The sequence below is a fragment of the Pyrus communis genome, chromosome 3 (genome assembly GCF_041283825.1).
Source record: "Pyrus communis isolate YQ-2024b chromosome 3, ASM4128382v1, whole genome shotgun sequence".
Lineage (NCBI taxonomy): Eukaryota > Viridiplantae > Streptophyta > Magnoliopsida > Rosales > Rosaceae > Pyrus > Pyrus communis.
In genome coordinates this window covers 19,457,763-19,529,851 of record NC_142567.1, presented here as the reverse complement: position 1 = coordinate 19,529,851, position 72,089 = coordinate 19,457,763, and the positions used below count along the sequence as shown (strand labels likewise).

The window sequence follows — 72,089 nt, the reverse complement described above, 5'->3', positions numbered from 1 at the left end:
TTGCTTAGTTTCGTTTGGCAGAGATTGGTGTGACAAAAGTAAGTTTTTGGTTTGAGAATTCTAGACATTGAACGATCAAAGAGAAAACCGGGTGTGGAAAGACGACTTTGGTTCGAATGCAGAGATTCTATGATGTGATAATGAAAGGATAAGCGACTGCAGAAACTTCAAAGAAGAAATAGTTATTTAAAGGCAAGTCATTGAAGGATCTTACCATTGAATGTAAAAAGTCTTGTCTTGAGATTAACACATACAAGGGCAGAAGTCACATGAAGAAATAAGCAGTTGATTAATGTAAACTGTGCGCATACAATGGAGGAGTCCGTCATCTTTATAGCTACTGTTGAGCGGCTTTCGAGGTCGCATGACAGAAACTGAAGCGGCTCAACTACTCTACTTTAACGCTAAGGCTCGGTTCAACATATAAGGATAGAAGAATAAATGGCACATATTCCAGCTTATTCCTAAAGGCATGGTCTTTGGATAACTATCCATCCTTAAGAGGAACAAGTTACCTTTCAGGTGCATAGTTAGGGGCAATTGTGGGACCATAATTTTCCAAGACCAGAGTAAGGCTGATTGAGATACAGCTACCTCACAAGTCCAGTCATGGACTCACAAGCTTCGAGCGAAGATGGGACAAAAGAAGTAGTGGTGCCACCATCACCTAGTTTCAAGGCAATAGATGGGGTCCTAGAGACTCCGCTGGATGACCATGCTTGTTCCGCAAGACACGCGATCTGATCCAGATAAGACCCAATCGAATCCTTATAATCTTGGAGTTCCTATAATCTAGGAATTGGCATGTGCCATAAGTAATCACAACTCCTAAGAGGGTGCAATTATCTACTTCTAGATATCATCTAGGATTCTTCTGGCGTAGGACGATGATTCTAACCTAAAAAGGTCTCTCTCCCAATGGTATAAATACACCCATCTAGGTTTCCTTTATGGTAACGCAATCTTAATACTTCAATTCTCTCACCCCCTTCTTGAGTCTAAATAAATTCACTAACTTGACCATCAGAGAACCTTTGGTCGGCACACCCCCTCCGGTGTTAGGCTTACTCACAGTTTTTCTCTATTTTACAGGTAGTCGAGTTTGTGCAATGCTCCCCTACATGGTGGTAAGTCAAGTTGGTTCCAACATGATCTATTAACTCCATATAGCATAGATTAATCTAAGTACAAGAAAAGAATGATTTTACTCTATTAAGTTGCTCTTGTTTGTGGATATGTTCAAAAATAAAATAAAAGGGACGATCGGTCGTCATTAGAGGTGGCAAATCAACCCATTTGGTTGTTAATGGGTACATGTTAAGACTCTTTTAATTTGACATCACCATAATACAGAGTTGAGCATGGTAGTGATGATGATGATGATGTAAGTGAAATCAAACTAATTAGATCTTAATGAGTACCCATTAACAACCCAATGAGTTAACTTGCCATCTCAAGTCGTCACAATGCTTTGAACAGTCCGGATGCACGATGCAAGTTGCACAGAGAGCATTTGTTGACGACTGACTACCGGTCGGCACCAGTCAGTATTGTCGTAAGGTTCAAATTTTGAAATGTTGTGAAGGGAAACAAGGTGACTCATATACTCCAATGCATATGGATTTCTATGTATACATGCACAAGTTTCAGAAACAAAGTTAGGTTATTAAAATGTCATTCATGGAGTGGTGTGATTCAAATGAAAATGTACCTCTTGATTAAGAGGTTTGAACGAAGAGGTGCATGCCTAACGGTTACTTAACCAATTATAAAGTCATTGACTTCTCTATAAATAGGGAAGATTTCATTCTTCCATCATTAACTAAATATACAGAGTTTAGGAACTATTTTCTAGAGTTTAGTTTCTAAACACTCTTGAGTGTTCCTATTATCTCTCGTGTATTTGAGTTTTATTTTGGGAGTGTGGAAAACTATAACAACCAATAGGCATAAGCAGGGATGGGCAACGGTTATGGCTGGCGGGTAACTGCAGTTATTTATCCATAACTGTTTATACTCATACCTCACATAACCGTTTACCTGTTGGGTAATTGCCTAAACACACATACACACAACCATTTATAAACGGTTAACCATGCGCATAACCTCATACCTATTTAACCGTTTACCCGTTTTTTAGCCCGTTTATACTTTTTTTTTCTTTTCTTTTTTTTACCATTTATCCCTCTTGTCACCCATCTACACGTTTTTTTTAACAACTTGAAAATTAAAAAAGAAAAGTTTATCATAACTGATAGAGAAACCTTAGTATATAAATTGGATTAGAGCACCAGGGTGAGAAATTACATTTTTATTTCAATTGGGTCTGAAGCTCTGACCAAGAATAATAAAATACTAACAAAAACTAAATCAAAACTAGTTTTATGCCGAGAATCGAAGGGTTTTGGAGGAGGAAGAAGAATAAGAAGAAGAAGGGATTTTGATTAAAAATCTTGCTGAGGTCACATCTTTGTAAAGTAAATACAAAGCATCCATAATCACCAATTCTGATTAAAAATCAAACAATACCCTAAAAAATCGAATTCAGACATCACCAATCCATAAAAAGAAGAGATTTTTATATATATTAAAATAAACGGGTAAACAAATACCTATTTATAATCACGGTTAATATCCGCAACCACTCATTTAATTTCACGGATAAACGGCTATACCCATAATTGCTTATTTATCTAAACATTATCCATAACAGTAACTGTTCATTTTAAAGGGACGGATAAACAAAGCTACCCATAACTGCGGGTATTTTGGCTATCCCTAGGCATAAGTACAAGCTTCATTGTGTCCACAAAAATTATACTTATATCTCACTTGCACACTAGATATCAGATGTATAAAACCTAAATAGTAACGTATTTGTTGTAAACTTCTAGTTTAAGTGTGATTGTGTAAATCCTAGATTAGATTTGATTCTAGTTATTCTTTCCTATATGGACTTGTATTCCTTGGAGGAGAATGATTTCTTCTCTCTCTTATTACTATAAATAAGGATACTGCGTAGGGGGAATAGAACATCCTCTACACAACCCTACAAACACATCTCTCTCTATATTCTTTCTATGTGCCGCCAACCCCCTTGCCTTGTAAGTTAAATATAGGCCACAACACGTTATCAGCACGCTCTTACTGCTGCACTTAGGAATATGACGTGGAAGCTTTCTACATCAAACCAGTTCATCCATATCATCACGCAATCAGGTTCTTCTAAAACAACGATTTTATCTCAATATTTTTGCAGCCCTGATAGCATGAACATTCACCATAATGCATGACCCAACTTTACTTTTTTTGAATTTTAGATTCCACATAAATTGTATATGCATTATATCCATAATTGTTGAATTATGTGAATTTGATATTGCCAGGAATTGTATCAAATAAATGTCCATGCATTAAATTATTGAATTGAATATGCATGCAATTGAATTTTATAAAAAATAAAAAAAATCGAAAACTCTTAGGGTTCTTCAAGCCCATGACCTAGGACGCAAACCCGAGCTCATGCGAGCCTATTGAGCCCCAGTGCACCAAAGCCAACCCATGCTCCGTCTGAGATGACGCCGTTTTGCCATCGAACCCACGACCCAATGTTATTTACAGTTGGCCATGGCCTCACCGCTGCCTTTCCTAGGCAATCACAACAAGCAGTCATGTTTTTGGGACCAAACCATCGTCGAAGACAATGGGTTTTCTTGAAAAATCTGATTACCATCGATGAATTTTTTGAAGAATTCTTCGAATCCTTCAAGTTTTTCGGACCCCCCAAACGTCGAAACTTAGGTTTCCGTCCAAAATTTTGGGATCTAATCGACCCCCCGTGCATCGCCGTGTTGTGACCAAACTGAGGGAAGTCGCCTGAAGCGACGCCGGAAAGTTTTCCAGTTCAAATGCAACACACAACGCTGCTAGGGTGTCCTAGGTTTTCCAAACCTAAACTTTAATAAGCCTCGGACCCTCGGGCCTGTATTGCACAACACCATTTTGGGCTTGCCGTTTGCTTTTACTGCCAGGACCCATATCCAACAAGCCTATCGAGCTTATCTAGACTCATGGGCCCCTTAACACCAGCCCAAGTCGGTTTTTTTTTGTGTCCCCCCATGTCTGCGTCACACCGGATCCCAGCCTATGGGCTGGTGTATCTATGTACGCATCACACCAGATCAAACCCTTTAACGAGACTCTGTTTTTGGGTTTATGCCTGGAGCCCATTAATTTTGTGATGTTGGGCCTGCCCACACATGCTAGGCCCGAGCCCATTCCAACCAATTTTTTGGGCTTGGGCGTCACGATTTCAAACTACTCAGCCAACATGTGGGCTTTAGCCCATTATTTTGGGCCCCGAGGTTTAATTGCCTATTTTGTAGGCACGTTGGGTTTTATAATTTTTTCATCCACACTTTAAATTCAGCCCGAAGTTCAAATAATTAATTCAATATATATATATATATATATATATATATTTGTGTTTGTCTACAAGAAGATATGAACATGAAGTTCATAATTATTTCGAAACCTGAAGTTTCTGTAAACATGCCTTATTTGAAAACCTGAAGTTTTCCTTAAAAACATCACTAATGATAATCCCGAAGTTTTTTTCATGAAAATTCAAACCAATATATGTCTATTACAACCTGAATGTTCTACTCTTATGTGAATGGATTGATTTTCTTTCTCCATTACACTAATCACATCTTGTCCATTTATTTTGTGATAGGAACATGTCGAATTTGAACAAACTCAACTTTATCGCTTTGGAGGTCTCTGGAAGGAATTACCTCAAATGGGTCCAAGATGTGAAGCTCCACCTCACTGCAAAGAATTTGCATCCCGCCATTGAAGATGAGATGGACAATCCAGTTGACGAAGCTGAGAAAGCTATAGCCATGATCTTCATCCGAAGACATATTCATGACGCACTGCAAATCAAGTACCTTGCTGATGAGGATTCACGAGCACTATGGGTCACTTTGGCTAATCATTTTGATCACCAAAAGGACATCTTCTTACCTAAAGCAAGACATGACTGGCAGCATTTGCGCTTCCAAGACTTTAAGTATGTGAATGAATAAAATTATGAAGTTTGTCGAATCCAATCACTTCTCAAGTTTTGTAACGAGACCTTGACCGAAGAGGATCTCCTAGAGAATACCTATTCAACCATATATGCCACTAATATTATCCTGCAACAACAATATAGGGCTCAGAAGTTCACTAAGTTTTCAGATTTGATCTCTGTTTTACTTCTAGCTTAAAAGCAAAATCAGCTATTGATGAAAAATTATCAAGCTCAACCTACTGGGGCGACTATTATGCCTGAAGCACACTATAGCACAAAAAACGCCCAAAACACCAACATAGGCGTGGTAAGGTGGCTAGAACCTACCCTGTCAAGGTTAACAGAGCCCAGGCCCATCTGAGGGAGGAAACATAGCCCAGAAGCGCCCTAACCTCGCTCCCAAAGCCCCAAACTTCAAGAATAAGGGTACAACACCTGAAACCATGGATGCGGACATGTGTTATCCCTGTGGTTCGAAGGACCAGTAGTCCCGTGTTTCCCGTGCTCCCCAGAAGGTTGTAGCTAAATATCATTCTCATCGTAAGAAGTTTGAATCAAACTTTATGCAAGTGGATGAACCGGAAAGTACTAAGATAGAGGTTTTTTCCTTTCAAGAGCATACCCCCTATGGAAGATTAGGATCTTAGACATAAACTATTTTTCTAGTTGAAATTTAGACAATGGCACCGAATTCCACCTAGTGGCCGAACCCCCCTTGTGTTTTTGGATAATTTTGAATAATTTTCCTTTATGTTTGGATTATTTGTTGGTGATTTGTTTTTGGATATTAAATTTTTAATTAATTACCATCCTTGAATAGTTACATTATTTTAAACGGATATTTGTTTCTAGAACTTTTATGCATGTGACCAATTCAAATTAATTTTCATTATAGGTATGACTAGTGGGGAAGTTAGTTGTTTGGCAGATAGTGCAACCACGCACACCGTTTTGCATGAGCGCATCTATTTCACTAACTCCGTACCTAAGAATGCACCTCTGACAACCTTCTCAGGCCATCCAACTTGATCAAAGGATACGGTAAGGTCCGTATAATATTGTCCAATGGTACAAATTTGACCATTGATAAGGCGCTCTATTCTCCGCGTTCTGGAAGAACATTGTTGAGTTTCAAGGACATTAGAGAAAATAATTACCATGCTAAAACCTATGTGGAAAATTGAGTGCATAACTTCCTACAAATACGGCCAGAAGCATATTCTAGAAAAGATGGAGCGTATCCCAAGTGGTCTGTATACTACAACTATACGCCCTATAGAAAGCCACTATGTGGCCAGCCTTACCTCTAGGACCGCGCATGAAATTACACTTTGGCATGATCGTTTGTGAGACTCTGGACAAATAGCGATGCGTCGTATCTTCAAATCATCACACGGGTATCCACTAACCTGAAGTTTAGGTTCGATTCAAGGAATCACATGTCAAACCTGCTCTATGGGAAAGCTTATTATTAAGCCTTCTTATGAAAAGATTCGTTCGAATCCTCCTATTTTTCTACAAAGGATTCAGGGGGACATTTGTGGACTAATTCACCTTTCATGCGGACCATTTAGATATTTTATAGTCTTAGTTGACGCTTCTACACGTTGGTCACACGTGTTCTTATTGTCCACAAGGAACACTGCATTCTCCAAACTGTTGGCTTAGGTTATCAAGCTCAGGGCTTACCACCCTGATTATTCAATCAAATCTATTCGATTGGATAATGCTGAAGAATTCACATCTAAAACTTTTGATGAACTTTGCATGTCGATTGGGTTGAAGTTGAACATCTGGTACCTTATGTCCACACCCAGAACGGCCTGGCAAAGGTGCATTCATTAAGCGCTTACAAATGATTGCTCAATCGTTGGTCATATGTACCAAGCTCTCGATCGCTGTTTAGGGCCATACAATATTGCACGCAACCATGTTCGTTCGCCTAAGGCCTGTTGCGACCTAAATATATAATGCCCTTTAGTTGGTTACCGAATATGAACCCAACATATAGCATCTGAGCGTTTTTGGTTGTGTGGTCTATGTGTCAATTTCATCGTCCTTACGTACAAAAATGGGGCCTCAGCGAAGGATGGGAATCTATGTCAGATATGATTCTCCTTCAATCATTTGTTACTTAGAACCTTTGACATGTGATCTGTTTACCGCTCATGGATTGTCACTTCTATAAGACAATTTTCTCGTCGTTAGGGGGAGATAAGAATGTCAACGTTTCTGAAGAATAATGTAAATTATCATGGACGACTTCTACTTCGTCTCATTTAGATCCCCGCATCGGTCAGTTTGAGAGTAAAGTGCAGCGCATATTAGATCTTCAGAGCATGCCATATACTTTCACAGATCTATTGTAAGTGACAAGATCACATATTCCAACTACGAATTTGCCTACAATGATGGATGTACCAAATGTATGACAAACTTCCCTCCTGGAGGCCCGGGACGCCAAAATTGGCAATCCATGTACATTAGTGGCTAGCCAATCATCTGCCCCTACACATAAGCTTAGCTGACCTCTTAGTTCAAAGGATTCATACCCCTATAAGAGGAAACCCACGACACAGACACTTGAAAAGACTACCGTGAATTCGATTATCGCTTACTTATTATATCCAATTCGTGAAGAAATTCTAGATTACGGAAGCATCCTTAAAGAGAAGAATCCACCTTCTGAGAGTCGTGAGATTTCGGTATATTATGCTAGCTTACTTGATGTTTGGTATAGAAATGAGATGATCATCGATCACGCATTAGCATATGCAGTAGCCACTGAGATCATGTTAAGCAATGACATTGAACCTCGTTCCATTGATGAATGTCAACATAGAACCAATTGTACAAACTAGAAACAAGCAATCCAAGTCGAACTCGATTTGCTTATGAAACGTAAGGTGTTTGGACATGTAGCTCCTACTCCTCCACATGTGAAACCCGTTGGCTACAAGTGGGTTTTTCGTTTGGAAACGTAATGATAAGAACAAAATTGTGCGTTACAAAGCTCGTCTTGTTGCTCAAGGCTTCTCACAATGCCCTGGGATTAACTATGACGAAACTTATTCACCGTTTATAGATATGATTACTTTTCGATACCTGATACCCTTATCAGTTTGGTAGTTTCTGAAAAATTGAGTATGCAGCTAATAGACGTCGTAACTACGTATCTCTATGGGGATCTTGATGCAAAAATTTATATGAAAGTTCTCGAAAGACATGCATTGACTAGTTCAAATATTTCCAAACCCCAGAATACGCTCTCAATTTGGCTGAGGCGTTCACTCTACGATTTGAAGCAATCCAGAAGAATGTGGTATAACCGTCTGAGTGAGTATTTGACTAGTCAGGGATATGTCAACAATGAACTATGCCCTTATGTGGTCATTAAGAAGTCACATTCCGGTTTTGCGATTGTTGTAATATATGTTAACGACATATATCTCATTGGAACTCTTGAAGAGCTTGCAAGAACTGTTGCGCATCTGAAGTCGGAATTTGAGATGAAAGATCTAGGAAAGACTTGATACTATCTCGGTCTCGAGATAGAATACCATTCAGATGAAATCTTAATACATCAATCGAACTACAACCATAAGGTGTTGCGCCGATTTAATGAGGATAAAGCGAAACCTTCGAGTACTCCTATGGTCATTCGATCGCTAGATGCAAAATAAGATCTTTTCCGTCTGAATGAGGATGATGAAGAGATTTTGGAGCCTGAAGTTCTTTATCGAAATGCAATACGCACTTTATTGTACTTAGCTTAATGTACTAGACCCGACATCTCCTCCGCTGTTAATGCACCAACACGCATACACTGAACTGGTGTTAAAGACATATTTTGTTACCTTAAGGGTGCTATGGATCTAGGCTTGTTCTATCCCTATGGAACCTCGAGTGATGTCACACCCCCTTATCTCGAGTTGATTCTCTCCTTGTTGGTTATGTCAACGCATAATACTTGTCTGATCCGCACAAAGCACGTTCTCAAATGGGTTATGTCTTTACCGTTGGAGGCACCGCAGTCTTTTGGAGGTCAACTAAACAAACCTTAGTTGCCACTTCATCTAACCATGCTGAAATTCTCGCCTTACATAAAGCAACTCGGGAATGCTTTTGGTTGAGAGCAGTTGTGGGCCATATTCGAAGCTATGAAGAAAACGCAGCATGTATCGAACAACTCAAGAAGGGTTACATCAAATGACACAACATCAAGCACATTGCACCGAAGTTCTTCTTTTTACATCAACAACAAGAGCATTAGAAGATTGAAGTTACGCAAATCCGTTCACAAGACAATCTAGCCGACCTTTTCACCAAATCCTTATCGAAGATGACCTTTCCGAAGCTTGTTCAAGGAATTTGTATGCGTAGACTTTCTGAGTTGTAACATTGCTAGTTCTCTTTGGAATTATGTCAAACTCAGAGGGAGTATCCTAAAGTATACTTGCTTGATCTTAATGTACTATTTTTCCCTACGAATAGGAATGTTTTTCCCACTTGGTTTTTGCTACCTAACGATGTTTTGACAAGACACCCACCTTGGGTTGATCATATCACTAGTGACGTCCCGTAGACGTTTCATTTGACTTTGCATTACTCATGCATTTTTGCTTAAACTATGGGTTTTGTCCCTACTCGGGTTTTTACCATAACCTCAGGGTTTTTTTGTGAGACTTACTTCCTTATGCAAGTTCCTACCTTATTGAGAATAGCGTGTTCCCATAATCAATACTGACGAGTCGACTTCCTCAACCTCTACATGATGCTGAATCTACGTGTTGTAAACTTCTAGTTTAAGTGTGATTGTGTAAATCCTAGATTAGATTCTAGTTATTCTTTCCTATATGGACTTGTATTCTTTGGAGGAGAATGATTTCTTCTCTCTCTTATTACTATAAATAAAGGTACTATGTAGGGGGAATAGAACATCCTCTACATACCCCTACAAACACATCTCTCTCGATATTCTCTCTCTGTGCTGCTAGCCCCCTTTCCCTGTCAGTTAAATATAGGCCACAACAATATTTGTATTTATACGTTCATTAAAACAATCTTCATCCTTTATATAATCACCCTCTCATGTTTTCATAAATGTTCTCCAAACAATGTTCACATGATAAACATTGGCTAAGCCACATGGACCAGGGTTGACCTAGACATCTATTACAGCCATGTTATTCTACAAAATTATTATAAAATCACCCATATATAACCTGCGCGAAGTTGGAAGTGCATGTGTCAAAAGAAAATTAGTTCAATTATAAAATAAGGTCCAATTTATAGTGTGTCGCCATAATAGCAAAATTTGAGCCATAACCATATGTTTTCGACGATTAATTTTGTGCTTATGATATAATTTTCTCAGGATACGATAACCATATGTTTTCAACGATTAATTTTGTAGTTATGATATAATTTTCTCAGTATACTAAGTGTCTTATGAAATCTCTAAAGCTCTATTATTCATTTTAGTTTATAATTATTCATGCCAATATAACCAGAGCCAGCCCTGAGGGCAGCCGCCTGACCTCAAATTAAAATATATATATATATATATATATATATATAATTTAATAAAAATATGAAGAAAAAAAATTCAGAGACAATAATATAATTTTTCACAAAAAATAAAAAAATAAATTATGTTTTTCTTTTTCCTCATCCATATGTAATTATAGTTTCACGTATACGAAAATTATCATCCTCTTCACTCCCTGCAGTACTAAGTAACATTGTTTTGGGCCCAGTATGTAAAACGTTGGACTTGGCCCTAGAGTCCTGATAGGGGAGTGCATCATTCAAACCTTTCCAAATCAACACACAAATTTACCTTGCGCAAACTCTCGCTCTACGCAAAACCTCTTAAACACCTTGAGATATTTTTATTTTATCCTTTTTCCGCCAACACATCTTCAGTTTGGATAAACAAAAATGTGTTGGCAACCGACAACACTAGAGCCATAGAATCAGCCGACCGAGAAACACCTTCAATTTGGATAAACAATACTTCTTCAAGACCAACTAGTTATCTATCCAAGTCTCGTTCAACAAGGATTTCCTGAGTCCTTGTTGGAAAACGTCATCTTATTAGCCTTCTTGACAAAGTAAGGTGTTACCAGGTTACGACGTTAGGCACAGTGAAAACCGAATTCATTTTATGATTGGATACTCACAAGTGCATTTTAAAGTTCAGCACTTAGACTATCAAACCATATTTACAATCAAGACACATATCTTTTTTGAGTAAGTATGGTACCGATTCAGCACATTTATATTCTCACAAATATAATTACAGTTACCAAACTCGGTGCTGATGATTCGGGAACTTGCAGAACTAGCAACCTTGTCTTCAGGCTCTAGAACTCAAAGGTCGAGATGTGTTCCTTCCTCGATTTTAGTCACAAGATTCAGAAGTCATCAGTGTACCCAATGCATTATCAACATTTATTCATTCCCCGACTGACCTTGGCTGAAAAATTGGCATGCCACGCATTCAAACAAAAGATGTAGTTAGTTTATTAGCTATTCCGCCTGCACGCCAGGTAGGCTAAGTAGTTTTCAGGGCTAACATTTTTGGCACGCCCGGTGAGACCAAGTGCTAAAGCTACGAAGTTCATGACCATTGAAACACAGTCGTTCAAGTCCTCGTTACAGAACTTAAGAAGTGATCGGATTCGATAAACTTCAGAATCAGTTATGTCTTGCTTCAGGTAATAAGATGTCCCTTTGGTGATCCAAACGAAGGCCAAAGCCCTTCAAAGTGCTCATGGATCTTCCTCAGCAAGGTACTTGGTTTGTAGTGCTTCATGAATATGCCTTTGGATGAAGATTATGGAAGTGGCTTTCTCATATTCGCCAACCAGGTTATCCATCTTAACTTCAATAGCGGAGCGCAAATTTTTTGCGATGAGATAAAGCTTCACATCTTGGACCCACTTGAGGTAGTTTCTTCCAGAAACCTCTAAAGCGGTGAAGTCGAGTTTGTTCAAATTTGACATGTCCCTGTCACAAAATAAACGGACGAGAATGTGGCTAATGTAATGGAGACAAGTCAATCCATTCACATAGGAATAGAATGTTCCAGCTCGAATAGACATTTATTGGTTTAAATTTACATGAAAAGCTTCGGGTTTTCATAGGTGATGTTTTAAGAAAAACTTCGGGTTTTCAACCAAGCCATTTTTCGAAAAACTTCGAGTTTCGAAAGAATTATGAACTTCAAGTTCATAGGTTCCTGCACATAAATATATACATAGAAATATACAACAATAATATGAAAATAGGTCTTCGGGGTCTATGATTATAATTGAATTAATTATTTGGACTTCGGGCCAAAATTAAATGTTAGGCGAAATCAGGGCCCAAAACAATGGGCCAAAGCCCACTAGTGGGCTAACCAAACAGATGCAGTGAGGTCCAGGCCCAAATCTGGGCTAGGGTAGGCACAAGCCTAGCTGCAGGCAGGTCCAGCATCACAAGAAAATAGGCTACAGGTGCATGCCTAAGGACAGAGACTCAAATGGGCTCTAATCTGGTGCTATGTGGGCATGAGTACCAGCACATTGGCTGGGATCTAGTACGACGTGATGCAGGGATAACGTTTTAGCCACAAGGATGGGGATTCGCTGCTACGTGGTACAGACAGATACCGAAGCCCTTTTAGGCTAGTGTCATTTGTGGGTTGAATTAGGGCAATAAGCCCTTGTGCACAGAGTTGGGCTGCAGATGCAAGCCCAACGATAGAAAGGCCCAAAATGGGACCAAGAAGGCCAGTGTTGGGTCGAGAGAAATGATGAAGCCCAAATGGCTAATGCTCACTAAGAACAAGCTGGGTGAACTCGCCGAAGAAGAAAACTGGCGCCAACGCTGCAAGCGATCGAGTCTTGGCACAATAATCACGGTGAAGAGTTGTGGGTTCGACGGCGACTCATAAAGGTGAACAGAGAGTGAGAAACTCTTAATGTTCGAAACCCTAGAAATTTTTGGTCTGATTTTCAACAGGAAATCTGACGAATTACAGTCAAATGACCTGTAGGTGATGACTTCAGGTTGTCGGGGAGGTAGCCACATTGGCTGGGTATGGCTACAGGCCATGCTACGTGGCGGTTCAATAACTACGACACTGTCTGAGCATCGGTGTAAACACGAAAATTCCTAATGATGAACGAGAAAAGAACACGTGTACAAAGTAATATTTTGTATTAATGATTTTGGGGTTACAATCTCTTTGTAATTTGATCCTCTGATTCGATCTCCGTAAGGTGTTGATTTGTGGATGTGCGATTGATCCAAAGGCCGTCGAGGCTTGATCTTGGATGAACGGTTTGAAGTTTCTTCAAGGGTCGTTGGGGCTTGATCTTGAAGGTTGAGGGATGTTTCTTCAAGGGCCTTCAGGGCTTGATCTTTGAAGGTGGATGAACAGGTCTTCAAGGGGGCTTTTGGGCTTGATCTTGAATAATGGTTGTGCAGATTTCTTCAAGGGCTTTTGGGCTTGATCTTGAAGGTTGATGGATGAGCGGATCTTCAAGGGCTTTTGGGCTTAATCTTGAAGAACGATTGGATGTGTGGATTTGTTGAGGTTGTTGATCCAAAGGGCCGTTGGGGCTTGATCTTAGGATAAACGGATGATGAACACTTTCTTCAAGGGCCATCGGGGCTTCATCTTGAAGGAGGATTTGACAAAGAATGAAGAGAGCTTTCTTAATCCTTCAGGATTTGCTTGAGTGCTTTAGAGTTCCAAAGCTTCAAGGTTTTAGTGTGATGTGAATTCCTCCTTTTTCCTTTGATGGAGAAGGCTATTTATAGGCCAAGAGAATGAATCACCTTGGTGAAGTGAGTGGATGTTGTAGGTGAAATAAGTGTGTGATGTTGGTGAAGTAAGTGTCTGAGGTTGGTAAGGTAAGTGGAAGTTATAGGTGAAATGAGTGTGTGATGTAGGTGAAATGAATAAAGGTTGTAATTTTAATACATTGGTCAACATTTATTTCACTGAAATTTCAATGTCTACAGTCGGGTTCTGGGTTCAAGCTTTGAGTTGTGGCTCTATGGCTTGGGGGCTCGGGGGCACGGCTTGAAGCCACTTCACGCTAGTTTCCAACAAACCCTAATTTAATTTTATTTTTGATGTCTAGTTTATAATCATGCATATTTACATGAACAGATATTTGATGCAATTCATGACAATATCAATTCACATAATTCAATAATTATGAATATAATGCATACACCATTTATGTAAAATCTAAAATTTGTAAAATGTAAAGTTGGGTCATGCATTATGGTGAATGTTCATGTTATTAGGGCTGCAAAAATATTGAGATAAAAACCATTGTTTTGGAAGAACCTGATTGCGTGATGATATTGATGAACTGGTTTGATGAAGAAAATTCCACGTCATATTCCTAAGCATAGCAGTAGGAGCGTGATGATAACGTGTTGTGGCTTATTTAATCTGACAAGGGAAAGAGATGGGGCACGATAGAGAGAGAGATATGTTTATAGGGTTGTGTGTTTATTCCCCCTATGCAATGCCTTTATTTATAGTAATATGGGAGGAAGAATCTTTCTCCTCCAAGGAATACAATCCTAATAGGAAATAATAATTAGTATCAAATCTAATCTAGGATTTTCACAATTACACATTGATGTAATATCTATAACAATGTTAATAATATACTAATATGCTTTTCCATTTTAAAATATAGAAGTATGTTTAATATAAAAGTATATCCTAACTAGGAATTAAATAAAAATGTTAATAACAAATTACATATTTGAGTAAATACCAATAAGAAATCAGAATATTTTGAAAGTTTTTTTATTTGGAATAAGTTCGGAACACTTCGAAAAAAGTAGGATTGGAAATTCGGAGTTATTAAAATTGCTAAATGCATTCCTATTATGTTCCATTTTTTTCCGAGAAAATTTGGATCCGGAATTTTTGGGTTGCAATTTCGAAATTTTATAATCGGAAATCAAAAATCGAAAATCCATTCCAATTTGCATCCCTGCTTCTGCAAGACCAGTTTCAAAATTCCAGCACTTCTGCAAGATGAGTTTCAAAATTTCAGCACTTATGCAATATCAGTCTCAAAAGTTTTTAGCACTTCTTCAATATCAGTTTCAAAATTCATGCATCTAAATCAATCAAAACCTTAAAATCAAATACTTTCAAAAAAATATTTAAATAAAAAACCAAAAATCTAAAATCTTAACCGTTTTTAGAAAAAAAAATAAAAAAGAGAAAAAAAAAGGATGAGGAAGAGAGAGAAGTATGAAGAAGAATATGAAGAAGAAGAAGAAGACGATGAGGAAGATAGAGAAGTATGAAGAAGAAATAGGAGACAGAGAAATGAAGAGAGAGAAAGACGAAGAAGAATGAGGAGGGGAGAGAGAGAAGGAGAGAGACAAAGAAGGAGAAGAGAGACAGAGAGAGACAAAAGTTGGGGAAGAGAAGGAAGAGAGAGATAAAAGAACAAAGAATAAAAAGGGAAGCAAGAAAGAAATAATACAAATATGGAAATAAAGTATGGAGATAAAAGACTCATTTTTCAATTATAAATAGGTAATTATAAATGAACAAGCAATTAAAATAACAACCATGACATCACCTACCACATGTATAAGTTTTGTTCATTTTAAATAAAAACTTGGTCTCTCTCTCCAAAATATAGTTTTATAATTTGGATGTATATGTGTGTAATTGTTGCTTTACATGGTAAATAGTCAAGGATTTCGGCCAAGCCATTTAGAATTAGGTTTTTGTTAAATGACTAGTTTATTATAAATAGGGTGCTTGTTATTCACTTGTAAAATAAGTTAATCACAATGTAATCCTCGAAGTTGTAGCCGTTTCCATAATCTTGTTTATTTGTTTTCCATAAATAAAATAATGTTCATAGTTATATTTCATTTTTCTATCCATTTATTTTCGACTTGGTATCAAAGAAGGTTCAATCCTTTGAGGTTTAATTTTCTCTTGTTACGTTCGTATGTTTTTTCTCTGTGTCTCCCCTTCTCCGTTGTTTGTTCGGTATGGTTTGGATTTGTCTGTTTCGTTGTTCTTCATGTGTGAATTAGATGATCGTGAGGAAATTCTAAAGTTGGTATGCTACACTGCACCAAATCCAGAATCTCCATCGTACCATTGATCTGAGAACCACAAACTTGGATCGAGTTCGTCTCCATTGCACTGGTCCCATCTAAATCTAGCATATATGATCTAAATTCGAACTGAAAACCAAAACCCACCATCACTGCAATAAAAACCTAACACATCAGTTGACTCGCCATCACCAGATCACAAATTTGTACTGCAGCACGACTCGCTCTTGCAAATGGAACCAGAAATCACACCTACACCGCAGTGCAATAACCTGAGATCTAACCATCTAGCCATACATGCGCCACCGTCTTCCGACAAACCCAGTTCCATCTCTGTTTCACAATACCATCTGCAAAACGTCATCGCCTTGACACACATGTTTAACTGCTAAAATTTGAACTTAGACTGCCTCGAAACCACCACTTTTGCACCCCTAGTCGCCTGTGAATCCCCCGACGCCTGTCATCGAATCCCCTGCATCCACCACACTAGATCCATCACCGTCCATGATGGACTGCTGTTGCACCTGCATAAATCTCTAAACCCGTCCATACCTAGAAATTACTGCAGACTTCGAAATTTCGGTGAAATAAATGTTGACCAATAATTAAAATTTCAACGCTTACGTGTCACATAAATTTTACACGTAGCGTGTGACTCAATGAAAAATAAAAATAAATCAGAAAAGTCATCAAATATGACATGTGTCAATACCTGGTAGAAATGATTTATTTCATCTGAATATGATATTCAAAATTAGGTCTTGAAAAAGTCTATAAATAGAAGCCAATTTCATTCATTTCACTTCACCAATTCACATCACACCAAAACCTTGAAGCTTTGAAACTCTAAAGCTCTTAAGCAAATCCCAAAGGATCAAGAAAGCCCTCTTCGTTCTTCGTCAAATCCTCCTTCAAGATCAAGCCCCGACGGCCCTTGAAGAACTTCCACCAATTCAAGATCAGGCCCCGACAGCCCTTGAAGAAAGTGTTCATCGTTCATCATCCGTTCATCCAAGATCAAGCCCCAACAACCCTTTGGATCAACAACATCAACAAATCCACACATCCATTCTTCAAAATCAAGCCCAAAAGCTAGTGATGAAGTCCATACTCCCAACATCAGTATGCTAGAATCTGAATTCATCTGTTTAGATCTATTTGTCATCTGCCATTTCAAAATCTACATGCCATGTGCCGTCTGCCTACCTGTAAGTTTATTCACATAGCGAAGCCTACCTTCTGTCAGTTTGTCCGCATAGCAGAGCCTAACTACTTGTATGTCTATTTGTGCGTGTAGCGGAGCCTGGCTGCATGTCTATTTGTGAGCGTAGCAGAGCCTACTTGTTTGCTTGACTAACGGAACCTACATTAACATCTTCTTGTTGGCAAACTCATGTTGTTTATCGCTATGAATTTGACCAATGAAGATAGGGGTGTTGGAGGAAATAAGTTTAAGATTTGGGCTCTGCCTGTTAAAATTAGATTTTCATTTAAAGATTAAGGCTTAGATTATTATAAATAAGATGCTTGTTATTCACTTATGTTGGAACCAAATTTGTGCACCGCCGTGTGTGATGGAGATGCCCAAATTCGTTAACTAGTAAAAGAACAAATAGTTATAAGCAAGTCAAAGACCGGGGGGAGTATGCCGTGAATGGCTTTCCAACTGTCAAGTTAGTAAGCAATATTAAGAACCAAGTAGTAGGCAAGAAGATAAGTATCCAAAGATTGCGTTATCAGAGATGAACCCTAGAGGGTGTATTTATACCAGTCGAGGAGATAATCTTTTAGGATAGTAGAATCCTTATTAAAGAGGAAGAATCCTAGAGGATATCTAGGAAATAGATATTTCATCCTCTCAGGAGTGCAATTACTTGCGGCACACGCTAATCTATAGATTGTGGACTCCAAGATTAGAGGAAACCTGTTGATTTCATGCTATATTAAGTTCCCGAATCTTGCAGAACAAGCATGGTCTATCTAAGCAAAGTCGACGGATTTCGCCCACTAATTCCGAAATAGGATGATGGTGACATCGCTAATCGTTTAATGAGCTCTACAATGGAGGTTGTTGAGTCCATGACCAGACTTTTGAAGTAAGCATATTCTGATCCACCATACTTTGGCCATGGAAAAATTATGGTCTTACAATTGCCACTAACTAGGCATCTGAAATGACTTGTTTCCTTTGAGGTGGGGTAGTTACCTAGAGACCACTGTTCTAAAAATTCCTGCCTAGCACCACCTAGGCGCTAGGTGGCTGGTCACCTCCCCGATTAATGTCTAGGTGTTTCAAAATAAAAATAAAAAAGGGCCTAGACCTGCTGAGACACCCACCTAGACTGCCTAAGCACCCGGCTAGCTCGCCCAAACCTGCCCAGGCACCCACCTAGGTTGCAACTCACTTAGACAGAAAATAGATAACTTTCATTTTGCATTTTATTTTATTTTTTTCAATAAATTGTAATAGACTTGTTGAATACTTAAAGGAACACACATTATATGTTTGTTCCCCATATTTTCATTATGTTCCAATACTTCATAATATATATGTCATTCTATTTTCTAATTTATGATGAAGTTATATATATTTTAAGTATAAACAAGCACTTATTTACACGAAATATAATAGATTTACTTAAATCCGCCTAGGTGCCAGGCCCTAGCCCACCGCCTGACTAGTACTTAGCGACTTTTAGAACCTTGCCAAAGACCATGCCTCTCAGTGTAAGTTGGAATACGTACTGTTTATTTCTTCAGACGCATGGTGTCTTAACTTCATTTCTTGTGAACATTTGACATTCTGGATCTAGGCGTACCGTTAGATCTTCGAACACAAGAATCTCTAGGCAAAGCTTATTGGATTCAACGGTAAGATCTTCTGGCACTTCATCTTTAGATAGCATCATTGTGGCTGTGGCTTCTAAATCACCTTCATTGTGGCTTTCAGCTACCATGTTTCATCTTCCAAACGCAGTTCCCTTTTTGAGCCTCCAATGATTAGGATCTTCAACCAAGAAACTTACCATATCGTGAGGGACCCTAGACCTACTTTAGGTTTTTCGACATCCCGAATAGTGTGGCGCACTCTGTTTAGGCTAATTCAAAGCCGTTAATCATGTTTAGGTGTTATAATTTGTGAAATCTTATAAAGTGCTTAATAAAGTTAAATGATATCTTATAGGTGCAATTATAGGAAATACAAACTTGGACAAGGCACCTATTATGGATTTATTTTTTTTTCTTGCATTTCGGTGAGTGGATCCCTTAAAAAAAATATTTTTTATTAAATGGTTTTTGATAAATATTTGAATTGTCCTAGTCTTTGATGAGACTTAAATAGAAATTATTAGAATTAATATTAGTGATACTTGTAACTATTGTGACTTATTTTCACTACATGGTCATCATGTATTATTTTTGTATAGTTATCTTCGGTCATAGATTAGTTGCAAGTGTTAATATATTTCTAGATGCTAGGAAATACAAATAGATACCGGAAGAGAATTTAGCTAGTAGAGACTAGCATACGTTGCATGCTATACTTATGCTAGTAGACACTAGCTAGTATGATTGATTGAGTACATGTATGATTTCTGAACTATTGATTGAATGATTTTGATTATTGAATTTGATGTGATTTTCATTTACTATTATGGTAGTAAATATTATTATGTAGTTTTCCAACTATATATGTTTTTTCCAAAATGGGGGTTAGTATATTAGAAAATGAATTTACTTGATTAATGATTATGATCCACTCACACTTTGTTTTGCGCCCCCTCAGGAAGCGAGAGCAAGCGGAGCATTGAAGAGGATGAGTGAGCTTAGCAGTATTGCGGAATTCCTACATAGTAGGGTAGTTTTACTCGTGCTTATTCTTTATCAAGTTATAGTTATGCTAGTAGGTGTATTCTAATCCACTTAGTTCTGGAAAAATTATGGTCTCACAACTAGTAAAATAAGTCAGTCACAAAGTAATTCTCGAAATTGTAGCAATTTCGTCAATCTTGAAGTTTTTTTTTTCACAAATAAAATAGTGTTCATAGTTATCTTCGTTTCTCTCTCTGTTTATTTTAACTTTAGTCATATTAAAAGAAGATGAACTGCATCGCTTATTGGCTATATTTCTATTTACAATTATAATACTAAAAATATTAAATGATAACGTGGAAATTAAATAAAATTAAATAAAGAAGTGTCCTGCAGTAGTCGGCAAACCTACCCTTGAACTTAACAAAGCGACTTTGAATTCATAACAAGGATAAATTTCAAAAGATACTCAACATTCTAAAGGTCTTCACAACCAACAAGGAATAATCAACATCATAATAAGTCGCAAACTCTAGAATATTAGTTCTCTAGTGCCTGAAGGTCAATGATAGTAAAAAAGTCCGAGGAAACTTATCCAATGACGTGACAACTAGAAACAAAATTCGATGTACATGAAAAGTATGTAAGTGCGTGTATTTTAGAAAGAAATGTATATTTTAATAAATCAAGGAACAGTGTACGAAAATAAAAAGGTATTTTTAGGTAAATATAATCTCTTTTTACGGCTGGATCTTTTTCCACCTAATTTACTAAGTTTGGGATCCAAATCGTTCAAATTTGATCCAACGGCTACAGTTATTATAATTTTTAAAGAGTTCCTTGTTTGTAACTGTTAAATCAAATTTCAACTGTCCGGATTATAAACTTGGTAGATTAGGTGGAAAGGGATCCGGAGGATCCCTTTCGTTTTTTTACAATACGCAAATTCATTAACTTGAGAGTGTCTCAATTCAGAGATAGAAGTCTTGCATAAGGTGGTTAGAAGAACTTAGACGTGTCTTCACGTACTCTTTGTCAATTGCTTTTACGTAAATGCTCACATCACGACAAAAATTGCTTAACTGGTAGGAGAGGAAGGAAAGGGATCATCTCCGGATCCCTTCCCACCTAATCCACTAAGACAGTGATCCGAGCCGTTAAAATTTGATTTAACGGCTACAAATAAGTTGGAGATGCGGTATGCGATAATAGTTGTAATGAGCATGGTTAATTGCAGATCGAAAGCTGTCGTGGAGGATTTCTTTGCACCTCTTTTGCTATGGAAGATTTTGGACACCCTTCCCCTTACAAGCTCTTGTAATACGCAGATCTTCCGTGGTGTTTTTTTGGGTAGGAAAATTTGGAAGCCTCAAGGCTTAAAGTATGAGTTGGATAAAAGAAGTATGCTAATTCAAGTTCCCATCAATCTCATCTAAATCGTTTATATTGAAACTGAAACCCTAGTTTTCGGCTAGTATGAGTTGGATTCGAGATAGGCTGCCGCCCACATATAAAAAGGTGGTGAGTCCCTTGACTCCTTTCTACTGTTGGCATGCAGTAAGTGGGTGTGTTTCCTTCTGTTTTTGCCTACCCGGCCGGCTGGTGGCCCCATAAGTAGTGTAATTTATGCTTCTTGGCTTCTTCTTTTGAGTAATGCTAGGTAAATTAAATTTGTAAATTAAATGATATATAATCGATAAAAAAATAAACACGTTAATCAACACTTAAATAATAATTCAAATCATCAACTTTCATGTTATTTAGCTTACAATACTTAATCTACAAATTTAGTCTCTTTAACATTACCCGTCTTCTTTTTCTTACTAATCTGGATTAGGACATCTAATCATTCAAGTTTCTAAGGCTCCAGTTAGTGGGCTGGATGAGATATGTTATAATCAATTAAAATTGACTTAAGTCCAATCCATTGTTTTTTGTGTCAAATGTAGGAAGGATAGGACTGGATGTAATGGGTTATAAGTTCACAATAGAGTAGGTTATCTAACGTATCCTTATACATAAGTTATTAATTTTGTCTTACAAGTTCTTGCTAATCTAATCATATCCCTAAAATCCAATCTTATATAGCCTATCAAACGGACCCAGGGGATGTACTAACCCGGATAAGGACATCCAACCATTCAAGTCTCCAACGGATAAGAACATCCAACCATTCAACTCTCTATTAGCTGGGCCACTCATCTCTCGCCCTTGTTTCCACTAGCTAGAGATCTAGTGAGGGAAATAGACGGAGAGAGAGATTTTATGTTTAAGAGCAAGTTAGAGAGATGTTTGAATGCGAAAATTCAACGTAATGGAGATTTATGCACAAAGACTTTCAAGTATTTTATAGAAGAGATTCAAATCGATTAAGAGATACTCTCAACACGCCACGTTGTTGAACCTAGCACGTGTTCAATTATCAGACGGAGTGTTGGGGTGTGCAAAAAGTGCAGTAGCACATGATTTTGAATTTTTGAAGGGCCTCAAAATTTTCGATCTTCTTATATATTACATATGAGTATAAATTTTCTAATACGAAAGTTTTTAATTGAAAAGAAAATCATCATCATATGATTTTATCTATATTAAGATAATCATATACTTAATATACTAATTCTTCACTTATCTCTAGCTATAAAATAAAATAAATAAAATAAAAACTTGTGCATTACTTTCTTCTATAAGCACAAGCGTATTTTCATATTTCTCTTTCATCCGCGTTCCATTTTTTCATGGATGAACCTTAAATCATGATTTAATGGCAATTGAAGATTATTCAATTAGTAAGAATGAGATGTTGATTTCAATAAGTTTGAATATTGATTGTTCAATTCTTAGGAATATGTTGTCCAAATTTTTTTTTAAATAAAGGTCTTTTTATTAAATCGCACAGTGCCTCCAAAATGTCAAAAACAGTCATGCCAATTATTTTTTAATTTTTTAATAAGAATGTGAGAAAATGTATGTTCGTTAGACCTAAATGTAAACAACTTATTTCTCTAATACCATATCAGAATACGAGCATCGAATCCAAAATTGACTGTCAAAGAGCGTAGAGATTCAAGTGTTTGTAAACTCTTCACACGCAAGTATTTCATCTCCAATAAGTGATTGATAGAGATATTGACATATTGGTCACTTAGATACAATTGATGAAATTGACTAACCACACGAAATCATATGATAATTTTTAGCGTCTTGTTACTTCTATGATGTAAAGTACATGGAAGCCGCAGGCCCACTGTCATTTTTGCCGACGTACGTCGTTTGATGGTTTTGTTTGAACACATGTTATCCACGTTATAAATATGAAAGTTCATGTATGCATGCACATTTATTTAGGATAAGACTTGGGGTACTCACTAGTGTAGTAGGCTTTCACCTTGTAGTTTTGTTTGATGATATTTTAACACATGTTTTTTTGTTTTAAAAAATAATGGACATGTTATTAATTTTTTTTGGATTTTAAAAAATAAAAAACACATGACATTTTTTTATTGAGCCGAATCATAAACTGAGTACATAGAATACTCACTAGTAAATTGTTAAGTGTTATCATTTACTCTATGTCTTAAACGCTATGGAATGTAGATCACAAATGAGAGGACCACAACCTTTTTTTTTTTTATTTTGGTGCTAAAACACATTGCCAATACAAATGGACCATGTCTTAATTAAGAATGGTTCAAACATGGCCGTAATAACATTGTTTAAAAATGAAGTCTGCACACACTTTGATCGATCGGTTTTATTTTTAACTATTCTACTTTTGCTCTTATTTTCTTTTGTTTTTCTTTCTTTTCATTGACAAATATTGTATTTATTTCCGTTAAGTAAGAATTTACGATTTTAAGACAGTCACTTTAAGGAAAGTTGTCGACGCAATGTCTAATAAAATCTCTTGAAAGATACGGTCAAATTTCGTACTGGACTTCCTAATTACAAAGTAACCCACAAATGTGAATGCGTGTGAATGAGCAAGCAGTAAGCAATGCCTATATTTTGCCTTGGCAGCTGGTGATGTTAGTTTTTGTCATATTTCTAAAGATTTGAGAAAGAATGATATCTTCACGAGATTGTGGAAGTTTGATTAGAAAGGAAAGAATCACGTTGTACGTAAGTTCAAAATTGAAAGAAATTCTCACCGCATTAAGAAACAAACCCAATATATTATCTTGCAATTAGGGGTGCAGATTTGATATAATGCCGATTCAAACCAGTTATTCCTGCATAATTCAACAAGTTTTCTGTATTACGTACGGATTTCGATAAGATGAAAAGTTTCGGATTGAAAAACGTGTAAGTACGTAAGAATTCTTTCACCAGTCCAATCTACAGAAGTGGAACCAAATTATAAAACTGTTGACCCTAAAAATTATCTAACCTACGAGGTGCGTAGGTCGAGTGCTAATTATGTCCTTTGGTCAAATGTAGGGCATACCAACTCGTCGGCAGAGCTCGGCTGGGGAGTAAAATGCATATTGGTGTGGCATTGGGCACACTACTGACTTCTGTGTCTTGCGAATGCGGCCGAGGAAGGAACTCGTCTCAGCCTTTTGGTTCTAGAACCTGAAGACAAGGCTGCTAGTTTCTTTGAAGTTCACGAATCATTGGCGCCGGGTATGGTATCAGTAATTATATTTGTGCAAATATAATTACGCCAAACTGGTACCAGACTGCACGAACACAAATACTCAAAAGAGATAAGTGTCTTGATTGTAAATGTGGTTCGGCCGTCTGAATGCCAAACTCTAAAATGTACTTGAAAATATCCAATCATAAAATAAACTCGACTTTCAATATGTCGAGCCTGGTAACACCTCACTTCATCGAGAAGGCTGATGAGATGACATCTTCCAACAAGGACTCGAAAATTCTAGTTGACCGAGACTTGGATAAATAATCAGTCGGTCTCAAAGCAGTGTTGTTTATCCAAACTGAAGGTGCTCCTCGGTCGGCTGATTCTCCGGCTTCAGTGCTATTTATCCAAACTGAAGATGTTGCCGGTTGCCTCCACAGTGTTGTTTATCCAAACTGAAGATGTGTTGGCAAGAAAAAAGAAAATAAAAATCTCAAGGTGTTTGAGAGGTTTGCGCAGGGCAATTGTGTGTTAAATTGGAGGCACTTGAATGATGCACTCCCCTCTCTATTTATAGTAGTAATTTCCCTAATGGCCAAGGTAAAATTTCACTCGGACTAGAACTCCTCAACTCAATCTGATTAGGTTTTGATCAATCCTAACCCTCATAGGATTTTAAACCAAGCTCTTTAATCATTCAGATTCAATCCCTTGATTCTCAGCATCTTTTATGATTCGAATCATCCTTAACTTCTAAAGAATCTTCATTGCACTAGGATTTGATCACTTCACCCTTATCCAGGCAAAACCATCTTCTGATAGGATTCAGTTGAACTATGCTGGACTTGGCCCTTGGCAAGGAATATTCTCGATATTCCTTATTGGACCAAGAACAATTCTAGGCTCAGCCCAAAGTGTTCTTTTGGGCCCAAACAATAACATAAATAGAAGTGGATCTCTTGTCATTACGGTCACCATTCCAGTCTGCATCACTATAGACTTGCAAATGGAGTCTATAGTGAGATACCTAAGAATTCTTTTCACTGCGACAACATGAGAGTTTATTGAGTTATGCATAAATTGACAATATTGATTATTGACTGAAAAGGCACTGTCAGGCCTACTAAAAGTGAGATATTGCAAAGCTCCAACAAAACTTATATACTGCTCTGGACTATAATATAGCTTTCCATCATCTTTTAAAAGCCTATGATAAGGTAAACATGGTGTAGCACAAGGTTTGCAATCTTGCCGGTCAACTTTTTGCAACAAATCTCCAATATACTTAGTTTGAGAGATAAACAAACCAGTGAATTGATATGTAATCTGCAATCCCAGAAGGTAATTCAATTGCCCCAAATCTTTCATATTAAACTCCTTAGTTAAGGCCAAAATAACATCACAAATGAGTTGAGAACTGCTACTAGTAAGAATAGTATCATCCACGTAGAACAACAAAACCACACTACCAAGGTAAGAGTGTTTAACAAATAGAGATTGATTTGCATAAGAGATTTTGGAACCCAAAACATATAGAAAACTAGTAAACTTTTCATTCCAAGCCCTTGGAGTTTGCTTTAGACCATACAAAGGATTTTTAAGTTTGCATACAAAACTAGAAGGATGATTCTGACTAATAGACCCTTGAGGCTGAGCCATGTACACTTCTTCATGTAATTCGCCATGAAGAAATATGCATTTTTACACCTAATTGTTTCGCTAACCAATTAAATTGAGCTGCCAATGCTAAAATGAGTCTGATAATGGTGGGTTTAACCACAAGACTAAATGTCTCACTAGAGGCAATACCACCTTCTTGACTATATCCTTTTGCAACAAATCTAGCGTTGTGTCTAGCAATAGTACCATTTGGATTCCTCTGATACTATAAAGTAAATTACACCCAACTAAATTTTCATCATGAAGCAAAGAAACCAAAGACCAAGTATCTTAAGCATGAAAGGCATCTATTTCTTCCTGCATTGCCAATTTCCATTTAGAAATTTTACTAGAATGCTTAAAATAACTAGGCTCAATAGCAGAGACATCACTAGTCTGAACAATTGCATAGGATGTGAACTTATTGAAGGAACTGGAAGAACAACATAAAGACTTTCTGGCTAAAAATGAAGATGGCAAGGTTGAACTAAAAGGTGTGGAAAATTTGAAACACTCTAGAGCACTAATGGATGTTAAATTTAAACACTTTGAGGCTCTAGATGGTGAAGGTTGATTAATCAGTGAGAATGGTGGTCTTGGTAGAATTACTGTATTAAGATGTATGACTAATGGTGGTGTCGATGTTGTAGAGGTTTACACTAATGGGGAGACATTAGTTTTTGTGTGATAAGTATGACATATAGATGTATATGGAAAGACAAACTCATCAAATTTAACATGTTTTGAGACAAATATTCTACCTGAAATTGGACTAAGGCAGAAATACACTTTTATATTGACCTGCATAAAAACACACATTGTCTTGTTTTAGGTTAGAGCTTGGTAGAATTGTATGGTTTTAGAAGAGGAAAACAGGCACAACCAAACACTTTTAAATGTGATAATGACGGAGAATTACCAAAACAAATATGTGCAATGTGAGGTCATATTAAGATCTTGATAAGGCATTCTGTTAATCACATAGACTGAGGTTACACAACCATGAAACCAAACCTTGGTGGCAAGGCAGCAGTTTGAAGAAGTGTGATTGTTGTATTAAGGATGTGTCTTTGTTTTCACTCAGCAAGACCATTCTGTTCAGGAGTGTGATGACATGATTATTTGTGAAGCATGTCTTTGTCAAGCAAAAACAGTTTAAACTTATGACTCAAGTATTCACCCCCTCCATCACTTTGAAAAACTCTACACAATCCAAGAAAAAGGATTCTTCCTGTGACCTTGTCATGTATCCAAAAAATAGACTTCATTACATATGAATATGCATTTATAATCTTTGCACAATCTATAAATGGACGATATATTTTCCATTTATAGATTGTGCAAAGACAATAAATGCATAATGTTCTTGAAGAATTAAATTCAAAATGATTTTAAAGAATTAAATGCAATATGGTTTTGAAGAATAATCATTGTGATGTGCTCACATAGAATGGACAATAGATTGTCCATTTCAGTTTTCGTAAGAATGGACAATAGATTGTCCATTTCAGTTTTCGTACATGAAGAAATTTTTTTAATTGAAATGCACTATTTACGAGTTTGCAAAGTAGAAGAACTAGTCTGATATGTTCAAACTTGAACCACTAGATGTGGTTATTGTATCACTGTCTTAAAAAGGTGTTGTCATATTGAGATTGGACGTATATAAGTCATATGTGATGTTGCTCCTATGTCAACAACCTAGAACAATTCTTGTGAAGCAGAAGGCTAATATACAACATTCATGGCAGTCAAGGTTCTAAAAAGAGGTATTCACCGAATTCCCCCCCCCCTGAACTTGTAAGGAGTTGCCAATTTACCCCCTGAACTTTAATTTTAGCCAATTACCCCCCTAAACTTGTGTAATTCACCATTTTACCCCCTACCGTTATATCTTAAAATTTTCCATCCAATTTACCATCCAATTTGGTCACATGCTTGGCACATGCTAATGGTGTGAGGGTAAAAAGGTAATCATATACCACAACCAAACCTAATCGATGTCGGGTATATGGGGAAGCAGGGGAACGCAAGCCGCATCCTAGGGTTACAATTTGAGAAAAGATAATCAGGAAGCAGGGGAACGATGAGTATTGTGGTCAGAGATGGTGGACATCCTCCAAGATGCAGTAAGTTTTCAATTTTTCCTTCTCAATTTCCTCCAAGATACAGACCAAGCAAATAATTATCAAATTATTCTCTCTGTCTATCCCTCACGTAAGCTTTCTAGGTGTTGTTGTAATTGTCCAGGTTGGGATTTCAACGCTATTCAGATTCATCTTTGCCTTTTCAACCAAAGCATTGAACTTCCAGAAGAGATGAAAACAACCCTTATACACGTAGATGTGAATAAATTGAGGGACTTAATGATCTTTAGTTTTTCTCAAAGTCCACAAACATGTCCTACAAATTAACTGTAACGTACTTGGGTTTAGGGTTTAGGGTTGCTTCACACTTTTGTCAACATAAAAGACACATTTAATTGGGTGAACCATCTTCATTCTGATTATATTTTAATGCATTTGTTGTAGGTAATCATGACCTATTCACACTTGAAATACACCATGGTGGTCACTTTAAAGCCGGTCAGTATGTGGGTGGTATTGTACAGTGGGTTGACAATTATACTAAAGATTATATGTCCATGCTTGATCTGTATGAGGTTGCTATAGTGCTTGGGTATAATAAAGAGACTGTAGGTTTTTACTATTGGCACCAAATAAAGGATTTTTTGCAAATTGAATGCGATGCAGATGTGTTTCAGTGGGTTTCACTCATATCTCCTCAAGTTAGGTTGCATTTGTTATACTTGGTTGACTTAAGGAAAATCACAAACAATCTTGGGAGTGATCCGTGTGCAGCTACATTTGTTGATATGGATGTTCAATTTGAGGGGTTTAATGCGGATGATGAATATGAAGAAAATAAGAATGTGGAGGTTGTTGGAGACACTGTAGAAGGAATAAATGAAGAGGTTATAGATTTAGAAAAAGAGGAAGATGACGATGGGATTACTCTTAAGTTCAAGGATTCTGACTATGAACAATCTGAGGAAGATGATGATAAAGGTGCAAAAAATGTACAAGCAAATGATGTCTTGTTTGATCAGATTGTAGCGAGTGATTCTATTGAAGAAACACACAGAGAACTTGGTGAGATCTCCACTGAAGAATACAATTCAGAAGATTTAGATAGTGTTAGGTCTGAGTCTGAAGAGCATGAAGCCAATGTGAAGGTTAGAAGAAGACTTAAAACACCTAAGCTACCTCAATATAGGAGAGAGTCAGATAAAATTAATCCCACTCTTCATCTAGGGTTGGAATTCCCAAACATGAAACAATGCAGGGAGGCAGTAAGGGTATATGGCGTGTCTGTTTGTCGACCGTTAGATTGGGCAGTGAATGATTCCAACAGATTACGGATCAAATGTCTAGGAAAAGCTGCAGTACCTTGTCAATGGAAATTGTATGCCTCTTTTGTGGGGAAGGGACCAACAGTTAGAATTAAAACCTATAATCCTGAACACATTTGTGTAAGGGAAGAGCATTCTAAATTTGCCACCTCTCTTGGTTAGCTGATCGGTTCGATGAGGAGCTTAGATTGAAACCCGATATGAGTGTGACTGGTTTCATGGAACTTGTGAGAAAGCATTATGGTATTGACATAACAAAAAACCAAGTTTACAAAGCAAAGAGAATTGCCAAAAAAGTAACAGAAGGTAGTATAGATGAGCAATATGCCAAGCTTTGGGATTACCTGGAAAAGTTGAAAGTGAGAAATCCTGGGAGTACTATCAAAGTAAAAACAGATTTCCAAGGTGAAAACCCTATTTTTAAAAGGTTGTACATATGCTTTGCTGCATTGAAGAAAGGCTTTCAACAAGGGTGTAGGTCTATAGTGGGTTTTGATGGAAGTCATATTAAGGGACCCCATCCTGGTCAAATCTTAAGTGTTGTTGGTGTTGATGCCAATAACGGCATGTTTCCAATAGCATTTGCTGTTGTGAAGGTGGAAAATAGGGAGACTTGGACTTGGTTTTTGGAGATCTTTTTCGAGGATGTGGGAATTGAGAATGGAAATGCTTGGACATTCATCACTGACAAACAAAAAGGACTAGGTGATGCTATTCGGAGTCTGATGCCAACTACAGAACACAGACATTGTGTTAGACATTTGCATAATAATTTTAGAAGTGCAGGTCACACTGGACTTGCCTTAAAACAGAGATTGTGGGCAGCAGCAAGAGCAACTACTGTACCTGCTTTTGAAGCTGAAATTGAGGTGATGAATAATCAATCTGATAAGGCAGTGGAATGGCTAGCTGATAAGCCACCTTGCCATTGGAGTAGATCTTATTTCAGAACATCGGTAAAGTGTGATTTGTTATTGAATAACATGTGTGAGTCATTTAATTCTGCAATTTTAGATGCAAGAGATAAACCGATTATTACGATGTTACAAAGGATTCAAAAATATTTGATGTTGAGAATGGCTAGGCTAAGAGAAGCTAAGTGGACGCAACAAGTTGGACCTAGAATTTTAAAGATTGTTGAAAAAAATCAAATGGATAGTTTCAGTTGTTTTGCCAATTATTCAGGGAATGGTCAATATCAAGTGCATACTTTGGTTGGTAGTATGTTTGCAGTAGATTTGGAAAGGCACACTTGCTCTTGTAGGAAGTGGCAGCTATGTGGCATTCCTTGTCCCCATGCTATATCCACAATTGCTAGGAAGGAGGCTAGTCCACAATTGTTTGTTCACTCACTTTACAAAAGGCCAGCTTATGATAGGTGTTATGAAGGGTATATTGCTCCTATGCCTGAAAAAGAACAGTGGAAGAGAACCTACCTTAGGCCTATTAAACCCCCTTTTTACCACAAACAACCTGGAAGACCTAAAGGCAAAAGAACAAAAGCACCAGATGAGATAAAGAAGGGGGCAACAAAGCTAAGGAAGTATGATGTTGTAATGCATTGCCAAACCTGTGGAGAGGAAGGACACAACAAAACAAGTTGTCCACAAGGGCTACTACAATCACAACAAGGTTTTGGACTCACAAAAGAGGTAATTTGATCAACAAGGATTGTATTTATTTTGAGTCTTGTTATATCACTTATCTAGTCGCTAAGTGAACATAAATAATGTAGAGTCATGGGCGAACAGTCGGTACAAGCATATCTAAAGGGTCTAGCTCAAATGCAAAAGGACCTAAAACGCCAAAAGGAAATAACACAATAAGTGGTCTTAACTCAAAAGCAAAAGGATTGAGCACAGTTGCAAAGGTAATTGTAAATTGGACTTGTATCAAATACTTATATTGTGTTTGACTCCACTATATATGCAATTGTATGAAATTACTAATTGGGTATAAATGGTTTTGATGTAGGAAATTGGTGCACATCACCACTCATGGGCTGCTCCATCTCAAACTAGGCCACAAGGAACTTCTAAACTACATGTAATAACAAGAATCTGTCTTTTTTAATTTAAAAAAAAAAATTGTTATAGATTAATTTTTGTTGTTTTGGGTTTGGTAACATTTTTGTTGCTTCCGTGTTAAATTGAAATAGGTGAACCGAGGTGGTCGTGTGAATCAAGTCACAAGGAAGGCTAATGAAATGGCATCACAACCCCAACATGTTGCCAAAAAAGCAAGACCATGGAGAGTGTAACTATGATGTGTTGGAGGGCCCTTCGTACTGTTAATGAAAATCTTTGGTGTTGAGGTTAAGTTGTTCTTTTAATGGGATTATGCTGCAGAACTATAAAATTGATAGGTTTTATTGGTTTTGGCACTAGGTGCAAGTCTGTTGCATATTTTTTTTGGATGTTGTTAACTTTATTGTAGTAAGAATCGTTAATTTCATTTTGGTAAACTGGGCGCTGAGCCAATATTTTGCAGTTGCTAATTAGACGTTTATGGTTAATTTAGATAAAATTGTTCGAAGTGAACTAGCGGAAGAGAAAAAGAAAAATAGAATGTCCACATTATGGATAAAATTACTTTTTTACCCTAAAAAAATTGGCACGTGCTGTGCATGTGACTGAGTTGGATGGAAAATTGGATGGAAAATTCTCAAATCTAACATGAGGGGGCAAATTGGCCAATTATACAAGTTCAGGAGGGTAATTGGCCAAAATTAAAGTACAGGGGGGAAATTGGCAGTTTCTTACAAGTTCAGGGGGGGAAACGACAAATACCCCTTCTAAAAATGCTAGGCACTAGGACTAGGGTCTAGCGCCTAGGTGGATTTAAGCAAATTTATAATAAATACATAAATATGTGCCTAATTACATACTTAAAAAAATAAAAAAATTAAATTAAATTAAATTAAATTATAAACTATGCTTATATTTTCGAACATAGAATTAAAAAAAAAAAAAAGAATTGTATCCCAAAAAAAAAAACTCCAATTAAAGGGAAAAATAAAACTCATAAGCAATAGTAAGGTCCCTTTAAAAAAAATAAAAGAATATAGCAACAGAAATCGTTTTAATGCAACCTCCAAAATGTGATGCTAAATGTGGGCCCCGTTGGCCGTTACTAATAAAATTATAAATAATAAATGTGGGTCCCATTGGCCTTCAAAAGCACTTAAAAAAAACAAAAAATTTAGAGAAAAAAAAAAGGAGTCATTGGCAACCCCCATGGTTGTTGTTAAGATACGTATATCTACAGATATAAACTTTATCTCACCTCAAAAAGAACGGCAAACAACCACACTCAATCGCCTAACGAAAAGAAATTGAACAAATTAGGATTCAGTTAGTATTAAATTGAAATGGGATGAATATTATAACAAAATGATTAAAGAAAACACATAATTTATATATTTTGAGGGAAATCAAATTACCTAACTGAAATTTGTTGGAAATCAAAGGCATTAACCTCGTATTGGAAATCAAAGTGGGAATATGTAAAAGAGCGGTGACATACCTATGGAACTCTCGAGCATGGAAAGGTTCTGGTTTCTTGCAGGACAATAGAAAATAAAATAAGAAACCCGCCAGAAAACTCGACAATAGATTGGTTAAAAAAACACTTTAAAATACTCTTTGTACCACTTGGTGATGATAAACACTATTTGTTTCCGGATAAAACTAAGTATCCCAAAAATTATCTTTTCCATCTCAGAACAGTCAAATTTTTCAATCAAACATGGATTCTATAATGTTGGTTAAAATTATCTACACTACACACAGGCAGATTAAGGCAAATACATAGATAATTACGGAACAAAAAACCCAAAACTTGTGTTTAACATGCATAACATACTTTAACTTACCAATAGTTCATGATTTTGGTAGTCCAGATTATATTAGCTTTAGACTCTACCAGTTTATTGCATGCCTTTTATCCATAATTCATGTCCTAATTTATCTGTTTAGGTTTTAGTTCTTGCCTTTGGGAAAACCCAAAATCTCTACCTCAAACACTCATCTGCAACCACACTAACGCAACAAATTAATCAATCAATTTCAGAAAAAATAGAGCAAAAATTAACAAACCTAAACAAATAGGATCGGGATAAATCTTAGAACATACCTGAGTTCAATTCAACTTGTCCGACAACAGTCCCAGCTCCGGGATCGCCGATGATAACAGAGACCAACACCCTGAAGAACCAGATTCAATGAGAAAGAATAGGAGGAAGAGGAAACGACCCAAGTTTAAACATCATAAAGCTTGAAGCAACCATTAATTCTCAAAAAGGAAAAAAAAAGCAACTATTTAGTTTGTATTCAAAGCCCAGCCCATCTTCTTATAAATCCAACGTTCTCTCACCTTGCTCTCTCTATATGCAAGCCCAGCCCATACTTATTTAAACATTACAAACCAGAAACCTCCGTTTTTTGTCTTCCCCAAAACCCTACTCCGCCATGCCAATGGGGACCCCGAAGAAGATCAAGAAGAAGCAAACCCCAGAAGCCCAATTCCACTCCTCCCTCACTCTCTGCTCCAAGCACAAAGACCTCCCCGCCGCCATCTCCCTCTACGAATCCGCCGTTTCTCAGAACACCCGCCTCAACCACCACCACTTCAACACTCTCCTCTACCTCTGCTCAAACTCCGTCGCCGACCCCTCCATCAAGCAATTGTCCTTGGAAAATGGCTTCCGCATGTTCGATCACATGTTGTCGATCGGGATACTTCCGAATGAGGCCACCATCACCGCCATGGCCCGGCTTGCCGCGGCCAAAGGCGATGGGGATTATGCGTTTGGGCTGGTGAAGGGTATGGAGAAGTATAAAATTTTTCCGAGGTTGCGGAGTTATGACCCGGCATTGTTTTGCTTTTGTGAGAAATTGGAGGCGGAGAAGGCGTATGAGGTGGAGGAGCATATGGGTATGGTGGGGGTGAGCCTGGAGGAGCCGGAGATTGCAGCGTTGTTGAAGGTCAGCGCGGAAACGGGAAATGGGGAGAGGGTTTATGGGTACTTGCACAAGTTGAGGAATGCAGGGAGGTGTGTTAGTGAATCAACGGCCAAGAACATTGAGGATTGGTTTTGTGGTGGAGCGGCTTGTGAGGTGGGTGAGGTGAATTGGGACTCAGTTCGGGTTAAAGAGTCAGTTTTGAGGAATGGAGGAGGGTGGCACGGGCAGGGGTGGATCGGGAAGGGGGTTTGGGATGTGAGGAGAGCCAATGTGGATTTGAGCAGCAGTCAATGTAGCTGTTGTGATGAGCGTTTAGTTTGTGTTGACCTTGATTGTGCGGAGACGGAGAGGTTTGCGCAGTCGGTTGCTGCTTTGGCAATGGAAAGGGAGGTTAAGTCTAATTTCAGTGAGTTCCAGGTGAGCCAAAATCTTTCTCTTTGTTTAATTTTCTATGCATTATTTAGAACTTTAATCATTGTTTATGTGGATGTTTAATTGTTGTTTGTAATGATGTAATAGATTCCATGGATTCAAATTTGAGGAATTGAGAACTGACTTAAAAGTTCATTAGACAATAATGAAACTGTTACCGTGTGATGCCGTTTCCCCACAGTATTAGTATAAACGCTTTCTTGATTCGGATTTCGTAGATATGTTGAGCCTTTAATGATTGAACATGCAGGAACTGAGATGCTTTACAGTTTGAGTCTGTTTCGGTTGACCCGTATTAAAGTATTAGAGGTAGAGTCATAGATTTACTACACCTGTAAATATATGCAATGTGTATGCAAGGGTCTATGCCTTTATGATGAGTACAACCAGAAAACAAAAATCTCTCTTTTCATATTTTCCCGTCATTTTGGGTTAAATTGAGCTCATTTACTTTGTTACTGGATTATGAATATGGGTAAATGAATAATATGGGCTTTGGAATGCATTCGCTTAACGTTTGATTGCATATCCAACTATTAGAAGGAAACAATCAAAACCTTTGATTCCATGGAGATGCCAAGTCTTTGGGTGGTGATCTTTTTTTGTGGTTGCCTTGGTTTAAACTTTCCACATCTGTTTGTCTTGAAATGACAGAAACCAAATATTTATGAGTCGAATTAGAGTTGTTGAGTCTATCAAGAAGTTGAAAGTAGCAAAGCATGTACTTTCCGTGTTCAATTTCCTGGTCAAAAGTACTTTGAGAACATATTGTAATTTATCTCCACTCAACTGCTTTAAAGGATTGGCTGGACAAGCATGCTGAGTATGAAGCTATAGTGGATGGAGCTAATATTGGGCTTTACCAGCAAAATTTCGCTGATGGTGGATTCAGTCTTACTCAGGTTGTACACCTCAAAATGATGGCTTCTCTCTTCTTTTGCTTATTTCTCCTGTTATTGCATAGCCCCCACCTTCCCCCTTCCTCTCCCTTTGCCACATGTAATCATGACACTATGTTTATGTTCTATAATAGAGCAGCTCGACGCTGTTGTAAAAGAATTGTACAATAGGAGTGGAGGGAAATGGCCACTTGTTGTCATGCATAATAGACGTTTCCGGGGACTTGTGGAAAATCCTTCCCACAGAAAACTCTTCGAGGAGTGGATGGGTAAAGGCATTCTTTATGCCACACCGAGTGGTTCCAATGACGATTGGTATGAGCCTCCAATCCACTACTTGCTGAATGTTATTACTAGTTTCCTGCTTTTATGTTGTGCAATCTTCTGCAGTTATCTTTCTTTCTCTAAAAAAACCCTTTTCATGGTCACATTCTCTGTTTTGATGAAAACATTGATTCTATTTTTTGCAATTCTCTCTCTCTCTCTTTCCGTGTATCTGTCTTTAAAAGAAAAACATTGACACCTATTCACCATTTTGACGAAAAATTTGATGAATGAAATACCATTCTCTCTATAGTGGTTGTGTTCACCATTTTAAACATCACGACTGTCATGCTCCGAATAATCAAATTACTTCTCTGCTATGACTCAGGTATTGGCTCTATGCTGCTGTGAAACTCAAATGCTTGCTCGTTACAAACGATGAAATGCGAGACCACATTTTTGAACTCCTAGGAAGCAGCTTCTTCCTCAAGTGGAAAGAGAGACACCAAGTACATTTACTAGTACAACCTTAACATCTTTCTACGTGTTATTGCATGTGCCCTCAACTTTTTATTGGCTTTTCCATGTTTTATCTCATTCTCTTGCACAATCTCATCAACATATCATTATAGATGATATCTTCTATTAGTTACCTATTTAGAACGAGTATGGAAGAATCCATATGGTTTGGCATGATATGAAACTCTGTGTATTGCAATGCCTTGCGTTTTTGGCCTTATCGAAGCTATTCAATTCTGTCATGACCTCATATTTTAAACATTTTCATTTGCAGTGCTTGAACTTGTATGCATTTTAAATATGTTGTTTTTTAAGTCTTAGATTCTTTAAAACTTAGATTCTGACCTGCCTTGACCATCTGAACCAATCTAATCAGCTTAGTTCTGTTACTTGAGTAAGCTGGTAAGAATAACACCCATTTTTCTTTTTCTTATTTTAATTTTTTTTAATAGAGAAACAGTGCCTCTCAATGCAGTTCAGAAGTAAGATTTTCCTTTTGTATTTTTAACTTTTAACCAAAATATGTGAAACTTGTTCGTTTCTTTAGTAGTGTTGACACGAGACATATGAATCCTAAAATCACACTGCATGATCACAAATAATAAAAGGGACCGTGTAGATGGACCCCGTGGATGACTCAAATCACACTACAGAAAGTTGAGTGGATTTTATTTAATAGGGGTGATGAGAGATGGGTATGAGTTGCAGATAAAGGGGTCCTAGTCTTGAGCAATTTATGAACAATAGATGCAAGGAATAAGTTCTAATATAATTCAGATACATCTTATAAACACTGTTTTTGAGTTTTTGATTCGAAATATGTTTTGAGTTGGACAATGCTAATAATTTACCTTTCATTCAATGTTTTTAAAGGCGAAGGCGTAGGTGAGGCGTCTCATGGATAGCCCACATAGGCGAAAGCCTTGAGGCATGAGGCATTGCCTCACAGGACCTGAAGTTTTTAATATATATGTAAATTAATATAATACTTTGTAGAACATATTAATCAACAATCAAACTGACCATTTAGAATTAGAAATTAGAATACTAAAAACCTTACTTGAATTTTGAAACAAACTGTGGTGGTGTGGATAATTTTGAAGCAAATTGAGGTATGAAATTGGGGTAAAATTGAAATATGGGATTGGGGAGAGTTTAGGGTTTGAGGAATTGGGGAATTGGGGATTGGGTGAATTGTAAATGGGAAAATCGGGTATTGGGATGGGGAAGAAGGGAGGGACCTGCTAGGGTTATATTAAAAAAATTTAGACTTGGCCAAAACAACGTCATTTCGGTCCAAGTCATTTAAAAATATTTAAAAGACTTGGCCAAAACCATGTCGTTTTGGGCCAAAGTCTTGAAAAAAAAAAAGAAAAAAAACCTAGCTTTCTTCTTCTTCGCGGTCGTCTTCTTCGTGAAGATGCCACTGCAGCACAACTCAGAGCCCTCCCAGCCTTCGACTTCGAAGGTCCCAGGAAGATGAAGGGTCTGGGAACGCCCAGTCACACGCCTCAGCCGCCTAGTCACGTCTCGACCACATCTAAGAGAGTTTAAGCCTTTTCCCACTGGGCAAAGGTGTTTCCACTACCGCCCTGCCTCCAAACAGATTTGAGACAGTAAGTTATAGGTAACCTACAGTTAGTGATAGTTATATTCTTGTATGTGTGCCGAGGTGTGTCTTCCTTTCCATTTCCTTCTCTAGCCAGTGTACCCGCTACATGCTTGAATTTGGATAAATCAAAGACAAACACTAATTCAAGGGTTGTGCTCCCCATATTCTACATTACCATCAGCCTCTAACGATATTACAAGGCAAAATCATTGTCATTACATTGCATATTTGTTGTATGTTGATGTAACATAGAGAAAATCGTGTTAAACCTTATGTAGAAAAGCACATAAAGTCAAAAGATATTAATCCAACCGGTGTTTCTGCATATTTGTCTTTTTGCTATGTTAGATGGTTTGTCAAATCTAGTTGATTAGTTTTTGGTTTGCTTAAAATGTGAACTGATCTATTCACTCATTGAATCGTTAATCCTAGAAGTTCTCTTGCATCTTGTGTTTCAGGTTCGATATACTTTTGCCAAAGGCAATCTGAAACTTCAGATGCCGCCCACATATTCTTCAGTCATCCAGGTACCATTTTGAATTTCTCATGGTTACTTTTGGTAGACTGTCCTTACTGATTATTTTCCGTTCCTTTGTCTATCTGATTTATCTTATGGTACACTTCTTAATTGTTTATGCTGATAGGGTATTTTTTTCAACTTAATGGTTTTATTTGAATCCTAATTTGTAAAATGTTCTTTTGGTTGATGAAAGTACAATGGCAACCTTCATTCATTTTATTTTGTTCCAAATCTACTTTTTATTTTTGTCAAACACAAATAATTGTGAAAGAAAGGATGCACGGCACCTTTGCTGGTTTGGAAGGTTGCAGAAACCCCTAGGTGGTGATATCAGTCCTGCAACAGTGACTGGGAGGATGAAAGTATTATAGTTATTTGTTTATTTCAATATTTTCAAAGGTTTTGATGGGAAAATTACACTATAAAGTTTCAAAAAATTTGCTATGTTGGAAATTGGGGGTTCAAATAAGACTGCCATTCTTATTCATATAGGAAATTAATGTGGAAAATAAACTGAGGAATGTGGAAATATATGAGTAATGAACATACAAGATTTTATTGGATTGTAAATTTAAGATAAATCATTCCGGATATTCAGGAGGAACACTTGTATGGGTAAAACCTAAAATCTAAAGTATGCCATGCAGTTTTGAATGATTCCTTTAGGTACTTGCTTTTCTTGCATTAATAAAGATGCTTACCTTGCATTAATTTGTATATTTCTAGGTTTATAGTCTCTCATGCTGATGCGAAAGTTGCGATGACCGTTTCTTATGCTCAAGCTTGATGGCAATAGGTTTTTTTGTGTAAAGTTAGTCGTAATCTTTTCAACAGCAGTTGAACAATAGAGATATAGATTTCAACATGTTAATCAATTGGCACCTTGGTTTAAACAGACTTAAGTTGGGCTTTAACTTTGCCATAGATAGATTATGACTCCCAAGTTGCCCCTCAATTGTCACCTTAATTAGTAAAACGCTGTTTTAGTTTGCCATTTTATTCTGAGGCGCCTTGGATGCTTAACGTTTGATTTAAATGGTCTCAAATAAATCTCAGTTGCGTAATAGAATGATGATAATCTTCACTAGTTGGATCATTGTTTTAAATGTTTGGAGACATTTAAATGGTCTCAAATATAGTCTGTGTTGGTGATTAGCTGATCCCTTAAATGTGTTTCAGGAATCCGAAAATGGATCATGGCATGTGCCCGTAGCAGATGAAAGCTGTCAGGAGCCTGCAAGAACCTGGCTCTGTATTACACGGCAAAGTGTATCTAAAGCTTGTGGTGAAGTCTCACAGAAATTGGCATCTTCTCAGAACGGTGGTATTTGCGACAACCATGAGTTACGATCATGCACATCAGACTCTGTTGCCAGTCACAATGATAAAACCACAATTGTGACAGGCAAAAGGAAGGAGAGGTCGCCATCTCCTTCCCATCTAAATATTTCTCCTGCCTAGTTACTGTTTGCAGGAGGCCTTCATTTTCCGGCTTGTTCTGGAGACGATAACTTCTGTAAATGGTTGTGGCTGAGTAATGAGCTAGACAATGGAGATGGAATGCTATAAGGTAAAATGACCCCACACTGCAACTGAAGTTGTCAGCAGTTTCCCCTTCTATGATTAGTATCTCTGAGGTTGTACTGCATCTCAAACATACTGCAAGTTTCATCTCCCTAGCATTATTGGCAGTTGAATTTAACAGCAAAAGGAGAAGCGGATTGAGGCTGGCCTGCAGTGAAGCTTGTTTGCGATTTTATCGAATAAAGATATTAATTTTGTTGTAGTTTAACATTAATTTGGTCCTTATTCCTCTGGCAAAATAAGAAGAAAAACTGAGTCTGGTATGATCCGGCTTGTTTCCCGACAAGACATTTGAAATTTACGGTCGCTGTGTGTTGAGGGGTTATTGTGTAGGTTAATCCATTCGTCTCTACTCTAATGTTACTTCAATATATATCCAAACATTTAATAGTAAACTAGGAAATACACTTGACAACAACAATTGATAACAGAACATCTCACATGTATTTTTTTTTTTTTTTTTTTCGGAAATCGGTTGATTAGGAAATATTACCGTTTAAAGATTAATTTTGCAAAACAACCAAATCAGAATTCAATTAAGGTTGTCATAATTTCGGTTTAATTGAAAAAAACATGTTTAGGTTGTTGGATAATTGAAAGGTGATTTAGAACATAAATACTTTAGATCACCGTGATCTTTAAGAGGTGATTTAGCAAATAAATGGTTTGGATCATCGTGTGATGTTAAAGATGAGAAGGAGAAATGAGAATTTTACAAGAGAAGATCAAAATGATAAGGTTGCTAGCATTCTCATAAATTATGTAGCCTCTTGAATTGAATTGACGAAATGGGTAGTGGGACACAAGAAGAAAACAACGAGGTAAAGTGAGACGTAATAAAGTGTAGGAAAAAAGTGTAATTTTTTGTAGGCATATCTAAGTATGTCTTTATTTATAATTGGAAGTGATTCCTGTAATTTCTTTTAACCATATGCACTCTTTTAAATTATGTAGTTTAACTCTTCTTTTATTTACTCAATCTATTGGCTAAGAACAAGTGAGTGCTTACTGCAGAGAAGTGAAAATGAGGGTGCAAAAATCACTATCCAATTATATTTACTATGGAGGACTTTTGAGATTAAGTTTACCGCCATATAGTGTTTCAATCCAATAATGCATTGTTCATTTGAAGTTTTTTCTCCGCATAATAGTGTCCTATTAGATTGGAACGTCATGCTTATGTTCAACCCGTTTCACGGACGTGGTTGTCTTTTGCAAAGATTGATTTGTAGAGACAGCAATATGGGAAACTTGGGAAAGTAACTAAAATTTGGACTTCATATAAAATTATAGCCATCCTTTTTAAGTTTATGATAATCATAATCAAAAGTTGATATAAAAGTACTAATGTACCCTTAAAATTATAATTTCCTAAGACGCATTACTGAGCTTTTATGTAGGTATACAAAATTGCGTGATTTGAACATGAACCGAAGAGCAAATCTAGCAAATATAAAGAATACCTTCGAACTCATTACAAAAACTACATCTGGGTATCTTTGTTTCGTGAACCTGAAAGCTTGTTCTTTGTACGGGGCGGACTTGAGGGATTTTTGGGGGGATTTTTGGCCGTTGCAGCCATGTTTGTAAGCTGAGAAGTGGTAGCAGGGTTTTGGGTCTGTGTATAGTATAAAGGCCTCCTTGTCCACATGTTTTGATGGAAATTTTGGGAAATGAAATGTTGTTAGAAATCGCAGAAAGATTACAACTTTATTGAGAACAAAATGGTACAATTAAATAATTAATAGATTAATAGCCCCCTAATAATAATTTGGAAAAGCGGATCCAAAATTGAAGGAAGAGACGAAGTGATTTTTGATTATTCATGCATTAGACCATCTCTAACTAAAAGAGCTAAACATAATTCTGTTCAGAATTATAATCTTGCAAAAATCTCTTAATAATTTTTTAGTTTTAGGTTTGTACTTTAAATTTAGGGAATGGTTATTAGCACTCCAAAAATCTCATTTTGCACTCCAAACTTTTTATATTAGGAAAGAAAAATACACTTGTAAGGAATGTAGAATGAGATTTTTGGAGTGCCAATAACACTTTTCTAAATTTATTGGTACTCCAAAAATCTTATTCTACACTTCTCACAAGTGTATTTTTCTTTCCAAATATAGAAAGTTTGGAGTGTAGAATGAGATTTTTGAAGTGCCAATAACAATTCCCCTTTCAAATATAGCATTTGAATTTGAATCAATTATTGCAACTAATGAGCTGAATTCTAAAAATGGGCTAAGAGGGGCTACCTTTGTCCAAATACTGGTCTGGTGAATTTCACAGAATTATAACCTAGCCATCAATTGGAGATGAGTTTTTTGACAAATCAGACTATTTTTTAACTTTTGAACCTTTAGCCCTCTTCATTTTTTTGACAAATTAGTGTTCAATATTGTTGGTCAAATAGTACATGAATTATGTGGCAACTGGCGAGTATGCTGGGAAGACAAAGATTGTTAGAATTTGGTGATGCAAGAATTGTGAAAAAGTAAAGCTTGACCATGCATGCTGGAGCACTACTACTACTAGTTTTTTACGGCTAAGAGCAAACCGGGAAGTTTTTAATCATTAAGGGTATATTAGTACTTTTACATTAAATTTTGATTATAATTATCACAAACTTAAAATGTTGGCTATAGTTATATATGAGGTAAAAATTCTGGTTATTTTTTCAAATTTCTCCCATTAATATGGGTAGGCAAGGCACGTATAATTAAATGGGGGTAGTTAGATGTCATTTTATTAGTTAGGTGGTAGTTAGATGTTCGAACTCAGCATGTTTTCTCCATTTACCTGGTCTGCAAACCCACCATTGCCCAAATGCCCGTGGATCTACAGATTGCAAAGACAAAGGTCTCCGCATTAGATAACACTAGTTATATAGCCGCACGTTGCTGCGGGACTTGAATACATCAGTCTTAACTACATGAATAAGACACATTTAACCTGAAAAAAATTCAATATAATCATGAATGAACAAAAGGGATAAATGAGTGAACGGTGTCGGTAAGATAAGCAGCTTAGCTTTTATATACATTCAACCGAGCTAATTACAAAAGATGTGGTTGCAAAAAATGCTTTATTTCCCTGGGAAAAAGAAGCAACAGCCCCGTATGCTTGACCAATGGATCCATACTCGTTTTCAATTTGGTATAATTGAAACAACAATTCACCCATAGAAAGGTTCTGTTAAGTGCTTCTGGAAAAAGGGTTTGTTGGATTGCTTTTCAGCTTGCTTGCTTTGTGGTGATATAGTGCTTGGGATTTCATGCTTGGTCCAAGAGAATGGAGAAGACTGTAGATAAACTACAGTTGAAAAAGAAGCTAACGGATCACCCGTTTCATCTGTTAACAATTTTTTTTTATTTTTACATTTCATCCAAATCAATTACAACCCCGTTTTATATAGTAGAATTCGAATTCCACATAGAGAGGAAATAACCAGATCAAGGATTCAAAATCGAAGGGGCTTTCCCTGCTGCACAACGTGAAGTGCACAATAAGAATAAACGATGATCGGTTTCTTAGTCTTTTGGTTTAGGGTTTATATCTCAAATCACACTTCATCTCGCATATCCCATCCAAAATTTCAAGCAAATTCGGAACTGAAATTCCGAACAAACTTTGAATTAAATTATAACGACTAAACTGTGGAATTTGCATATAATCGTTCCATAAATAAATAATTAAAATAGATACGAAAAGGGATTTTATGTATCAGAAAGACGATAGGTAGGGATTGGTCACCAGCGACTTCGATATGGCTTCGATCTTGGTTCTGGTAGCTTTGTTCTTCTCGAGAGAGAGAGAGACAGTGAGGAGAGAGAAAGGACGTACACAAACACGAGTGCAAACGGGTTTTTTATTAGAGCAGTTCCACCGGGAACTCTTTAGGCCGGCACCCAAACAAATTATTGGCCCAGCACCCAGCCAATCCACTCTAGCCCAGCAGATAGGTTGGCACCCAGCCCAAGCTGGTCTCCAGGCTAGCCCAGAATCGACAGAGCCATGGCTCGGCCTACATGACGCCAGGCTGACGTCAACCACCCTTTTTTTATTTATTTTTTTGCGCCAAAGAGGGAGTTGTGGAGGTTAAGGAGCGGAGCTGGTCGAGGCAGGAAAGGGTGTCGAGAGGGAAGGAGCCACAGAGGGAGAAGGATGGGAGGACAAAGCAGACGATGAAGAGGTGTGGAGATGCAGAAATTAAAAATATTTGAAGGACATGAGGTGTGGAGCTTCTTGTTGAGGTTGGCTTGGGATTTGAAGAATAGGAGGGCAACGGAGTCGGAGGATGGGAATAGGAGGTTTGGAGGCGGCGGTGGGTTTGGAACGGAAGTGCAGGGGTGGATGGCGGTGGCGACGAGGAACTAAGGAAGAGGTGTGGAGATGCAGAAATTTAAAATATTTTAATAATAATTATTTTATTTTATTAAAAAATTAGAAAATAAAAGTCAAATTATTATTTTATAATAAAAATTAATAAAATTTTAATAAAATTGACTAGGCTATTTAGTTTTAGAGATGAAGATGCATTTGGCCTATTAGTACTCATTGGGATCTATCACTGCTGAACTCGTAAACAAGTTATGTTCTTATTAAATAATCATCTTAATACTAACTTTTTCAAACACTTTTTAAAGTTGTATCATCGTATTTGATTAAAATTTTCATTGCCAAGAATAAAGAAAAAACGTTAGCTTTTCCCCAATTGATTATATTTGCCATATTTTATCTAATTTATATCATATGGAATAAAAAGGCCCCTCCTAGAAAAAGTTTTTGGCTTCACCACTAGATACTTGTCCATTTGTGATTGGATTTTAGCAGCATTTGTTACCTTTTTTAATAAGTGGATTAAATAGGCTGGGTGCTAGCGTATTTTTTTAAAGGTGGAATTGCTCTTAGGACTATTGAAATTATACAAAAGTCCTCAATAACGGGGGGGTTAACAAGTTTCGTGGGTTCATCCAAAATGACCCGTTATTTAACGGGTGATTAACGGATTGACCTGTTAACCAACCGACCCGTTCATCACTCATCCGAATACTAATTTTAATAGGTCGAGAAGGGTCGGATTAACGGGTCAGGTTGAAAATGCTAGGCCTAGGTTCAATGCCTCAATTTAATGAGAATTCTTTGTTACAATTGATCACACCAAGACAAAAAGAAAGGAAGACTTTTAATCCCATAAATTATCAAAAATTCTACTATCCTAAATTCCAAATCCCACTTGACATCGCTGCCCCACACCTTTGTCCTCTGTCTCCCTTTGACTAAAAACACTCCCAAATCACACCAGCTAGCCATTCAAAGCCACCGGCCACATCAAATAGTAGGCGCGATTCAGGTAACCAAATTCAAATAACAAAGTTCAGATAATGAAATGCAAAGAACACGATACATATGGTAAAATTCAAGAACATGACTAAGAGGATTTGAACATGTCAAGTAAAATCATATTCAGTTGAATCCTAACTATAGCATGGTAAATAAAGACAGAAAATGATACAACAGTAGAAACTTCTGAGAATGGACATAAAAGAATTTATGTTCTGAAATCATCAACTAGGAGGAGAAAAGTTTAATGCACTCACAGCATCCTCCATTGTGGTACACCATCCTTGCATGGACGATAAACCATATCTGACACAACCATTCTCCCTATCTTTGAAGAACTTTTCAGTTTTAGGAGTGCTCAGATTGTTCCCATTTCGAATCTGAAATTAAATAAGAACTCAATCAAAAACTTTAATCCTACAATTCAATGATGAAAGACTAAAGTAGCCAGAAACCAAAAGATCTTAGTGACAACTTGTATGGACGTTACAAAAATGCAGGATGCGAAACACATTAAAACTTCTAGAAACTCGAAGTTATCGCTATTTGGTTATGAAGATGGATATGTATCACCAGGAAACCAAAAAAATGGCAAGGATTTGCCAAAATTTGTAAATCTAACACAGATGCATCAACTCCTTTTCCTCTGTTAGTCTATTATCATCTCACATGCCACACTATTCGAGACTGGATCAATTCAACCACAGCCAAACTGCTAGTATTAAACTTAACTAAGTACCGATCAAATAATCTGAACAACGATTTGGAAAATTAAGAAAACAACAAAGAAAGAAAGCAACAAAAAAAAAACATATAAAATGCTTAATAACAGTCGATAAAGAATCAAGAACACTGGGTTAAACCAGAATCACAGAAACGGCAAGAGATCTTTGAACAATAACAGTATTGCACAAGCAAAGTAAAATAAAAAAAATAAAAGTAAAAAATAAAAAATAAAAAATAAAACTGTTGGACCTCTGGACAATCAAAGGTCACAGAGACAACCAAGAATGAGAAACAAAGCATAGAGCAAAGGAATGATATAGGCCGAAAAAACCAAACAACCAATTGAAAAATGATAAAACTGTGCTGTTTTAAACGGAAAGCATGGGGAAACAACGCATCGAAGTTCAGGACATACCAAAGCCTTGATTCAAACATCATGCCTCAGAACCCTTAGATGAAAGGCAGCAGTAAGAGCAGATTACGATGTTGTGATGAGACCTCGAGCTAAATTGGAAAAAATTAGCGAGATTGAGAGTAAGAATTTGAAGCCCAAACAAACACACACAGTAACAGTAACTCAAACTGTGACGGTGCAATGGACTCAATCTATGACAGTGCACCAATCAAAGTGTTAAGTCTCAGAACATCACTTTTCACTTTATCCCCTACATTTGACCAAAGATAAACGCACAAATTCCCAAACAAAGCAAAGAAATTGAAATTGTGTCATGAAAAAAACTAACTACCGAGTCATATTGAGACATCTTTGCTCGGTGCTTGGCAATGCTCTAACCCGCAATGGGGTTTTAAATAAATCTATCCAATTATGATGATCCACCGGTAGCTAACGACCAGTCATTTATAATTGATAATGATCTCAATTAGCATCCGGATAAAGCCGTTAAAATGAGTTCTCAAATCAGTCATCTCACAGTATATTCGCTCACATACATTTTTTTTTCTCATTGAATCAGCCTAAATATAATTAAGCCAACTGAGAAAATTTTTACTCCTTATATTTGAGGGTATCGAACCCTGTACTTAATCTATTCTCTTTATCATTTTATACTCGAATAAGCTGAAGAGGGAACAAAGATGCTGCCAAGACAACTCATGAAGAACTAAAAACAAATGAACACAATTATCACTGAACAAAAAAATCGATAAAGCCACAGAAAAGCACAACGATTCAACCAAAACAGCAACCATTAGTGGAAAACAAAAAAAAGATTCTCTAAAAAAATTGTCTAAAACATAAGCACACATGAAAAAACGCAGGATTACCCTCACAATAACAAACAACTTGAAAGATGCAGAAAAGTTAAACAGAAAACAAAGATTCTCCCATGATAACTGATTAAGCATCAAAAACACACGAACGCAATCAGCTGCGCTCATCTATTATTAAAAGGCTACTCATTTTCCTAAACACGTACGTTGTGATTTTTCTTGAAATATTTCTGGATCGCTGAGAGAGTGTACTTACCAACAGCACTCATTAAAGCACTTCGGGGTGGATGAAAGAGTCCACTCCCAGAAAAACCTAAAGAAAACAACAACCAGCCAAAGCAACCGACCTTTGAACAATAATTTGGAAAATTGAAAACGCAAAAAAGAAAGAAAGCAACTGACAAAAAGGTAATAAGCCTCAATGAGTTTTAAACAAAAATGCATTTGGACTTAGTTTTTAAAAAATGCCTGCATAAACACCGCCACTGAGCCACTCAACACTACAATTTTCTTTTCCTTTTCCCCCATTTTTCTCAGCCACCAACCAAAAGGTAAGCCTCAAAATGTCAATTTTCATTTCCTTTCCTACACTTGCCCTAACCATCCCTAAACTAACAGTTTGGAGAAGGAAAAGGATTGAACCCATTACCAAAACAGAACCCTAAACCCTAATTATTAAATCAAAATTGTTTAACACTCATCAAAATAATCCTAGGTTCTTTTGATAAAATAAAAAATAAAAAAAAAAAAGCATCAGAGAAATGGAAGAAGCCTACAATCACATCCCAATCACAAAATGGCCAAAAAAAAAAATATATTCGTAACCAAACCAGCCCTAAATAAATCAAAAGCAGCAATCTAACCAAACCAGTAGCCATGAAAAGCAATAAACAATGGACTGTCCCAAATAAAACCTCCAAAACATAAGCACAGATAAAAAAACATGCAAGATCACCACTACAATAACAAACAATAGGAACATGAACAAAAATGGGCAAAACACGTATGGTGCAATTTTGCAGTGGGACTGTAAAAATCAAAGAGCAGCAAAGAAGGAAGAAAAAGAGAAATTAAGAGCAAGGTAGCAACCAAAAATACAAAAGTCAGTTAACAAATAGAAATCAGGAAAAATATCTCCTAGCTCTCCTAATTTCATAATCTAACAACATTTCTTGTACTTCCAACCAAAAGGTGGACAACTGAACCAGAACCGAACAGTGAATAAACCATAAAAAAAATAAAAAAATAAAGGATCCTGTCCAGTTACAATCAGAAGATGAGCAGTCAAAGAGGGACACAAAAAATTTACAATAATTTGCTGCTTGGGCATGATATATATGTTGTAATCAATTCACTCAATCAACATCTCCAATGATGATATGTTGTCAGAGAATCTTGAAATGCTCATGCACTTTCTTTGCAGGGAATTGATTATTTGAAGTATGATAACTAGAATTTCTGTGGTGATACAGCACAAACTTTCCTGCCTTCACTTAATTCTCCCAGGATAAGGTCTCCATATGATATACATATTGATAAACATTTCAACTCTTCTTGTAGGTACCCTGTAACGACCCAAGCTCTGATGAAAGCAGGTCATCCCATATTCTTTTCTCTTTGTGAATGGTAACGGTCCTGTTTGCCTAAACTGAAAAACCATGTATTTTTTTATTTCCTTAGTAAGAGGCTTAATTTGTAGTTTTGTATTTTATTTCGTTTTTTAGGGAAGATATGCACCCTGCTCAATGGGGTGCTAAAGAAGGAAATAGCTGCAGATCTGCTAATGACATTTCTGATACATGGGAAAGGTAGAAACATGCATGTGCTTCCATTAACTCTCAAATTGGTCTCATGTTTTTGGGGTCTCACATATAATCCCGTTTTCTGGCATTTTGGTTGGCAGAATGCTCTCTAGAGCAGACATGAATGCAGGAAGGCATCTATTAAGGAAACAAAAATGTTCAAAATTTTCAACACTAAATTAAGATTGGACACTACTACCTAAAGACCAACTGAAAATGGAGACTGCCACTCGTTGAATGTGGTAACTTAGTAAAGTTTCTGAACTCAAATTAACCACTGGTTAATACGAGTACATTTTGTCATAATTGAACCTAAGTGTCATAATTGATCATCAGACAAAATCTAAGTGCCATAGTTGAAAAATCTTGGGATTCAAAGCTATGGCGCCAACAGTACCACCACACCCAAATATATGAATAGAAATATAGTGACTGTAGGCTAACTAAGAAACCCAGGCTTGAACATAAACCAGGGCATAAGACACTTACCAAACTTTTCAAATAACTCAATTGTTCACTTAACTTGACAACTTCTTCCTGCAATTGATTTCTTCCTAGGTGCAGTACTGAAGAACACGTTTAAAAGTTTCTTTAGATGTCTTTGATATAATGTTCTTCAGATGTTAAAGAAAAATAACTACCTAATGACCAATTAGGGGAGCAAAATTTCTGTGATTATTTTTATTTTGTAACATACATAGTCTTTGATAAGCATTCTTGTAAGGTCGATTACATTTGTAAGTATAACTGAACCTCAAATTGTCAGTCATGTAGAAACTGAAATTCAAGAAACAAAATCTCAAAGAATCTACAAAACTGTAGACTCTAACTGTCCTATTATTGGAAAACAAAAAAAATAAAAAATAAAAACTATATATATATATATATATATATATCAACCCCATACATATAGATAAATGGCTGAAAACACAGGACAACACTTTGCGCTAAACTTCACTATGTTGTGTTTACTAATTTCGTTCAAATTCAAATCACACAACAAAAACTTGTTAATAATAATTAACAGACAATGCCAGCAACCTAACAACAAAACTAACAGCACACTAAACAGAAGCTAACAATTGAAACGGAATAAGAAGAGCTTAAAGCTCTATTAAAATCCTGCGCAAAAAAATTCAAGCGGCCTCAGATGGTCTCCTAAATTCATTGCTAAAAACAAAATATAATAAAAACATTTAAAAAAATAAGGTCAAAAATGAACCAACAGGACCTCTTGCATTCAAATTTTTGAACCAAAAGTCAAATAATTTCAACAAAAAATTGATATTTTCGATTTCCAATTTCATATCCTTTCAAGAAAAGATAAAAAAACTAAATTTTTAACATTCCCAAAAACTGAAAATTCAATCTTTGGAGAAATCCATGAGAGTATGCAGTTGTATCAGTCAAAATATATTCCTTACCTCAACTAATTGGATTAACGAGCAGAGCTAATTATTATGTAATTACACATCTAGAGCTATCAGCTATAGCGAATCTTTGACAAACACAGAGCAAGAAGAAGCCACAATTGCACTTAATTGTACTTAATTTGCTTAAAGCAAAACCACAGAGCAAATTCCAATAAACTAAATTTTTTAGGCAGGATTAATATGCACATCTCTACCAGTAAATAGTTCCCCTAAATTGATTTTTACTCAACATTTCACAGTATTAACGTAAATATAAGAAAACATAACAACCATCCTTAATAAAAAACAGAGCATAACTCCAATGTCATGTATGTCACAACGCAGAATTTGCCCAACTGAATGTGTTTCTAGTTGATTATATAACAAAACTAAATAAAACTATGAACTATATGAAGACAAAATACACACCTGGGATACCGGTCTAACAAAATCCCAGCATAAGGAGGCACATGGAAGTACTCAACGACTGTTGCACTGCCTAGCTGCTGAAACTCTTTTGGACCAAAGGACCCTGCAGATTACTCATGAGCAAAGATATCATGGTGTGTGTGCAGGATAATTCACACCAATAAAACTACAATTATAAATTTCACTCTGAAACTTGATCTGCTTTCGTTGCAATAGAATCCAAGATTGTACATGTTATTCCTAAAAACAAAAGCAAAATTCCACATCAAGCAGCAGGTATATAAATGCTCTTCTTTGTAGATTCACCAATTAGCTCTGTGCTAACTCACACACAACATGCATATATAATGAATCACTTTCTTTTTAGCAAACAAAAAGAATATCACATGTTACGTGTAATAAGAGGTCCAACACCGATTAATATTTAGCAGAAACGTAAAGGTTGTTCATGTAAATTAAAGAGTTATGAATTAATTATCAAATATAGTTATGACCAAGCCCTCCTCTTTAATTTTATGATTTATTATGTTATTTTTTTTCCACGATAATGAGATGCTCTCGTAGAAATTAGGGTCCACAAATTAGTTTAATAGTAAAAAAGAATAAACTAACTCACATTGATAACAGTAAACTTTCAAAAGTGCTTTGTGTGTAAAATATGTGCACCAAGTGAACATCGACGCAGCTACCAGTCAACCGAGCAGACCCTATGGAGAGAAGACCGGGTTCATAAGGAAGATCATTACAAAGATGCCACCGAACCTGTGCAGACTAACAAACTAAAAGGTTGTTGACATCAATGTAGCCGTATAAGTTTTAGGTCAACATTTTGCTGTGTTAACTTTTGATCGAATAGCCAGTTGCTTGATATAATTTCTGTATGTGAGTTGTTTGCTTTTATGCTTTGATTAAATCAACCAAATTAGATAGTGCTGCATTTCCAGAGGACCTCTCAAGATTCCACATCACAACTAAATTACACATATTCGATGCCGATGGCAATACACTTGTTCATAACATAGAGGAAAAACTGAAGGAGGGTTGATCTATTTTATTTAACTTTCTAGAATTGTGGAGTAGTGGTTTCTGAAGCTAACCATATAAGAAAATATGATTGGACAGAGTTGCATTCAAATTGAGAAACGGAACATAAGTCAGGAAACTGAATTTGTAAGGAGCTCAAAGACATTTCGATTTGGTCATTTACATACAGCAATAGTAATAATTACAGAAAACTATACCATCTTGCTTCTTTCAGCTCCTAACAGGTGCTGAAATAGCACTTGGTTCGCGATTTTCTTCCCTTTCCCTGCTTCAGACAAACATCAAAACCCACAACCAAGTTCACCAAAAATGCACAGAAAAAATACCACTACCAAACTCACAAATTTAATCGAAGTATTCTAAAAACTCTAGAAAATAAATACTAAATCTCAGATAAAAAAGTCAAAAAATAAAAAAATAAAAAAACCCCATAGGCTAAATGAAGAACCCTCCAAAGCTCAGAAATTTAAACGAATTTTTTTACAAAATCATGAAAAATTCACTAAACAGTGGCAGGACAAGGTTGTGCAGATGCAGAGAGAAAGATGTACAGCTTGAAGCTAGATTTGCAAGGGTGACAAGGACTGAGTTTGACCCGCTGAGTCTGGGATCGGACCTATTCACCCCCACTCCTCCCTCTTTCTCTGCCTGTCTCTCTTTCTCCCTGTCACCTTTACCCTCACCGAATCCCACACCCATCCCTCAATCTCACCGACAGCAACCACCCTCTCCCAAATCGGAATGACAATGGATGCGTCAATGGACATCAGCCTACCCCTCAAATCCCCACTCCTCCCTCTCCCACTGTCTGTCCATCTCGATCCCAGAGCGGCATGGTCTCCCATCACCGAACGAGCAATGAAGAGGTGGTGGCAATTTTGTAAATAAAGCGAAATTCTGACCCAATCAGCCCGCTGGCAAACTCGTAAATAAAGTGAAATTGAGGCAAAATGGGGACTGGATTGTCTGCCCTCCCACTTCTGATGTTTTCGCGTGCTTTTGTGTCGTCATAGTTAAGTCACGTTAATGTTTTATATTATTTTTTATAAAAATAATAAGATAAAAATAAATAATAATATAAGATGTTGATGTGATTTAACCGTTACCATATAAACAGAAAAACACGAAAAGATCCCTGAAGTAAGAGGACAGCCAATCTTGTCCGCAAAATTGCACAGTGCCGTTCTCCCACCTACTTAAGACCAAAGTGAAGTAATTAACATGTGTTGGCAGCCTGCATTTATTATTTTGGTTGTTGGGAAGTTAACCGACTATTCAAACAAAAAGCGTCGACATTATTGTTTGGCTCGTTGTGATTTTGACCACTCATGTTAAGGTTTATTGTTGATGGTGCACTCTCTCCTCTTAGCCAAATACAGATACACATCATCGTCCACATGTTTTTACTCTTATCATCAAATGCGAATATACATACAGTTAGGATTGATACACATCCTTGCCCACATGTTTTTACACACCCTCGCCCACATGTTTTTACTCTTATCATCAAATTCGAATATACATACAATTATGATTGATACACACCTTCGTCCACATGTTTTCATGTTTTTACTCTTATCATCAAATTCGAATATACATACAATCATCAAATTCGAATATACATACAATTATGATTGATACACACCCTCGCCCACATGTTTTCATGTTTTTACTCTTATCATCAAATTCGAATATACATACAATTATGATTGATACACACCCTCGCCCACATGTTTTTACTCTTATCATCATCAAATGCAAATATATATACAGTTAGGATTGATACACACCCTCGCCCACATGGTTTTACTCTTATCATCAAATGCGAATATATACAGTTAGGATTGATACACGCCCTCGCCCACATGTTTTTACTCTTATCATCAAATGCGAATATATATACCGTTAGGATTTGGAGAAATTTTTTAAGAAAAACTAATAAAAAAAGTTTAAAAAGTTTGAGTTTTAATGACAAAGATAAAATAAAAGGTAAAGTGAATAATACCATGATTGACTTTTTAGTATAAAAATGTGGTTTTTCGTTAAAGTGAACAATACCGTGGGTTTTTCGTTAAAACTCCCAATTTTTTACACACATTTTGACACACGTTTTTGTGTGGTTCACTTCGTAATGTATTCTAGCGATCCATCTTTTATATCTTCTCTCAAATATCATATCTACCAAAAAGTATTCAAATACGAAACCATATAACTATTGGATTAACTTTAGTGTTTCTTTATGGAATAGTATTTTGAATGATGAATTGAAATATAGACGGTTTGGATCATTGAAAAAAGTTGTACAATAAGAGCCACAAAAACGTGTGTCAAAATGTATGTTTCATTGTAGAACATTGGATTAACTTTAGTATTTCTTTGTAGAACAGTATTATTTTCCTTCTTCTTTGCGGAGGAAGACAAAGGCTTCTTTGTAGTTAGGGTAAACTGCCAAATATTCTTCGAACTATCGCAATGTTGCCAATTACCTCCTTAAGCTAATACAAGGCTGCTAATTAATGTCAGAGTTATGTGACATATTTTAGAGTGTTGAACCATCACATGGATGTCAATTATCCCCTCTCCCCGAACTATTTGGACAATAAAATCCTCTCGAATCTTGTTGTTTTCTTGAGTCGAATTCCATGTTAGTCCTTGAAATCGTCACACGCCTCACACACTTCACCACTTAACATAATTTTGGATGAAGTTCTCAAATCTAACGACAATAAGGTAATTGATAGTCTCGTACTAGTGAAGGGGGTAAATCCGCAAGAAAAATAGTTCAAAGTGTAATTGGCGGATGGTGCGGGAGTTATTTGATTTACTTATGTAGTTATAGCGGGCCCATCCATCCATGTTAAGATACACTGTTTGTCGAGAAATGCCTGCTCTATCCACCATCCACCCACTTTTACGTATTTATGAGTTTTACACAAATGTGAGTTATGAATGAATGCGCACGTCCCCACTTATTTATCTTATATGTTTAAGGCATATCTTCATTAGCTCACCTGCATGAATCTATATATTAATAAAAAATAAAAAAATAAAAGATTGAAGCAAAGATGCCATTGTTTATAAGAACAAAAAAACTGCTGGTAGTCCATGATATTAGTTTAGCAATCACAATGAGCAACACAACTTTCCCGAGCATTACGAGGAAGTCAATTTGTTTCAACGATCGACAATATATAATTCTGATCGAAATAGTGGGCCTAAATTGGTTGAGAAAATGAATGATGGTCGGTGAGCGGCAATAAGAAGTGCACGACATGGTCCCGGCCTTAAGAATGAAAAAAGGAAACGAAAACTAAAACTTACACTTCTGGCTAAGGGGATCGTCAGTGATATTTCCTCTTTTTCATACTATATAAGTAGCCAAGACTGGCTTCAATCAGTACCCTGAATCCAAGTTATCAGCTATATACTCAAACAAGATATATACATATTCTCTCCATAGCAAAACAAGAGGAAAAAAAAACCTAGAAACTTTTCTCTATCCATCCAGTATCCACAGTAATGGAGTTGAAGAGCATTTTAGGATATGTTCGGAACAAGACCATCTTAGTAACTGGAGCCACTGGCTTCCTTGGAATGGGTACGTACTATTTCTCTCTCTCTCTCTCTCTCTCTCTCTCTCTCTCTCTCTCTCTCTCTCATTTGTTAACTTTGTGTAAGACTAAACCCTACATTTAAATTTCATTTTCATTTCATTCATCATAATATACATTTAGGTAAACTAATTTTTTTTATATAATATAGGAATATACAATTTGTATAATCTTCATGTAGGTACATTAATTCATTTGATATATTTTGGTATATCCATTGATACAAATATGTAGGTACATTAATTCAATATAATACATTTCTAGCATTAGATTTTTTTTGTTTTTTTGTTTTTTAATTCTAATTTTTACCCTTTCTGCAAATACATGCAGTGTTTGTGGAGAAAATACTAAGAGTTCAACCAGATGTGAAAAAGATTTATCTTCTTATAAGAGCTACAGATACCAAGGCAGCCACAGATCGCATGCATAAAGAGGTTTATCTGTAAATACGTATTCGCAACTGCAATAGTTTTGTTTAATTATCTTGTAGTTAATCACGTACATTTTATTAAATATTAACTTATATTATATAATCTCAGATCATTGAGAAGGAGTTGTTCAGTGTTCTGAAGGAGGAATGGGGCACAGAGTTTGATTCCTTCATTGCAAGCAAAGTTGTGGCTATCCCGGGAGACGTAGTTTCTGAAGATTTGGGAGTGAAAGAATTGAAGTTGAGGGAAGAAATGTGTAGTGAAATTGAAATCATATTAAACTCTGCAGGAACCACCAACTTTGATGAAAGGTAGTTACTACATATGGAACACTGAAAACACCATTACATAAGACATTGTATAATATCGTCTCTCTATAAAATACTAAAATAAACATGTAAATTTATGTCTTTACTATTTGTTCTATAGATATGATATTGCACTGAGCGTCAATACATTTGGAGTTCAGCATGTGTTGAGCATGGCAAAGAAATGTCTAAAACTAGAGATCCTGCTCCACGTGTCAACTGGTTAGTGTTCATTTTTCTCATTTTGGTTCCAATATGAATAGTTTTTTTACTTTTCACAAAATGCTACACTTAACACATATTTGTACCATCATTTGTACTTTCTCTCTAATAGAGGTACGACACACCAACACATGTGGTTCCATCTCTGTTATAGAAATTATACAAATACGTGGTATCATTGTTCCAATATGAGAGAATTTTTTATTCGTATAAGTGGATGACATGATTAATATGTCTCACTTTAGAGAGTATATTTTTCATGAGTGGATTTTCATACGCTGAAGTTTCATGTCTCACCTATTAATTTTTTTTAAAATAAAAAGGCTCTTACACCCAATTAAACTTAACTGAAAAATACGAATTTACCATCTAAAAATGAATTTTCTTTCCTTAAAATCCCATAGGTTTTTTTCTCTTTAATTAAACCTACTGACTAGACTCTACATAAGCAAAGTCATTAATTAAGTTTGACTTCATACGTTTTTTGTACAATACCTAAAATACCCCTAAGTACATGATATATATGACAATTGATGTTATAAAATTCAATGCACATTAATAACAAACAATTAATGTTATAAAATTCAATGCGTATTAATGATAAATTGAATTGATGTCATGATATATACTGTGTGGCAAAAAAAAAAAAGGAAAACTATTGAAAATAGCTTGAAAACTTTGAGTTTTAATGATAAGGACAAAATAATGAGTAAAGTGAATAGTACCAGGATTGACTTTTTAGTGTAAAAATAAGGTTTTTCGTTAAAGTGAACAGTACTGCGGGCTTTTCGTTAAAACTTCCAAAAAAATAAGAGCATTAATGCTATAGTTTCAATGCATTATTAATAAATAAATTTAAATTTTTGCAAAAATAATGTACCTATTATTTAATTTGATGAAAATAATTTACTCATTGTTTAATTTTCGACTTATTAGTCGAAATGCCCTTTGAAACTGTCATTGAGTCTCAGTTTACCTCCTGAAACTGGTTTTGTCTCACTTTACCCCTTGAAATTGACATTTTCAACTCTTTTGTCTCACTTTACCCACTTCCGTTAATGAACTATTAAATTTAAGGGTATTTTAGACATTTCATTTTTACACATTTATTTACTTCTAGCCCACACACTAATCAAGTCTCAATTTTATTTTTGAAACTCTAATTCAAACCCATAAATTCAACAGTTTGAAATTCTAATTCAAACCCATAAATTCATCCATGTGAAATTTTTTGTTTCAAACTGTGCACATTTGTTTTAAATGATTTTTTTGGTTTGGGAAGTATTTTGGATATGATAGCTTAATGAATATTTTTCAATTGCAAAGTTTCGAGCCAATACATGAATGTCTTACAAGTGAAATGACTCTATGAACAAAATGTAACTCTTATTTTGGTTGATACAATGATTTTGTTGCTTGGAATTTTTATATTGATTGAATAATTTATTTTATAAAATGCCCAAAATTTATGGGTTTGAATTAGAGTTTCAAAAATAAAATTGAGACTCGTTTAGTGTAGGCTAGAAGTGAATAAATGTGTAAAAAAATAAAATATCCAAAATACCCTTGGATTTAACAGTCCATTAATGGAAGTGGGTAAAGTGAGACAAAACCAGTTTTAAGGGATAAACTGAGACTCAATGGCAATTTCAAGAGGCATTTAGACTAATAAGCCTTAATTTTATGTTGTTGTAGTGTAATTTTTACAAGAAACAAAGTAATATTACTTATTTTTTTACAAAATAATGTACCTAATTTTTTTTCAAAATAATGTACCTATTATTTAATTTTACGAACAAATAATTTACATATTGTTTAATTTTTATGAAAATAAATGTAACTGTTGTTTAATTTTTACAAGAAACAATGTATCTTCTAGTTTATTTTTACAAAAATCAAGTACCTGTTATTTAATTTTTTTATAAAAAATAATGTGCCTATTGTTTAATTTTTACCAAGTTAATGTATCTACTTTTTATTTATCGTATTAGTATACATATTTAGAATGTATATTCGAACTAATTAAGATTAAAGCAAGGCATTTCCCAGTTCCCAACCTTGAACTGGGAATTGAGAGGCACGAGACAGCCCTCAAAAAAGCCGAAATCTACGAGAAGGCCTCTTTGACTAAAGATAATCGCGGTTTCCCACCGTCGAGGACAGAGGAAGCGGGGGAAGGTTTACGAATCAGTCAAACGAAATTAAATGTCCACAAAAAAAACTTATAGCCGTACAGGGCAATGATGGCATGGTTTTGTATATAAATTAAAACGTATGTACATCCTTATATTACATGGCATCAAATTTAAAATTTTAGGTCTTATTTTGATATTTTAATATACAAGGGCTTATGTTTAGAGATTAACGGTTGTAATGGACTAAATCTAAAGCACCCATAAATATCACATAAGGCTAAGTGATTTCTTAAAGAAATAACGTGGTAACCCAATATATACACCACGAGGAGGATACTATCTACAGTATCAGTTCTGCGTCCCACACCCTCCTACCCTAATCCCAGCCCAGCTCCACCCACACCCACACCCACACCCCATTCAATCTTTTAAGTTTTTCAAGAAGGGGATGGGAGAGAGCATGGCCCTGATGTGGATCTAACTTGTGCTATTGAGTCGAGGTATCCACGATCTGATGTGAAAGGGAGAATAGGTGTCTAAGGAATATGAAAAATGGAAAAAAAATAAATTCATAAAAAGCAAAAGAGGTATTTTTGAAACTTTATTAAATTATTTTGGGCGTCCAAAGAAATTTGGGTGTTCAAGGAATAACTAATTTTGTATTGTCCCTTCATTTATATTATGAAATGTGTCATGTACATGGGTGTTAAACCTTGTGTTTCAAATATATTGAAAAATCTCTCCCACTATGAAGACTTGTGTTGACGAGTCTATTGGAGCTAGTTTATCCTACGTGGCTCCTTGTATTTAGCAAGAAACACCATTTGCCAAGTCTCTTAATTTACCTTCTCTAAGCTGCACGGCAATGAATCTCGAATTTGTTTACCGTACTATGGTCTTTTGATTTGCTATACAGTACTGATTGTGAAAGTTTCTCAGCCTATGTGTGCGGAAGAAAGGAAGGACTCATACTGGAGGACTCATCTTGCATGGATGAGATGGTAAAGGAGACAGCTAAGTTTGATTTCAAGGCGCTTGAGAAGAATCTGGTAGAGGAGAAATTGAAGGAGCTAGAAGCAGAAAATGCGACAGAAGAAGTCATTAGAACCACAATGAAGGATTTTGGCATTGAAAGGTTTCTCCAAAGTTTTGCATGAAAACAAAAGATGACTTCTTTTTCACAAAACATTAAACAAGTGGTTTTCATCAATAAATTAACCCGACTTTTTGCTAATTTTCAATTTAAACGTTCCTAGGTTTTGTTTGCAACTTTTTGTTTATTTTCTCACAGAATTATCTAACTCTTAGGTCAAAATCTTACGGATGGCCAAACACCTATGTGTTTACAAAGGCAATGGGAGAAATAGTTATAGAGCAGTCAAAAGATAATCTACCCGTACTCATCCTACGCCCAACGGTAGTTACCAGCACATACAAGGAACCATTTCCGGGATGGGTTCAGGGTTTCAGGTAAGAAGCGTGCTAACACTTTGAAGTGTTTCTTTGGGGAATATAATTGTCCCTTGGAGTAGTTTATAAATTGCTAGCCATTAGTTCATAAATTATTTGGGTTTTTTTTTACTATTATCGTTGACACTTTGAAAAATTCATATGCAATGCTTACTAATTGTATTTTTTTCTTCCTAGGTAGTGTAGTTTTGTCAAATAATATTATGATTTCATTTGGTTGGCCTTATTTAGGACATTTCTAAACTCCTGAATATATGTTATTTTCGTTTGCTACAGAACCATTGATAGCGTAATTGCTGGTTACTGTAAAGGAAAACTGACATGTCTAGTCTTCGATCCAACGTCAGTATTTGATATGGTGAGTGAAATTAAACTTCATGATATCCCCACCATACACACCCACAATAATTCTTTAATCATGAAAATAATACAACTTTTTTTTTATTTTCTTTCCTAGTGTAGTTTTACTATGATATGTGAACTATTAATTCCCATTGCGCACAGACACAATTTATTAAGTTATATACATAGTAATTTTCTTGCCATTACCTAGTTAATCATCGCTTTATTTAATTATATAGTCAAGAAACAAAAGTATAACAAGAAAACATTACTCTCTATATATCATGCGCGATGCAATTTTACAATGCAAAAACACAGTTATCTTATGTTGTTGCCACATTACCCTAACACATGACATTTGAAGATATTTTAGTGCCAAAAAAGAAAAATTTAAATTAAATTCACTTAAATATCTGAATACTATCATATTTATTTCAGAACTTATTTGAGATGATAAAATCGTCTTTTATTGTGCTGTGATTCATATGACGCCATACATGTATTACAGAGTGGTCCTAAACATGACGAATAAACTTTCTTTGTTTCTCAATATTTATTTGATCGACTTACAAGCGCGTGCTACTATATTCTATGTTTTCATACAATTTTTTCCAAGGGATATTCTAATTTAAATAGTTTTTTTTTTTAACTCAGATTTGCTTATGCAATATATATATATATATATATATATATTTTTTTTTTTCTTTTTTGTAGAACTAAAGAACAAACATTTACTTTTAAATCATGCAGATTCCAGTTGACATGGTGGTAAATTCAATAATTATAGCCTTGGTGGCTAATGCAAAATGTTCTTCTACAATCATTTATCATGTGGGAACATCGTCGAAGAATCCTATAATTTTCTCTCGTATTCACAATTTTATCTTCCGATACTTCACCAAAGATCCATGGATTAACAAGGATGGAATGCCTGTCAAGGTTGGCAAGGGTACAGTATTCAAGAATATGGCAACTTTTCACATGTATATGCAATTTCGTTTCATGCTACCTTTGGAGGTTTGTTATTTCTTTCGTTGCTAGTAATATACAATTGAACAAATAAAATAGTGAATACGAACATAATATGTATCGATGTATATCGGTATGTGTAATAATTTATATATGCGTAACGGTATGCAATTTTATCTATAAATATTTCTTCATGCGACCCTTTTTTTTTTTCCTTTTTGAAGGGTTTAAAGTTTGTGAATCAAGTATTTGGCCAATATTTCCAAGATATGTATCTTAACTACAATCAGAAACTCAAATTGGTGATGCGCTTGGTGGAGCTATATGAGCCTTATATGCTGTTCAAGGGCATGTACGTATGTTTTATTTTGTATCTAAGCATATGTGTATTTGTAACTTTGTCATCGTACGTAATGATACGTAATCATGCGTTGAACTCACATCTTTGAATTGTTTGTAGCTTTGATGACATTAATACTGAGAAGTTGCGAATGATGGCAAGGGAGAGTTTTGTGGAAGCAGAAAGTTTTGGTTTTGATCCCAGGTGCATTGATTGGGAAGACTACATTATGAAAACTCACATTCCAGGCCTCAAGAAACATGTTATGATGAAACGATAATTAAAAGGTTCATACATTGTCATTGAGATAATAATATATGTTGCATTCTGATGAACAAGTTCATCAACGGTATCCTATGTTCTACCTTTCCTAGTTTCTACATGGCAGCTGAAAGCTGTTCGTCAAAGTTGGTTAATGAAGAAGATGCAAGATGGTCGTATACTCAAGCATCATTTCTGTTCATTTTTTTAATTACTGAAACTTATACCCATAACTGTTCTTTCTTTCCTGTAGCTGCTTTTGATATTAAATACACCCATATTCTCCTCTTAGTAATTTTTAGAGAGATTATATTCATACATCCCAAATTACTTCTCATACACTTTTTTAATATTTTCTACACACCACTAACACTTGATAGAAAAATATTAAAAAATTAAAAAGGTATGGGAGAAGTCATTTGGGGTGTGTGAATATAAACAGTGTTTGAAGATCAAACAGACGAATTTGAGAAAGAACTGTACACAGTTTCTTGTATAAGATGGTAGCCGAAAAAAGGTCAACTTTGTGTCTTTTTATTTAATTTTTTGACAGGTATCATTCAATTTAACTTTAGAAAAACATTGTTAAAAAAAAAAAAAAGTTGTGACCAGCCATGGTTATTCATCTATTTCGGAAGCCAAAAAGACTCATAAAGTCATTTCAACTCCTTGCCCACAGTTATTCTCTCGAACCCGGGAACTCTAGAAAAACAGTGTTAACGTTTTTAATATAATTAATAAAAATAATTTTTTTAAGAAATACAAATAAATCCCCAAAAACTCAAATCACCCATTGCCCACCGACCACATCACTCCGATAGCCACCCCTCGCCCCAATCGCCGACCGTTTCGCTCCCAATCACCGAAATACGTGGGCTTCAGCCCTTATTCACCAACCCATCATCGTTATCTTCTTCTTCTGGGTCAAAACAAAGAAACCTAGTTTAGGGCTTCCACAGCCCACCTGTTCTGGATCGTCTTCTTCGTCGTCAACCTCATCTTCCTTCACATACTAGTTCTGGGTTTGTTTGTGTGGGATTGGTGGTAGAGACAATTGGAGTTCTAGGTTTGTTTAGGTTGAATTAGCAGCAGAGATAGAGACGATTTGGGGGAACGTATTGGATTTGTGGGTTCTTCTACGGGTTAGGAGATCGAGGACTATGATTGGATTAATGGGGTTGATAAGAGCAGTTCCAGCCCAAGGAAAATGGACCGGCACCAAGTGAAGAAAATGGACCGGGACTCTGTCCATCACCTCCAGCTCGCAAAACAGGCTGGCACCCAGCCCAAGCCAGGCAGGAGCCCAGCCCAAAATGGACAGACCCAGAGGCCGGTCCATTTCCCTGGTGCGTGCACAACATGCGCTCCTGGCGCGAGTAGCCGACAGCAATTGCAGGCGGTGGGGCCCGCGTGCAGGGCAAGTTGCGTCTGATTGTCAAAGGGCTACGTGGCCCTCCTCAGAGCTGTTGGATTTCCAACGGCTAGTTTTTGTAGGCCGTTGGATTTCCAACGGTAAAAAAAATTTAAATTTCACTTTTAAATTGGACCGTCCGATCACAGATCAACGGTCCACGTTTTTTTCACCAAAAAAAAAAAAAAAAAAAAAAAAGGCCCAACGGTCAGAAATTTGACCGTTGGCCACGTGGCAGCGTGTTGGCTGTTGGATTTGATTATTTTTCAAATCCAACGGTCCAGATTAATTACAACATTAAAATTTATTAAAAATTGTCAAAATTTTTTTAAAAAATACAGAAAAATTTTAAAAAATTAATTTTTTTTTTCTATAAATACCTAACCCTCATCTTCCACCTTACACCACATTTCAATATTTTCTACACTTTCTACACTTTCTACATTTGAATATTTTGTACACTTTGAGAGAAAAAAATGACTTCGTGGAAGCTCAGTGAAGATGTTACGTTGTGTGAATGTTGGGTTCGCACTACTCATGACCCGATTACGGGTAATGAGATGGATAAGCGAGAAATGTGGAGTAAAATTACGAAATCGTTTTGCGATGTACATGGAAAAGATGTACATGGAAAAGATGCCAGATCTAGTCAAGGTCTTCAAGGTCGTTGGAAAAAACTCAACGCATCATTTACTTGTTGGAAAAACGCCCTTTCTCATGCTTCTGGTAATCTGCGTAGTGGGACAAGTTTAGCGGATGAGGTAACAATATTTTTATTTATTTATATGCATTCCACCCACATCAATATTTTAATTTATTTAATTTCTTATGTAATTTTTATGTAATATGCATTCCACGCCCATCAATATTTTATGTAATTTCTATGTAATTTCTTATGTAATTTATATGCATTCCACGTCCATCAATATTTTAATTTATTTATTAGTGTTACACCCATTTTAATACTATCTTATCCCACATTTTTATAGACACTACAAGCACAAGCATTCTACAATGCAAAGAACCATAACAAATCATTCAACAAATGGGAATGTTGGCAAATTGTCAAAGATTGCCCTAGACACAAAATTGTGGCAACCGGTCCAGAAGTTGTCATGCACGGTATGGGTCTACAAAGTTCGCCAGAAGCAGACACAGCCGAACAAGAAGCCAACACATTTGAAGACACGGAAGGGACGCCTGAACAAGTGCCAGAGACCCAACCGACTCGTCAGTCCTTCAGGCCTCAAGGTAAAAAGGCATCAAAGAAAAAAGGTAGTTCTTCCAAAAATGACTACACTAAATATATGGAGGAACTTACTCGTCAAGGTGAACTGAACATGGCATGGGAAAAGGCTAGAGATGAGGAAAAAGCTACTGCTATGGCAGCAATTATTGCAGCTACTGAGGCTCGTGATGCGACGGCTGAGAGACAAAGAGAAATAGTTAATCGAGAGAACGAGATGATTAGAGAAGCACTTCATCGAGAGAATAAGATGCTTAGAGAAGAAAGGATGGCTCAAACAGATCGTGACACTATGAACAAGTCTCTAGTAGGACTGTCTCCGAATTCAAAATATTTTTGGACATCAGAAAAAAGAGATGTCGTGCGAAGGAGGCGTGCAAGAGATGCCGAAACAAGTCAAGGGGGTTCCAGCTACAGAAATCCTAGCAACCAAGATCCTAGCACCACATATCCTAACTCCACAGACTTTGTATAATTTCGCATTTATTTGTACTACTTTATTTAATTTCTTATGTAATTTCTTATTTATTTTTAGAACTTTATTTAATTTCTTATGTAATTTCTTATTTACTTTTAGAACTTTATTTAATTTCTTATTTACTTTTAGAACTTTATTTAATTTCTTATGTAATTTCTTATTTATTTTTAGAACTTTATTTAATTTCTTATGTAATTTTTGTACTTTATTTAAATATTTGAATAAGATTACATAAACTCACCAAATAAACATTTAAAAAAAAAACACCAAATCAAATTACATAACCTCACCATTTAAACTTAAAAAAAAAAACAAACAAACACACTAAATAAGATTACTTAAAAAACAATACACTTTATTCTTCAACCACAAGCCTTATTTTAATTATCTTCGCCTTCGTGCAATCTCCACTGATGGTCAATCAAGTCATTCTGGCGGGCTATGTGCCAGTATGGCTCTTGCAATGAAGTGTATCGTTGAACGATCAATTCATTGTAACGTCCATCCCGTTCCAACGGCTCGTGTTGCACGGGATCTTCGGTCCGGTCATGAGCATAGTAGATTTGTGTTCTTAAGTTGTTCATCGGATCCGGCTCGTATTCATCGACGCCATCATAATCATACTCGTCTTCAACAATCATGTTGTGGAGAATAATACACGTCATCATGATGGATCAAAGAGCCTCGACATCAAACATTCTAGCTGTAGCCCTGACAATGGCCCAACGAGCTTGCAGGATACCAAAACAATGCTCGACATCCTTCCTACACCCTTCTTGACACTTTGCGAAGTGTTTCTCTTTTTCACTCTGCGGGTGTGGCACTATTTTGACAAATGTTGAACACCTTGGGTAAACACCATCTGCAAGGTAGTATGGTCCTTCGTATTTATTACCATTAACCAAATATGTGCATCTCGGCCCACGCCCTTGTAGCAGTTCGTCAAACACTGGAGATTGGGCAAGGACATTTAGGTCATTCTGAGCTCTTGGAACACCAAAAAAAGCATGCCAAATCCATGTATCAAAAGAAGCCACCGCTTCCAGAATGATGCTTTTGGCTCATTTTCTGTCGCCATAAGCTCATTGCCACGCACTTGGACAGTTTTTCCATGTCCAATGCATGCAGTCGATGCTTCCAATCATGCCAGGGAAGCCTCGCATCTCACCCTTCCTCAGAAGCCTTCGCATGTCCCTTGTCGTGGGTTGCTGAAGGTACTCATTGGTGTAGAGGGCTTCAATTGCAGAGCAAAACCGCATCAGCGACTCCAGAACTGTTGTTTTTCCCATCTTTGCGATCTCATCCACTTGATCTGCAGATGCTCCATATGCAAGGCAGCCGTAACTTTTTGCTCAGGAAGAAGACCTAGAACATGAAAAGCATCCTCTTTTTGCACAAAATATGGATCATGGTTGCAAACATCACTCATGATTGTAGCGAACAAACTTCGTTGCATTCTAAAACGACGTCTAAAAACATGATCAGGGAAAACGCTGTTGGGAATAAAATAATCTTCCAAGAGATCTTTACCTCGTCTTTCCCTTCTTTTATCGATGTTTGCCGCACGTCTGGGTTTGGCTATCTGACCCATAGCTTCCATGATACGGCGGGAATGTGAGGCCCTCCGCCTTCTATGGTGATCATCCTCATCCTTCTCCATTGCGAAGGCCTCATCTCCACCTCCACCTTGGTCAAGATTGACCAATTCTTCTTGTTGTGCCAACAACATTTTCTGCTGCTCTTGCAACTGTTTATATGCTCTCCTTGAAGAAGACATTGTAAGAACTCAAGATTTGAAAACGATAAAGAAGAATTCTGAGCTAAAAAAAAGGATTGAGTTTAGTGTGAGGATGGATGTAGGGATGTAGGGTTTATATGGACAAAAAAAAAAAAAGATGAGGTTCTGGACAATGCCACGTGGCACTACGTGATTGGTTGAAAATCTTATCGAAATCTTAGCTAAATTATTGTAAATAGGAAGTGACACGTGGCGTGTCGGGATTGGTTGAAAATCTTAGCGGAAATCTATTCAAAAAATAGTACGTTCGGATAATGACACGTGGCGTGACGAGATTGGTTAAAAATCTTATCGAAATCTTGCCTAAATTATTGTAAACAGGAAGTGACACGTGGGTTGTCGGGATTGGTTGAAAATCTGAGCGGAAATCTATTAAAAAAATAGTACGTTCGGATAATGACACGTGGCGTGACGAGATTGGTTAAAAATCCTATCCGAAATTAAAACTATTTTTTTTTATTATTTTATAAAAAAATTATTTAATATTTTAAATGGATTGGGTGCCAGCGCATTTTGTAGGGGTGGAGATCGTTTGTGCCAGCGCATTTTTAGACTGGGTGCCAGCACATTTTTTTTGGGGTGGAGATGCTTTGGCCTATTACTGTTCATTGGGTCTATTACTGTTCAATTAAGTGGATTAATGGGCTGGGTGCTGGCGCAAAGTGGATAGGGGTGGAGTTGCTTTAAGGACGATAAGGATAATGGGTTTGCACAGGGTTTAAGGGCTTCTTTTGAAGGATTGCAGGAGATTGGGGGAAAGATTATAGGGAGATTGAGGATGATGAATTTCCACAAGGTTTATACAATGGCCTGCCTTTTTTTTTTTTTTTTTAATTAAATTTTATGCAAAGTAACAGTGTTAAAGGTTAAATTTAAGCAAAGAACAAGGGTCACAAGATTAGAGAAGACACATAATTCGGGACAGCTAACCCGCGGCCATACTTATATATTTTACTTAAGTCAAGCCTAACCAAGCCAAAATAGTACATAAAGGGGGCGTTTGTTTGCCCTCACTAAACTTCCTTGGATTGGACTGGCTTAGCTGGGATTGCTAGCCAGTGTTTGATGTGAACAAGGATTACCATTAATGAGACTAGGTCGGACTCGCACCGACTAAGTCCTTCATTAGGTAGTCTTAGTGAGGACCCCCAATATGTATGGGATTGCTAGTCCCATCCTCAAACCTATTCTGTTTGCCCGCTGCATCGTCTGCAAAACCCTTTAATCACCGCTTAGATCTGAAATAAAGCTCCACCTACCGGCCAAACCTCAAAATCGAACCACACAAAAAAAAAAAAAAAAAAAAGGTGAAAAAATAATAACAAAATCCAACCAAAAATTCAAAATCCACCCATTGCCAGAAAATTATGAGATGACTTTGTAGGCGGAGAAGCCAATGCATGTATTTGAGGAAAGAGAGAGATCTGATTTTTTTTGGGAAAAAAAGGATGAGGAAGGCGGAAATGCTTAATAGCAGCAAGAGAGTGAAGATGATGAGCTTGTTTTGAAGGATTTGCAGTGACCTTTACACCTGCGTTTTGCAGGAAAAATATGGAGGAAAGAAAAAATGGGGCGGTGCCAGAGGGAGAAGAAAAGAAAAGATGGTTCTGGAGGGTAGTCTTTTTGGAGTAAAGTAAAAGGGGAATAAATATGCATTAAAAAACATAAAATATTATTATATAAATATTAAATAATATAATATATTACTATATATGCATTAATTAATATAATATTATATTTTATTAATTATCCTGCTTTTTAGTCCGACACTGCACCAAACGCTTCACTAAGTTAGTCCAACTTAGTCTAGTCTAAGTCAATCCAGCTTAGTCCCTGAAGCTAATCTAGTCCGAGATAGTCCGGTGCAACAAATGCACCCAAAGTAGTCTAGTTCAACACAGTTCTGCGCAGTTTTTGAGTTTGTTTGATGAATATACTTTTTTATTCGACAAAAAGTGGCAAGATAAAAGAAAAAACAAGAAAAGGGGTAATTAACAAAATTTCATCAATTGTTACTTAGTACTATGGTTTAGTGATATTCATCTTCACTTGTAAGTGAGAGGTCTTAGATTCTATTTTCGCCAAAGGCGAGGTTGACCCATATTATTACTAGCCTATTGTAAGGCTAAGTTCATCCCTACCCCTTAACGTAGATAATATCGTTTGTTAAAAAATAAAAATAAAAAAATTCCATCATTGGGTGTGGTTTAGCAGGTGATAGATGAAAATGTAGGTTTAACCGTATGATCAAATTAGACAACGATGCAACTTGCACATACATTCACTCGCATACTCCACCTATGTGAAGGAAACTTTTATTTTATTTTTTTAAGCTGTATCTACAAAATCCTTTTAATCAGACTATATTTATTCTGCTACTGCGTATGCGCGAGCATTCTATTATGGTTGTTATTTACAGCTAGATAGCAGCAAGATGAAAGGAATGGACTTTTATAGAGGTCTGGGGAAAAATTGGTGTTCTGGTATTCGAAAACGAAAAAGGAAGAAGGGTTGCTGCAAGGCTTTGTATTCGGTTGTTGGCGTATTTGGAAGTGTAGAAACTCCGCAACATTTCAAAGCGAGGTTTGTAATCCCATAGAAGCTATCAAGAGTTTCATGATGCAATGGATTGAGTGGAAGGAAACAACCACCGAGAGCCAGAAAACGAACAAGAAGGGGATAAGGAACAACAACACACGGACAAGAAATCCAGAAGGAAAAATAAGGTATGTTCTTGGAGGAAATTAGAAATGGGATGGGCAAGACTTAATTACAATGGAGCCTAGCATGCTGAGACATTAACAAGAGGCATGCGGTAGGTACTAAGAAACAACGTTCAGTGGTTTTTGATAAGAGGATGATGCTGGGGTTTGTTGGCTGTGTCAAACATTGTAATGAAGGCGGAGGTAGTTCGTGCTGCTCTTTGCGCTTGCATGGAGGGTGGGCATAGCGTGTGATAGTCGAATTCGACTCGGTGAACCTCATATTTATGCTAAAGGTTAAATAGAATATGAAGCTAGGGTTGAGTGCATCCTATTTGATATACGTAAGAGCTTGCCAATTAGATGCCATTGAGTTTGCCTTTGCGCCCTGCGATTACAATATGGCAGCTCACTCGGTGACTTCGTATGTAATCGAAAGGGGAGTCATCATAGATAGAGATTACTGTTTCCTGAATTTCTTTTTTTATATTCTAGCAGAGGATATGAACATTGCTATTCGAATTGATTAATGAATACTATTCTATCGTTTTGAAAAAAGAAAAAGAAAATGAACAATCATGAATTATGAATTTATGGAAGATGAGGGAGAATGAATGAGAATGTATCAGTCTAACTTATAGTTTTAAATTGCAGATGATAATGCATATTGAAAAACATTAAGTTTTATTCCATAGGAATTAGTAAATGCAAGATCAGCCATGAATCAAAATTATTTTAATATCGATATGTTCGTAAACATAAGAAAAATAAGGTATTGGGGTAGGGTTAGTCATCGAAAGAAGGCTTATGGTTTCTCTTTGACGGCGACAAAACAACTAGTATTAGGGCTTTTTATGATATTGCACCCTAGGGTTTCTAGTAAAATTATGAGGGTTTGTTGGTGCTTGTGAACATGGTAGTATCGTCGGTGGCAACGAAACAAGCGGGGAAAGAGGAGGATAGGAAACATGAAGGAGGGTTTTGAGTTAGAAGAACTAGGGTGAAGGTTTGGTGCCAAACACAAACTTTTAGACAAGAATGAAGCGGAAGAGGCTTGGGTAGGGTTCCACTATAGCGTACTTGCATAGTTATTGACGATAAAGGAAGTAAATAGGGATGCCTTCATAGGCAGGTTTAGAACGTTGTGGCAGGGAAAAAAAATGGGCTTTTATTCGCGATCTGGGGAATAGGAGATTCCTAGCAAGATTTGTGGGGCAATGTGACATGCTTGGAGTGTTGAACGCTGATCAACCCTGGATTTTTTTGGATGAACGGGTGATGGTGGCTGATAGGACAGAGAAAGGAAATTATCGATGGGAAACTCTTTCATTGGGTACTTTTTGGGTGCAAATCCATAAGGTTCCACCATTGAGCATGACGATGTCGGTAGCATAATTGGTAGGAGCACTGATGGGGACGAAGCTAAAAGTGGATAGATCGGTGAGTAAGAATTGCATATGAAGATTCTTGAGAGTAAAGGCCAGGTTCAATGTGCGTTAACCGTTGACGTGTGAAACTTATGTTGATTTTCCAGATGAAGGAAAAGTATGGATAGATTTCAAATATGAGTGCCTACCCAACTACTGCTTGATTTGTGGATTAATGGGGCATCCTACTAGGATATGCAGAGATAATCTAGCAGAGAGCACGTCGATGGAGAATTATACGGCTAAAAAGGGTGAAATTTTTGCGTTTAAAAATCTAGAGGTCGAGACCGATTTGAAATGGAATTCACTTGTTTCCCTTAATGGAAAGAGTGGTTCTGTGGGTGGAAATGATCTGTGGAAATGGCAAGAAGACAAAGTGTGGAGTGATACTGTGGATGGTAGTGAAGGTGGGAGGTTATCAAAGAATTCATTCAATAGGAGGGGTAGGTAAGGAGCACTGTTTATGAGGATGAGACCATAAACGAAGAGGGCGGCGT

The 72,089-nt window shown here is 36.5% G+C and overlaps 2 protein-coding genes, 1 long non-coding RNA gene and 1 pseudogene across 5 annotated transcripts; 3 read left to right on the top strand and 1 right to left on the bottom strand.

Annotated features, from left to right (window-relative positions):
- Window positions 1-28,335: 28,335 nt before the first annotated feature.
- Window positions 28,336-31,576, top strand: LOC148698094 (uncharacterized; annotated as a pseudogene).
- Window positions 31,577-34,083: 2,507 nt separating this feature from the next.
- LOC137716367 (proteinaceous RNase P 2) lies at window positions 34,084-40,741 on the top strand. Of its 2 annotated transcripts, none has more exons than XM_068455807.2 (6): window positions 34,084-35,042; window positions 35,858-35,959; window positions 36,096-36,271; window positions 36,609-36,741; window positions 38,810-38,878; window positions 40,051-40,741. In XM_068455807.2, the coding sequence occupies exons 1-6, from the start codon at window positions 34,131-34,133 to the stop codon at window positions 40,330-40,332; spliced, it is 1,674 nt and encodes a 557-aa protein (XP_068311908.1). In that variant the 5' UTR covers window positions 34,084-34,130; the 3' UTR covers window positions 40,333-40,741. The 2 variants fall into 2 exon arrangements, with proteins under 2 accessions (XP_068311908.1, XP_068311909.1); XM_068455808.2 differs by having other exon boundaries at window positions 34,086-35,042; window positions 36,609-36,729.
- A 4,770-nt stretch (window positions 40,742-45,511) lies between these two features.
- LOC137715902 (uncharacterized) lies at window positions 45,512-51,898 on the bottom strand. 2 transcript variants are annotated; one of them, XR_011065610.2, is made up of 4 exons: window positions 51,398-51,898; window positions 46,940-47,028; window positions 46,056-46,178; window positions 45,512-45,760 (listed from the first exon to the last, which is right to left on the bottom strand). It is a non-coding gene; the product is annotated as an uncharacterized LOC137715902 (long non-coding RNA). The 2 variants fall into 2 exon arrangements; XR_011065609.2 differs by lacking the exon at window positions 45,512-45,760 and having other exon boundaries at window positions 45,866-46,178; window positions 51,398-51,847.
- A 3,648-nt stretch (window positions 51,899-55,546) lies between these two features.
- LOC137714227 (alcohol-forming fatty acyl-CoA reductase) lies at window positions 55,547-62,821 on the top strand. The gene is made up of 10 exons (XM_068453489.2): window positions 55,547-56,039; window positions 56,383-56,486; window positions 56,592-56,794; window positions 56,913-57,013; window positions 60,088-60,283; window positions 60,457-60,618; window positions 60,895-60,976; window positions 61,711-61,977; window positions 62,154-62,281; window positions 62,390-62,821. Exons 1-10 carry the CDS (start codon window positions 55,961-55,963, stop codon window positions 62,547-62,549), a joined length of 1,482 nt encoding a protein of 493 aa, XP_068309590.2. The 5' UTR covers window positions 55,547-55,960; the 3' UTR covers window positions 62,550-62,821.
- Window positions 62,822-72,089: the final 9,268 nt, after the last annotated feature.

What these genes read in the sequence shown, in the direction of transcription:
- LOC137716367 (XM_068455807.2), top strand. Translation starts at nt 34,131, where the DNA reads ATGCCAATGGGGACCCCGAAGAAGATCAAGAAGAAGCAAACCCCAGAA. An exon ending in GTGGATTCAGTCTTACTCAG is followed by an intron (nt 35,960 to 36,095) that starts GTTGTACACCTC and finishes ATAATAGAGCAG; the next exon opens with CTCGACGCTGTTGTAAAAGA. An exon ending in CATATTCTTCAGTCATCCAG is followed by an intron (nt 38,879 to 40,050) that starts GTACCATTTTGA and finishes AATGTGTTTCAG; the next exon opens with GAATCCGAAAATGGATCATG.
- LOC137714227 (XM_068453489.2), top strand. Translation starts at nt 55,961, where the DNA reads ATGGAGTTGAAGAGCATTTTAGGATATGTTCGGAACAAGACCATCTTA. An exon ending in CCTGCTCCACGTGTCAACTG is followed by an intron (nt 57,014 to 60,087) that starts GTTAGTGTTCAT and finishes AAAGTTTCTCAG; the next exon opens with CCTATGTGTGCGGAAGAAAG. An exon ending in CAACGTCAGTATTTGATATG is followed by an intron (nt 60,977 to 61,710) that starts GTGAGTGAAATT and finishes TAAATCATGCAG; the next exon opens with ATTCCAGTTGACATGGTGGT.